The sequence below is a fragment of the Nicotiana tabacum genome, chromosome 12 (genome assembly GCF_000715075.1).
Source record: "Nicotiana tabacum cultivar K326 chromosome 12, ASM71507v2, whole genome shotgun sequence".
Taxonomy (NCBI): domain Eukaryota; kingdom Viridiplantae; phylum Streptophyta; class Magnoliopsida; order Solanales; family Solanaceae; genus Nicotiana; species Nicotiana tabacum.
The window spans coordinates 44569844-44633295 of record NC_134091.1 but is presented as its reverse complement, the minus strand read 5'-3'; the positions used below and the strand labels follow the sequence as shown (position 1 = coordinate 44633295).

Genomic DNA, 63452 nt, shown 5'->3' with positions numbered 1-63452 from the left:
ACCAAATTTCTTCGTTTAGACCATACTTTTCTTTAGACATAAGGATGACAATATAATAATGAATCAATGATCTAGAGAAGGGCAGGACTTTAGACGCAAAAATAAATTTAACTTGCTAACTTCCCAAGAGAAAATACATCTAGCAATTAAAATAAATAGTGACAATCTGCAGGAGCAAAGTTAATAATAGGTCAATAACACCAAAGTACTTGCCATGATCAACTAAAGAAGAATTATGTGCAACTATAGATGATATCTTAGTACTTTAGATAGGTTTGTAAGATGGTATGATCTCTAAATTATTTTATACGAGTCACCAATTGGAGATAATGCATTTGCAGCTAATATAATAGCAGAGCATCAATTCACCATTTGCCCAATAAAATTAATATTGCTGTAAACAGAAATTGTGAAAGTTGCATGCATATTATTTTGGTTTGTTTGGACTACATGATGTTTATAAGCTTTTCTGACAGCAACAGAATGATGTACATTTATTTGGACAGCATGACTTATAAGATTGATGTATTTCTTGTCTTGATCCATGCCAGTTAGTAGAAGAATCATGTTGATTACGGAACATGACATAGCCACCTACTTCACACGTCTTTAAGAATCTCCTTTTTCGTAGGACATGTTTACTCTATAGGAAAAATCAATGTTCTCGATCTGTCTGATTCCTTCCTCCAGCAACTTCCACTCAGCTCGATAGCCGACCATTTAACGCTTCTATGGAAGATCTGTGCTCCAGTTTTCTCGATTCTATAGAGAGAGAAGCTCATCTAGGTATATTTTCTTCTCTTAATTAATAGAGATATAATCTGCACTATAAAATAAGAAGTGATTGTAATAAGTTATTGACTACACTTACATCTCTTGGGGAACATATGTTAAAAATAACAACAATTATAATTTTTTATTATCCTGTCTAATTGCATAATAGATAAACAATAACTGAGAAGATCAAAAGACCAAATAATTGAGAGAAAAGGCAAAAACAGGAGGTTAAAGATAAATAGTTTTCCTGTCTAATACAAGTATCATAGCATCTCTTCTTAGACCACACATGAAGACATACAATAAGCATAATTAATGGCAAGGCATATGAGCATTTTAATTAATAAACTGGTTTATCAGTATCATGCTTTGACAATTGTGTAGCTGTTAGAGGGATGCTAAAGTTATGGTTGAGACGGTGTACCTGAAAAATCAAAAACACTGTAAAGCTCTCATCAGTTGTTCCAATCCTTTCCCTTTCCTATTTAAAATGAATCAGCAGAATATGATTAGCTTCTGATTATAGAAAAAATATAGTGCAGAAAATGATAATTTAAATATGTTGATCTATATTTCAATGCATAAAATCATTTCTAGCATAAGAAGACACCTGAATATAATCCTCAATAAATATAACAAAAATATGAGGCCTCCAACAATTTGATTGACATAATTTAAGCTACACACCTTATTCTGGAATTCGCAACTGGCATATCTAATCTTTGTTATAGTATAAAAGTACTTGCTGATTGAAAACTATCTTTTCATCCAACTTCAAACCTAAAGCACCTTCTGCGTACTATGAATTTATCGCTAAGATGACAAAAAACATCTTAATGCTCATCTTAAGTTTCACGAACTTTCAGACTTGGCATCAAGCAAAAGTTTTCCTTAAATGAAAAGCCTTTACTACTAATTGTTGTGCCATCTAAGTGGTGAAAAATGCTTGTCTATGCACTTAGAAATTATTTTAAGCACAAGTATAAAATAAATAATTAAAAGCAACTACATGTGTGGACCACAAGCTTCCATCATAGACATTCTCAGCAAGAATGAAAGAGCCCATTGTATCATGGTATTTAAATGGGTCCGCCTGCATAGAATAAAAAATTAACTGTAATTGTTTTTACGTTAGAAGTTGTCAACCAAAATAAGGGAGAAAATAGTTTTACCATGTTATATTACGAATCTGACATAATTTATTAAATCAGTGATCCACACATAGACTATTTCATGTATTTGCTTGTTGGGATTAAGATCAAAGAATATTTTCAAGGATGGGCTGTGATGCATCTGCCAGAAAGATGGCAATAGACAATAGTTCGCAACCTACTCCAAGTAAATTTGAGACCACATATGTTAAAACTGAAAATGCCCAATAAAATAGACTAAATCGACTATAAGAAATTCAATAACAACGGCAAATCATTCTACAAAAAAAAAAGACTTTCCAACTAAAGCTCAAAAGATTGACCAACACTTCATACAATTATGATCTATTTGGGTACATTTCGTTCGAATTTCACTCTTTATACTATTCATGACATCCTCTCAAATTGTTCCAAAAATAAACAACACTAAAATTAAGTTAAAAAATTAGGAAGAAAGGGACCTGTAAAGTCATGACTTTTTCGCTAATTTTCGCGGGATCAGACATCATGTTGTCCTTGGCTTGGTAACCGAGATGACAGGGGTTTGCCAGTGGTAACCATCACTGATTTATGGCTTCGAATCCGAAACGAAAATTCTGCAACCAGTGGAATTCGCCTTCCAGTTGGGGAAGAGTAGAGTTATATCGCACAAGGCGAACAAAAGAAAGATATTGAGGAAGGAATGCCCCTTTCACTAAAAGGCTAAGAAGCGACGTTTAGACTCTCAAGTAAAAGACACAACGATTATTTTTTAATATTGTTAGTTAATGAGCTAAATAGGAAAAAAAAAGAGAAAATTCCAAATAACTGAGAAAAAAGATAAAGGCAATCCTTTGTCTATAAAGCTTGCCACATCACCGGGCCTAGGTCCCTCAATTATATATATATAGATAGGGATCATATTTTCTTTATATATATATATATATATATATATATATATATATATATATATATATATATATATATATATATTTGGGATGCTATATTTTTGGGGCTTAAAGCTTTGCTTTAACTTGTCTTGGGCGCCTGTAAAAATATAAACAATATTTTTAGGCTCTTTGCTACAAAGCAACTTCACAAGAAGTTAATTATTTTTGAATATTTGAAAAAATTAAATATTATAGAACAGCAAAAAAGTTAAAAAAATCTATTAAAGTAGAGTGTAAGTATAACATTTTCTACTTCATCTGCCTTTCTCTGTAGCAGCTGCTGAAAATGGAGGTTCGAGCAACAAAAGATATTCCCATAGGGCAAGACCTCAATCCTCCAATCCCACCCCTTTCTCTTTCCCTCCACTATTCCACTCTCCTCTCTCACTGCTCTTCTTGCTTTTCTCCTCTCCCTTCTTCTCCTTTCTCCCCTACAAATAATCCCAGCCCAAATCACTTCATTCGCTACTGTTCCCTTCAATGCTCTTCTCACGACTCCCCTCTTCATTTCTCCTCTTCAGAATTTCACTTCTTTCACCTTTTCCCAGAACCCCTTTTCACCACCTCCCCTACTTCCACCGACCTCCGCCTCTCCCTCCGCCTCATCCACCGCTTCCAGGAAGCAAGTGGGTCTTTCTCAAATTTGGAAAGAATTTGTGGGTTGATGACAAATTTCAAAAAAATTATGTTCTTGGAAGAACAACAGTGCTACAACGATGACAATGAAGAAGAACTTTCTGGAAGAATTCTTGATGGGGCAAAGGCTATGGCTATTGCAAGAAGAACTCGAGATGGTTTGGATACTAATGTGGAGTTATCAGCTGCGGAGTATTCTGTAGAAGCTGCAGTGCTCTGCTTGGTGCTGACTAATTCGGTGGAAGTTCATGATAAGGATGGCAGAAGTTTAGGAGTTGGTGTTTATGATTTAGCCTTTTCGTATATCAATCATAGCTGTTCTCCAAATGCTTGTTACAAGTTTTGTACAACATTGGATTCTGGTGGAGAATTGGAGTTTAGAATATGTCCAGCAGCTTCAGAGACTGGTGCTGCTGGTAATGAAAGTGAATCCATTATTAATGGTAATGTTCTACTGCATTTTCTTTACTAAAGTTTTTGGTCTTTTTGAAGATTTTTTGATAGAAAGAATATGCGATTTTGTTTTTGCTTTGGATTTGTTGTTTGGTGATGTTAGGAAGTGAATCATGTGGTCCGAGAATAGTACTTCGAAGTATAAAGGCGATCCAGAAAAGTGAAGAGGTGTTGATTACATACACTGACTTATTACAGCCTAAGGTACACTTGTTTCTCTATGTTTTGAATGATTTATATATTATAGGAAGGTTGTTACGTCAATATCAATGAATGTTTACTTTTATTTTGATTCTCATAAATGGAAAACTTTATATTTACACAATGTGATGGTCATTTTCTGGAACTGTCTATCTAAGTGCTTTGGTCAAATTAAGTTGGTGCTAATGAAGATTTGGCTTCTATAGTTTGTAGTTAGAATTGGTACTTTGCATCTTTTTTTTTTTTTGGTTATAAAAGAAATACTTTATGACAAATATTTAATAAGTTTTTATCACACTGAGCGTCTCTCTCACGGTATTCCAGAAATTCATTCTTTACAAACAGCAAAAAGCAATTAATCAGAACTCATATATAGTCATTCTACTCCTTTTTATGTTAGTTTTTTACTATTCGTGTTATATGTCAGTAAAAGTGCTTAACCTTTGGAGTCGTTGAAATTGTGAACGATAATGTCAACTTTCACTATTGACCAAATTCATGGTTTAAAATACTAGAATGATGGAGGACAAATGACTAAAATCTTCTAAGTCGAGTGCCGTGGATCCAAAAGCATTGACAATATCTATCTCCAATGGTAAAAAATGGTTGAACAAAGGGGAGAAGGTTGTTCTTTAGATGGGCTTGTGGAGAGGATGTGTGAAGGCCAGAATGCACTAGATTGAACGTACCCGAATCATTTTGTTTGAAGTGATCGCCAACTTTTATATTCATTCCTTCTGGTAGTCTTCTGGCATGTATCGATGGCTTTATGCACATAACACATACTACATTAACTTAAACTTTGAGGATAATCTTAGCCCACTAGTTTACCTTGCATCTTGGAGCTCCTTTTTAGGTTCAATCTCTTTAATATTAACTCATCACGTCTTCCATTACGTTTTAATTCTTGGCCTATTCATATCATTTTATTTTTTGTTTGACTGTTGATTCAATGGTTCGGTTTACCATACAGAGATTCATTTGTTCTTGTTTTATTAATTTTAAAAACTCCACCTGGTATAGGACTTAGTAAAGCTATTTAGGTCTTTCTTCCTTGGAAATTCTAGAAGGGTTATTGTTGACTCTTGTAAATTTATCTGTCATGTTGTCAGGCTCTCTAAAGATTTGTGAGCTGAGAACAGTTTCAGAATCAGTCTGTTATTTTGACAAGAAACTTCACAGAAGGTCTTCAAGGTAGATCTTCTTTGACCTCCTAGAAACCATAGACAAGTATATGTTGCCATCTTCTTATAGTGCCTTACTGTGAGTTACATTCTATTCCTTTTACATCAACCCTTGAATATTTTTCCTTAAGATGGGGCTTGACTGTTACTTATCAAAAAGCCACGGAGTTCCCATTTTCAGCTTTTAGATTGTTACAACTAATGTTTTCATGAAGTCCTTCCAGGAGGGCTTTACTTTGCAGCTGGCTCTGACTTTCTAGTACCATTTTTTGCTTTATCATATAGAAACTGCTCTATTCACATTTGATTCTTTTGGTGCCAACTCTACTTGCTCGCGTTTCCACTTCTCTGGATTTTCTATTGCTCAAAGATAGATTTTCCTTCATAGGTGTGTTTAGAGAAATATTACAGCCACGATAGAGAAGTCAAAAATTATCCTATTGGCATGATAATACGTAGTGAGAACGACCTAGTTGGGACCTCCAAATTTGATTTATTCAGGCAAAAGGGCTTCAACGCACTTGACTACTTTTCTTATATACGCATCCTCGACTATGTTGCTCGTTGACGATAGTCATTAATTTGTCGATTTTAGTCTTTGACTTCTTCTTCATTTGACAGCTGAGTCATTTTATTGAATAATGTCACGCCAATAACTGATGACAAATAAGTTAACTTTTTCGTTTCCTTCTATATTATTGTAGTTTGACTGGGAGCTAACTAAACAAAGTTCTGATTGTGTATTTTGGAAGGAGCATCCAAGAGATGAGTTAATGTTTACTATCTGTAACTTTTATGTTTTATGAGGATAGAACTGTGTCTAACAAAACTTTTGATAAGTGTTCTATTAAAAAAAAGTAATGTGCAACCTGGAGATAAGAGCTCCCGCTCTGCCCTTCTATGTCCTTAGACCGTAATAAGTTCATTGAGTCTGAAATTTGCCTATTTTATAGCTTCTTGGGATAACTATGTAAATTGAATTGAATACTGAGGACTACCGAAAGTGAGTACAAATCCATGTTGACATTTCTACAACCTCTTTCACTGAGTAATTGCATCAAGTCAAATCATGACCAGATATCTTAAATGGAGGAGTACTTTTTTATGTATATTAAATGGAGGAGTACTTTGTGTCCCAAATTAAATAGTGGCAAAACAATTTGCGAGTTAAAGAATGCTAAGTTTGATTATATGCTTTCTTCAATGGTTGAAATAATCATGTACTTCCAGAGTTGATTTGCTATTTCATAACTCCGAGTGTCGTTACTTCGAAGTGTCTCCTAACCTTGAAGGTACTTACAAGTAATGACTCAGGGTGTTCCAGCAGAGGGGCTTCAACATGCTAGTTAGCTAACAAACTAGTGATTCTCTTGACCAGGAATTTTTGTTTATAAAATGGCAATGTAGGGATTGTATGGTGATAATGAAATAGTTGGATCGTGTGCATCTATTATTATTCTGGATAAATAGTAGGAAATGTCCATAATTTCCTGGTCTTGTAGTAGGGATAAGGTGAATGTTTTTCACTATTTGTCTTTCTCTTTATTTGGGACATTATGGAACTAGTTGCCTTCAGATTGGTGGTAATTTCTTTATAAGCAAAAACACAACATTGTTGATGGTAATAAATTTACGTTATGGATAATAAATGCAATGATGACCTCCAAGAAGTAGGTATATATATGTAGTTTATGGTTGAAAATGCTTCTATCTATGTCTCGATCTTAATCCTTACATCCAATTTCTTTTTTGAGAAGGTAACATGTTTTATGTATTAAACACAAAACAATACATGGGTTTTACTGAAACCATATATACAAGTGAGCAAAAAGAGTAAACCAGTCTACATTTCTAACATGAACCTAATGTGTCTAAGATAGATACAGTATCCTCTGGGTAGATCTGCTTGCACCAAAAACAAAAAAGCTTAATACAGTTAAGTTTGATCTTTTGCACTGTGTTGCTGTTGTTCTCGAAACATCTAGAGTTCCTTTCTTTCCAAATTGTCCACCAAATGCAAGCAGAGACCATCCTCCATCTGTTTTTGTTATCTGCTCCAGCTCCAGCTGCTGCTGCTTCCCAACTAAAGAGAGCTTCAGTAATCTTTCTAGGCATTGTCCAGGCTATGCCTCTGAGATTAATGAAGATCTTCCATAACAGATCAGTTATCCTACAGAGCAAAAATAGGTGACCAACTGTTTCCACTTCATTTTCACAAAGAAAACATCTTGAGCTTAGAGTCCACTTCCTCTTATTTAAGTTTTCGTGTGTGGACACAATTTCCTTTGCCAGTAACCATGAGAAGCATGCAACCTTATATGGTATGTTGGTCTTCCAAATATGTTTCCAGGGCCAGTTGGTGACTTGAGGTATTGGTTGGTTTATCGTTTTGTAGGTTGCATTGACACTGAATTTTTCACTACTATGTCCGTGCCATCTCAATGTGTCATCTTCATTCTGAATGCCTTCCTGCGATGTTGTCCAGTTGTTTGTAGAACTCAATTATTCTATTTATCTCCCAATCATTCAAGTCTCTTCTGAGTATTAGTACCCAACCTTGAGGTGACCATATTTCAGCTATAGATCTCTATTGGTGATGAGCTAGAGTATATATGTCAGAGAATAAATCCTTCAGAGCTCCATTCGCCCGCCAATTATCATTCTAGGAGGATGTCTTGCTACCATTTAGCACTCTAATAGAGACTTGGTTTTTTAGAGTTGGCCATAATACCCTTATAGACCCCCAAAGACTAACTCCATAAGCTGTGTTAACTAGTTTAGTCATCCAGATGTCTTCTACTTCATATTTGGCTTTGATCACCTTGCTCCATAAACTTTGAGGGTCTTGAGAGACCTCCATAACCACTTTAGTTTGAGGGCTTTGCGTGATTCTTCAAGTTTCTAATTCCCAATCCACCTTGAGCTTTGCTGAGAATTACCTCTTTCCACTTGACTAGGTGACATACTTTTTTTTCTTTTTACCTTGCCGCAAAAAATTCCTTCTTATGCTATCCAACCTTTGAATGACTCCCACAGGAATGAGAAAAAGGATATCATATAGGTTTGCAGTGAGTTTAATACCGAGTTAATCAGAGTGAGCCTTTCTCTCAATGATAAATATTGACATTTCCATCTTGAGAGCTTTTTCTCACATTTCTCCGGTATATTGTTCCATATTGCAGTAGATATTGACTTGTCCGCTAGTGGCATACCCAGATAAGTAGTAGGGAGAGTCCCCACTTCTCCCCCCAAGATCAGTACCAAATCCTCCATGTTTGTAACTTGATTGATCGGGAAGAGATGACTCTTCCTCCAATTAATGTGCAGCCCAGAAATACCTTAAAAAAGAACTAATATAATCCTCAAAACTCTCAGTTGTTCCACTTCTGCATCATAGAAGATCAAGGTATCATCAGCATATTAAAGATGTCCATTCATGGCTACCTCAAAGCCTTTAATCCACCTACTGAGTTTGACTGTTTTGATCATTTTGTTCAAAGCTTCCATGATTATTATGAAAAGAAAAAGTGACAAAGGATCGCCCTGCCTGAGACCTTTCTGAGTAGGAAAGAATCCTTCCGAAGAACCATTAATAATGACTGAGAATTTGACAGTAGATATGCAGAATTTCATCCATTTAATCCATTGCACTCCAATCCCATTTGTTCTAACATGATTAGTAAGAAATTCCAATTCACATGGTCAAATGCTTTCTCAATATCTAGTTTGCAAAGGATGCTAGGCTTCTTCTGTTTCTGTCTTGAGTCTACTGCATCATTGGTTTTTAGTATGGCATCCATTATTTGCCTCCCTTTTATGAATGTCATTTGTTGATAATCTACCAATTTTTTCATCACCCTTTTCAGCCTCTCGGTCAGGACTTTTGCAATAATCTTGTAAATTGCTCCCTATTAGGCTTATAGGTCTGAAGTACCTCAATTCCTTTGCACCATTCTTCTCGGGGATCAAAGCAATGTAGGTTGCATTGAAACTCCTTTCAAATAAACCATGAGAATGGAAATTGTGAAACACCCCCATGATGTCTTGTTTAAGCACCTCCCAGCATTTCACAAAGAATCCCATTGTAAAGCCATCAAGTATTGGTGCCTTGTCCATAGCACACAATTTCAAACACCCAAAAACTTCTCGTTCATCAAATCTTCTTTGTAGTAAATTCTTATCTTGCTCAGTTATTATTGGACAACTCCTAAAATTACTTGCAGGTTTCCATTCTTCAGTCTCAGTGAGTTTTTTGTAGAAATTTACTATCTCATTTTTTATTCTTTGTGGATCTGTGATTAATTCATCTTGGATCATTAAGTAGTCAATGTTCTTGAATCTTTTGTGAGCATTGCTGGTCTTATGGAAGAACTTTGTATTCCTGTCTCCTTCTTTGAGCCAATGGCCCTGGACCTTTGCCTTCATGTCACTTCTTCATTCTTCAGAAGTTCTTCATACTTCATCAGTAGTGATGTCTTTTCCACCATTTCCCCCTCAGTTAGGCTTCTGACTTTTAGTACTCTGTCCGGTACAACCAGTTGATTAAGAAGGTTTGATTTTTGAGCCTTCAAGTTGTCTTGGCTGCTTTTGCTCCACTCCCTTAGTTTACCTTTCAAGACCGTCAATTTACAAGCTAGAATATAATCAGGTTTTCTTGCGAAGTCAAATGATGTCCACCAGTTCTTGAATCTATCAACAAAGCAATCAGAGTTCAGCCACCAATTGTCAAATTTGAAATATGGGACTTCAACAACAACAACAACAACGGCCCAGTAAAATCCCACTAGTGAGGTCTGGGGAGGGTAGTGTGTACACAGACCTTACCCCTACCCCGAGGGAGTAGAGAGGCTGTTTCCGAAAGACCCTCGGCTCAAGAATACAAAAAGACAAAAAGACAAAAAGAGACAATATTAGTACCACCCCATAAATCATAATAAAAGTAACAACAACATGGGAACAAGAAGATAGATGCAACGCAAAAGCGATAGCCAGTAAATAGACCCAGCACTATGAGAAACGAAAGAGTAGTAAGACACAATATTGCCACTTACGACAAAAACCCTACCAGACTAGCCTCACAAAGGTACGAAGAAAGTAAAGACTCAACTACCTCCTAGCCTACAACCCTAATCCTTGACTTCCTTGCTCCTTAAAAACCACACTTTGAGAAAGAGTTTCTGTTGAGGACATCGATCCGTTATTAGACTCATGTAAAAGTAGAGTTAACAAGTGCTTTTAAGATTTTCAAGATTGAGGATGCAGAAAAAGAAGGCACATCTCTATGAGTGCTCCTGTTGGTTCTCTTCTTCTTTTTACCTAACCTTTGAGTACCTAAAGGGGAGGGTTGGGACTTGAAGGAGGTGCACTTTTGTAAGAGTAGGAATATTTGGATCAAGATTCCATGTGGCGCCCAACATACATTCTGTCAGAACAATGATGTACATGTGCTCAAGATATCCTTCTCTGATGATAGCATCAAACTCGCTATACTTTCATTACGTACCTCCTGATATCATTTCACCATGTGAACTAGTAATGGCAGGAAATGAAGGCATCAGTTACTGTTGAAGATATTAGAGAACTGCGGCTTATGTTTGCTGAACATGATGAGTTCAAAGCCTGGTTTCTCTTTTCGGCTTGTTGCTTCCTCGGATTCAATAGTATCAGCTATTTACGTATACATACCAAACCCCATTAAACAGTAACGGAAAAAAATACTCTAGAGAATTTTAAACCAGATGTCTTATATTTTAGGATCACTCTCATCTTGATTGAAAGGTACTCCCTCCATCCCTAAGAAATTGTCTTATTTCCTTTTTTCATCCTCCAAAAGATGATGTTCTCTTTCTTAAACTAGAAATCTATTCCTTCATTATTCAGTATTTTCTGAATATTATACTACTCCAGAAGAGTTAAATCGGCCACTTTTATCCAAGATAAAACCTAAAAGTTGTCATATAATCTACTTATATGTACTTTTGAACCCAATTTTCGTTAGAATACATTATATAAGTCAAGCTTATCAGTGCTAATATTGTGCCTGTCAAATTAGACAGTCAATCGGGGTAAATGGATTAATTGATTAATGTGTTGCAGTTTCTTTTCAAATGTTCCTTAATGGGGAACTTTTTGAGCTCACGTATTAACCGTGAATCAAGTGAAAGTTTTGTTTTTGTTGTTTGTGCAGTTGCCCGTTTAGGTATGTTTTCCTGTAACAGAGAATGACATTCTGGTTTCAATGCTTGTTTAGGGTATGGATAATATCAATGTGATGTTCTCAGTTAGATTTATTTATGTTGTTGCTTAAATTGTTTACCAAAATTATTCTCAATCTTCACTTATTTACCTGTTCAAAGAACAAATTGTTCTCAATCTTCAAATCCAGTACTTTGAGATGATGCAGTTGACTAAGTTTTATGCTTTTTCAAGTTATTTTTCATGACGTCCTCTATTAAACTTGTTAACTTTTGGAGAAGCAATTTTTATTCCATAATCAGTTCAGGTTCGTCTGAAGTCAAATTCTTTTCTCAAGTGACTTTACTTGTCTTTCAGGTGATGAGGCAGTCAGAGTTGTGGTCGAAGTACAGGTTCAGTTGCTGCTGTAAACGATGTAACGCAATGCCTACAACTTATATAGATCACTGTCTGCAAGTAAGAACATATGGGTTGAGAATATTGATTAAAAGGGTGTAAAAGTGATGTGCGTAGAATTGTTAAACAACGTTTTTCGTGTTGCTATAACCTCCTACTTAGAATGTTTTCAATTACACCCTTTGATTTTCCACACCTTATTAAATTCATGTTTGGTACTTACCAAAAAAACAATAATCAAATCATGTTTGGTAATCACAGAATATTCATGTTAATTGAGTTCTAGAACGTAATCTGGTAATTGGTGATTAAAACTTTATTTCCTGATTGAGGCCTTTCTCCAAAGTCTTCTTCAGGAGCTCTAAAATAACCTTACAAAAGCGGCAATTTATAGACTTCAGCTCTAAAGTTGGGTGAGGTTACACATGAACGAACACACATCTAGGAATGTACCAATAAACTCTCAAGGTGTTACACTACTGAAGAGCTCATTATTACCAAAACTAAGCATAAGACAATTTATTTAGTCCTGAAACTTTCTATCTGGTGATATATTTTCTCTTGTACTTTTCCATCGTATTGTTCATTTCTTCTTTTTGTCTTTTGGGAGATCTCGTGTTCTTTTACTTTGAGTACTGCTTTTGAATAATCATACCAAATTGAACATCTTTGTTCTTCTTCTAATCTCTTAAGAAGTACGACATATCTAAGCCTTTAGATCAAGCATTAACATCTCTTATGAACTTTCTTCTGTAGGAAATTTTAAGTTCAAATCTCGGTGACAACTTTGATGGGAATCTTGTAATGGAGAAGCTGGTGGATTGCTTGGATAATGCTATAGATGACTTTCTCTCATTTAGTAACCCCAAGTCTTGTAGTGAAAAGCTCGAGATCCTGCTTACTCAAGATCATGTTGACATTGTTCTGACACCGAATGGTGAAAACATACGTCAACTCTTCAGATTGCATCCTCTTCACCATGTCTCTTTGCATGCCTACATGACACTGGCTTCTGCATATAAAGTCGTTGGAAGTGACCTGCTGGCCCTAGATTCTGAAAGTGATAAACATCAATGCGAAGCTTTTAGTATGAGCAGAAAGAGTGCAGCATATTCCTTGTTACTTGCTGGTGCAACCCACCATTTATTAGAATCTGAATCTTCTCTCATTGTGCCTTTGTCAAATTTTTGGGCGACTGCTGGTGAGACCTTACTAAGTCTTGTCAAAAGCTCAAGGTGGAACTCATTTGCAAAGGGGAGACAGATTGAAGAAATTATATTTTCGTCATGTCAAATTTGTGGCAAATGCACGCTACTTGATAGGTTTAGGGATACTTGTGCAAATATTCATGACCGAAATGCAGAATTTGCTGAGATAACTAGCGAATTTTTGAACTGTATTACCGATATAACACCAAAAATCTGGGGTTTTCTCATTGAGGAAGGTGGTGGTTACTTGAATGTAGTCGAGGATCCCATTAACTTTAGATGGCTCGAGAGTAGAACGTCATCTGTTACTCATTTTGCAACTCATGCTACAAGTGGTAATGCAAAGGAAACAAATTCCGGATTTGAAGTAGTACAATATCACAGAGAGATGAGGGTAAATCTATTCCAGCTTAGTATTCACTGCTTACTCTATGGAGCATTTTTGTCAACTATATGTTTTGGTCCTCATTCGCCACTGATGTCTAAAGTCGAAAATCTTCTAAGTCACGAAGATATTCTGAATGGTTAAGCCATTGGTTGCATAAAAATCCCATGTAAATTGTTTGTAGTCCTTCAGTTGTTGAGTTGCATGATAATACACTGAAATCTAAAGCTATTTTCTGGGCAGTCCATGCTAACTTTAGCTTTGCTTGCTACTTTTTCCACATTTTGAGTGTACATACAATGATCCAACTCAGTTCTGGCCGTTGATTTAAGATCCTAGGGGTTTATTGGCTGTTGTTTCCCGAACCTTAAAGGTTAAGGGGGTTTAAGTGAAATTTACTCTTTAATTAAATGAGAAGATTAAGCCTTGTAAGATAACTGATGAGTGTGATCACAAATTTTAACTTATTTTAGTAGTTTAATGAAGAGGCAAATCTCAATCGTGAATTAAGGGGTCGTTTGGTATGATAGATAAGCAAAAATAATCCTAGGATAAAAAATTAGTATTACTTTATCCCTTGTTTGGTTATTAATTTTGGGATAAGTTATCCCAAGATAAAACAGTAAATAGAAAATAATATCATCCCATCATAACTAATCTCAGCATAATTTGTGTTCAAACGAAACGACCTCTAAGTGTAGATTCAACGGCTTACGTCTTGGTGCCGCCCACGTCTATCTGGGGATGTTTGGTCGGTAACTATTTATGATTTGATTAAAGAAGCCATGCCTCATGTCCAAATCTTATACTATTATCTCCCAGTATCTTTTTAAACCATGATTTGACACAATTTATCACAACTTGTCTTCCATATAATTGAAGGAGTTGAGGAGAAATTTAATTATTTATTGATAGAGCTACTATTTTACATCTTATATGTACAAGGTTCGATTTATATCAGAACTTTTCCTATTCCAAACCTCTCTAGCAAAAAAAAAAAAAAAAAAGAAGAAGAAGAAGAAGAAAGGAAAATAAAATATCGTTTAGTGAGAATCAAGGGCATGTTTCATAGAAAATCTTTTTATGGGAGCGTTCATGAAATATATTTTATTTATTTTTTAATATCTAATTGATGAGTGAAAAATATTTTCTAAAATAAAGAAATTCGTCTAATGCGAATCAAATCTTAAGTAGTTTCCCTAGTTAGTTTGAAATCTGATAGCGGTCGCTTTCTCATCGCTCTACCTGGAAATTTGGTGAAAGGTAGATATTAGGTAGTACAATAGTGTTCTATCTCACGTGTGAATAAAAATAAATAACTAGAAAAAAGCATTTTGATACTCTATACTTTTGTTATTCTCTTTTTCTCTCTATGTCATTTAAAAAATGAAAGAAATCCCATATTTTCTGGAAGATTACAATATTTCCATATCTCAGCGATTTGATCCCAGATTTTATACATTATTTTGCAATTGCACCTATCTTTTAACTTTTGCAATTTGCCCCAAAAATGGTTCTTACTCTTCACACAAATCTTAGAAGGAGAGCATGGAAATAGGGATGCATATATGTCGGGTTGGTTCAGATTTCTTAATTATCAAATCAAATCAATGGTTTCGGGTTTATAAATCTATAAGTCAAACAAAACCAACAAAATCGGATTTTTCAATCTCGGATTTTCTCGGATTTTCGGGTTTTTTCGAGTTTTCGAATTTTTTCCCGGTAAAATTTTTATAGCACAAAATATGTAACTTGTACTCCAAATATTTTTTTAGTCCTAGTAAGATACAATAATATAGTGTATTTTTCAAGAAAATAATACAATAACATGTGATAAGTCACAACATTATACTAAAATATTCAATAACAAAGATAATAAAATTGCATAAAGCAAATAGTACTAATTAATAAGTCATAATAAAAATGAACATAATCTAAAAATACTATATAGGTCATGCTAAAAAAAGTATAGCTAATAAGTACTATTAATTACATAACTAAGCACTAAAGAAAAAGATACACTAAGTTATGCATTTTTACATAAACCAATGTAAAATTAAAAAATAGATATCCAACACTATCGTTATTCCTAGTGTTGAATTGAAATTCTTTTGTTCGCATTAATGTTGATTTGAACTTTGTTTGAGTTACTACATTTATGGATTATAAAATTTATTCAGCATTCGAGAATGTTAAGTGCAAACTTGAAATAATACGTTAAAAGATAAAACTGTGAAAAAGTTTAAAAAATATTTATAAATTATATTATAATTAATATTTATATGTTAAATATTTTTAAAAATTGTATAAATGTATTATTGGGTTGGTTTGGTTTCGATTTGACCTTTTTTAGTTAAAACCAAACCAAACCAATTATGGTCGGTATTTTTTTTTTAAATATCAAACCAAATCAAACCAAATCACATCATATTTTTTTTCGGTTTGACTTGCATTATCGGTTTGGTGCAGCTTATCGATTTTCTTTGTACACCCCTACATGGAAATAAGACCCAACATTACTAATTACACTACTTTTAAGCCCATATTATCCTCAACGTTTTCTACTTTTGCCCTCCTCCTTTTCCAAGATGAATTTGGAAAAAATATAACAATCCGAGGTCCAAATTATAGGTGATGTTTGGGGCCAAAACTTTAATTAAAGAATAGGGTGTAATCTCCCAAAAGCACATACACTAGGGGATATAAATCACAAAAACCCCAATTTTCTCTATTTAATGATCTTGTTTCTCCAACTTAATTAGAAGATAAGGTGATAGTGATTGGTCGTGGATAAAAAAAATGATTTCTGTCAGTAATTTCAATTTTCATATCTTCTGTTATTTTTCTTTCTTTCTTGGGGTGGGGGTGGGGGTGGGGGTGGGGTGGGGGGGGGGGGTTGAGGGTTTTGGAGTGGTGGTGGAGTTATGCTGACTATGCTTGTTTGACCATGTCAAAGATAAAGGGAAGCATTGGTTAATTGAGAGGGGACACACACATATAAAAATTAATTATATGTAATTAATTTAATTTTATCAGTTAAAAATTAAAATAAGAATACTTATGATCTAGTTATAATTAAGTAAAAATGGTATATAAAAGACACTTATTTTGTATTTATTAAATTAGTGAAAATATTAGGTGCGGGTAAAACCTCTTACGTACCCCACACTCATATTAAACTAGACAAACTATAACATAGAATATCTTTCAAGAACATGAGAGGCATGTTCCTATGATCATGAACAAAAGTATGAGTTTGCTTTAAGGAGATAATCGTTCAGCTTCAATTTCTACAGTACAAAGAAGGAATAATTGAGATCTGCACAGATTTGGCCTCTCAATTGTCTGAAAATAAATTTGGAAGACCAATGGAAAATCAACAAGCACGAATATACCATAAATATTTTAGGGCCCGTTTGGCACTAAAAAAAGATTCTTTTTTACTTTTTTTTTTTTTGAAATTAGTGTTTGGCCATGAAAATTTCAAAATTTTCGGAATTTGAAAACTTCAAAAAGTTATTAGCTCCAAATTGTATTCATGTCCAAACACAACTCTAATTTTCAAATACAAATTTTATTTTTTCCGAAATTTTACAATTCTTATGTCCAAATGCCCACTTATTTTTTCAAGAAAATAAAACTGGAAAAAGTCCCCTTTGCCCCTATAAATATGCACGTAGTGCGATGGGCAAAATATTAAAAGTATTCTCACGAAGGAAACAATTAGGGATAATAATAGGATATATATAAGGAATAGTAAATGGGTGTTGATGATTGATTCTGCCCTACACATATAATAAGTGTAGGTTCAATTCTCACAGTCCTCCTCTTTGTAACTTTTTTTTTTGGGGGGCTTAAATGAGTGCTGATGAATAATTCTGCCCCTACACACGAAAAAAAGAAGAAGTTTGAGCAGGAAATGACGAATCACGTGTTTTGTTATTTATATAAAAGAAAGGAATTTTCATAGCTATGTGTTTCCATTGACATTTTCCTTCGACAATTATTGAACTTATTTGATCCGGTTGCTTAATTCCCAGAGGGCTCTTTAAGTAAATAAAATTTTTTGGATTGAACTGGACACAGGTATATATCACAGTCAAAACCTCACTTAGTTACAAATAAATGAGGAAGTTTCATAAAACACTATAATTTAGAGCCTAATTAATATATATGTAACTATAGTTTCATAAAGCAAGGTAAACTATAGTGGTATATACAAAAGATACAATGTATCGACTGTAACCAAGGCGAAATATAGAAATACAAAAAAATAGAATAATCTCGTTGAGAGTCAAATTCAAGACCTCTGCTTACTAAGTAGGTGTTCTATCCTATTGGGCTACGAGAGCTTGTTGCTCTTTTGTTTCAGTTCAAAAAATTGACCTCTTATTTTACTACTACATATGGATTTGCAATAAAATTCAAATATAGCTATGAATGTCAATTTTCTTAAAGTATAACTACGAATGTAAATACTAGTATATATACATATTTTGTGTCGCATAATTTTTTCATAATAAAGTAAGAGTAATTAATATCGAAATTTCTCACGTTCACCCAAGTAAATTATCTATAAAAAAAAAAATCAAGCTTAAGTTTCTCTAAGAAAAATGATATATAAAAAAATCGTAAGAATTGATAAAGGTGCCACCTAATCCACATGGACAAATATTCAAATCCCTTTCACAACATTTTCTCCTTACTCACGCCAGCTATTTTTGGACCAAGTTAGCAATTCATCAGCTATAAATAATGCACTAGAAAAACGTCCACAAATCAAAATACTAAGCATCAACCACTTCCGAATTGCCATTTTTCGTAAAGTCATAGTCACATTTTGACAGTCTTCAAAACCACTAGCGCCATGGCCGAAGAGAAGCACCATCATCTGTTCCACCATAAGAACAAGGAGGAGGAAGAGGGTCCTGTCGATTATGAAAAAGAAGTCAAGCACCACAGTCATCTCGAGAAAGTTGGTGAACTTGGTGCTGCTGCTGCTGGTGCTTTTGCCCTGGTACGTATATCTTTTTATTTAATTTATAAACTAACATAAATTTCCTAGTTGAGATAGGTTCACATAGGTATTGAATAGCTAGGTTATGAATTTTCACTTTAATTAGTTTTACAAGGAGTAAGAGAATTTCTTTTTGTTTTTCACTTTTGTTCGCTAGACGTGGATATTAGCAAAAATGTTACAATACCTTATATGGAATTGCGCTATATATGCTCCTTAAAAGAAGTATATTTGTCCCTTGTACACAAAGCATCACGTATTTGTGCAGGGTTTCCTTGTATACAAAGCATCTCGCATTTGCGCAGGGTTCAAGAAACGGCTGAACCCCAAAAGGCGTGATGTAGATAGTCCACCACTAATGCAAATATTAATGACTGCTTATACGGCTTGAACCCGTGACCTATAGATCACAGGGAGACAACCTTACCCGGTGCTCCAGGGCTCCTCTTCAATTATCTTGATTGAGTTTATTTCTTCAATTTTCTTACTCTTCTTTTATTTTGATAAAATATTTTAGCATGAGAAGCACAAGGCAAAGAAAGATCCAGAGCATGCACACAAACACAAGATAGAGGAAGAGATAGCAGCTGCTGCTGCAGTTGGGGCAGGTGGATTTGCATTCCATGAACACCATGATAAGAAGGATGCCAAGAAAGAGCAAAAGGAAGCTGAAGGAGGAAAACACCACCACCTCTTCTAAATTTAACTGCTTTTGAACTCCTATTTTCAGTATATTTCTTTGTGTTTTTAATTCTCTGTATTACTATATTGGTGCTGTAATGTCTTATACTGGAACTGCCTAAAATAAACAAAAATGGAGTATGTACGTGTTTTATATCCAGTACTCTCTGTAATATGGATTGCTTTGGTATTGCTATATATGTTGTTCGCCTTTTGATTTGGTGCAATCTTGACTTTTTCTTGTATGAGTTAATTTGGTATTTGAGACTCAAATCTCTCTTCTTCCTTATGTTCAAAATAAGTTAATGACATCTTAACCTCTTAAAATCTATGTTCGATATTTACACGGTTAAGTGATTTTCTAATCTAAATTGACTATGGCACGAAATTCCAACTACAATCAATCTAATTTATTTAATCGATAACTAGTCACACAAATGGCCACTTCTCATTTATGCGTGTTCGCATTCGCGTGTTGTGAAGCTACTTCATGTTGACTATTAGTTCGGGCTTTGTTCCACCTACATTCTTTTCGTAAAAGCTAATCTGCATCGGTTGGTTATATCAAATTATATACTTTATTATGATTAAGTAATAAGTTAAGATTAAACTATATATTAATTAATTATAATTGAATGATAACCACATATATTCATGTGGCATGCATGTAATTATTATGGTTTGATGTAAATAAACAGCAAGCATATATAACTGAGGAATGTGGTGAGATAGATAAGATTAAAATCTTCCTGGTGAGATAGATAAAGATTAAAATCATCCTTAAATAGAAGTCTTCGATTTGGAGCCATGAAAAAGCCATGAAAAAATACTTAATAAAAATTGCTTCCCCTTACATGAGTGCCACAAACTCGAATCTTGATTAGTTGAGTGCAAACCCTAATACCGACAGCTAAACCAATTTTTATTTAAAACCATTTTACCTAAACAAATATATTTATAAAATTTTAAGTTATTTGTCAATATTTAAGTGGATCATATCAGATTTGTTGTACAAATTATATATTGTTGTAAGTCAGTTAAATTGGTTTTTTTTGCTCTTTACAAACTTGTTTTTAGTTTTACGATCCTACCTTTTTTTTTATATATGAGAGATTTATTTTTACACGTAAGATATCTGTCTTTTACACCTAAGAGATCTAAAAAGGTCATTTTTTTTAAATTTAAAATTATAAAGGGACATGATATACAAATAGCACGTTTAATCGGATAGTATAAATAAAATCTATAACTGTCGGTGCACTAAATTAGCTAGTATCTTTTCATGACTGCGCGCCATCTGTTGAAGATGTCTTTCTAATAAATTCTAGTAACTTTTTCCAAACTGAAAAAAATACTCCGTATCATATAACTTATTTAAAAACAGAAATATTAGAAAAGAAAACGTGACTTTGATTGATACTTACATGGCATTTTCATCTTCTGGTACTGTTGTTTCTCCTTTGCCACTTATGTTTGTCGCCATATATACAAGAGACCTTAATAGCTAAGTGATCCATCTTTTGGTGGATAATTCAAATGATCTTCGCCATCTAATTATGCAGCTCCTCCGACTTGAGGATAAAAAAAAGGTGATGGTGATTGATACCGGGGAAGAAAATCTAAATAACTTCAACTACACTATTGTTTACCCCAAAAAATGAGTAACAATTAAATTTATACGCGGTTTAAAGGATACATGATTTAATTCAATACGAATAATTAAGGACAACAAATAGATAAATTAATGATAGAATAAACGATCAAACCAATCACAATGTAATGACCAAGCCTCATCTAAGATTGAACAGTATAACTCGTGATCGGACGCTCGATACAAGCCCGATCGTGCGCGCAAAAAGAACAAGTGAATAATGCTTTGAACAGTTGCTAGAAGATAAAAGTAATTTTTTACTGCTTTGAAATGCGTGTTACAATATATCAGACTAAAGAAAAACTTTTCCTTTATATAGTAAGAGAATTTCAATTCTAGAACAAGTCTAAAAAATATAAAAATCTTATTTTTCCGGTAGTTGTTGATTTATAATGAACACCGAACGGGATTCGCGCCATAAAATCCGGTTGAAGAAAAATATTACGGTCCCCTATCCGTCATGCATAACCGTTCACTGTGTCTCCCGAGGTACAAAAGTCATACTTGATCCGGGGTACGTCGCCTTACCGTATCCGATCTCCAATACATCGTTCATTCTTCCCGGGTCTTAATATGAGAGGTTCTCGACCTCGATTATAATCACATCGATCTGTGCTTCCCCTTTGTTCTCTCATCGGGGAATCGGGGAAAACATTCCCCCCGATTTTACCCGTACACAGATAGTCCCCTCATTTTTTGGAGAGTACGTTAATTGAAGCTACGTGAAGAGATGAATTAACCCCGTTTTCTTCTTTCGTGTCACGACCCCAAACTGGAGGGTCATGACTGGTAAACGGACATACTTGCTGAGCACCGACGTACATTTTATCTAACCTTTCTTATTATCTGTAAAGTCCAACGAGGTCAATATAAATGGTAGACATGAATCACAAACAACCAACAATGATAGATACCGACATAAACACATATAACATGGGCCGACAAGGCTATCGTAAAGCTATATACAACAAAACCGATCGACAAGTCTATCCAAAACTATACATGAGATGACATCCGTCTATGAGCCTCTAAAGAAACATAAGTGCTGGAACATTGTCGGAACAAGGCCCCGACCTACCCATAACGTCTATAATAAAAATGCGTACCAAGACCACAGCAAGTCTAGAGAAGGGGTCTCGCTAATAACGCTGAACTAAGCAGTCTACCGTGGTGAGGGAGGTTCGTCTACTTTTCTATCAGGACCTGCAGACGTCAGTACGAACAAAGTACTCAGTATGTAAGGCAGGATAACATAATTAAGAATAGCAATGTAAAAAGAGATAGAGAAAATACCACTTGTAACATCTGAGTGCCTCTGAGGGCGACTTGATATGAAATGCATAATATATATATATATATATATATATATATATATATATATATATATATATATATATATATATATATATATATATATATATATACACACACACACACACGCCTCTGTGGGCATCATCATCATCATATCATACCCAGCCATAATAGGCTCGGTAAAAATGTACCTGGCCGTCATAAGGCTCGGTAGAATCGTACCCGGCCATGTGGAGCTCGGTAAATATCATACCCGACCGACTATAGCGCGGATCGGTAGAGTAAAATAGGTACATACATATAATGCATGCTGGACTTATGGAATCACATTATGAACTTTTCGGAGTGACGTAAGGTCGGTTACCTTCGTATACGTTATTAGAGGATTTAACTCGCTATCATACATATTATAGGATTCAAGGAATACTAACAATATTTGGTACATAAAAATAAGAGAAGCAACATCAACATGAATCTAAGTACTGCTAGCTTCTATGAGTAGAGTATATTTGGAAGCTCGTCCGTTTATGTTACGTACAATCCGAGCCGTGCAAAAGAAAGAAAGAGATAGCGTCACATACCTTATATATACTGCCCAAACTCAAGCTATGCAAAGGTCATGACTCCTTAGTCTTACAATAAGAGAAACGATACTATCATTATCTTTTAAGCGTCGTAACTATTATATGTCGATCACGACCTATTTTATAATAAAACGGGTAGCACCTCCCTTATTTATATGACTTCCCACAAGTTATTATAGCCAACAACAACTAATATACGCTCGTATATAATATCTTTATACACTTTCTTCTTTCAAATTCACAAAGCATAATAATAACAACACAACCCCAACATCAATTAAAAACTACCGCTATGCCAATACTAGCATCAAGCAATCAAAGAGCGAAAAGCTCCCGAGGCTCTATACAATGGTGTACTCCACACCGACCTCCTTTTAACAACAACCAAGCTCTACACGAGCTATCACACTACCACCAATCTCCATACCATACGAAAGGAGCCCGTAACCTATTTATACAATTATTTTGACTTGAACTCACGACTTCCGATCACCGTCCCGTGAGTTCTCAATAATTACATGCCTTAAAATAAGACTTACCTTAACTAGATGTATGAAAATATGGAGAAGTTGTACGTAGAAGGAAACTTTGAGCACTTCACTACTTTAGGAAAAAAGGGATGAGCAATATAGAATTTCTCCCCACGTAGTTGGTGGAGTGTAAATATATGTATCTAACGATTCCCCCATTTTCCAATGATAAAGTGTCTTAAGCACTATGTATATAGAAGATATGTTTGGTTGAAATACATCCCATCACCAAACTATTGCAAAAGTCTATTTCTTAGTGTAGAAGAAGTCAAAGTATTTAGAATATATATAATGTCCTAACCTTTATAAAATATTAACATATTTATTTTGTTACCAAGTATAATAATTACCAATTGAAATGATTTGTCCTACCAACTCCACTACTTTCTAATTGAGTAAAATATCATCACCTGTCACGTAGCACTAGGAAGTCTCTTAAACAGATTACTATAACTACTTTGATAAAATACTTTATTCCAAAAATGTTAATATTTATCTAGTAAAATAAGTAGCTAATGTTATTTACAAACTTATCTATTAATTGGCAATTATTATACATGGTAACAAAATAAATATGTTAATATTTTATAAAGGTTAGGACATTGATTAAAAAAACTATCATATCAAATTCTAATTTTTCCCAACATAATATCAAAATACAAATTTTTCTACTATAAGTTCTTAAAACGATAAAAAAAATAAATTTCTCGCTTTATGAGAAAATAATTTCTATTTTTCTAATAAAGAAAAATCTCATTTATAAACTTCCGTATATCATGTACTTAATTTAATGCACATCCAAAAGTAAAAATAACAATAACTACATAAAAGCAAACTTATCAAATCTTTACTAAAAGGTTGTCAAAATTACAGGGTCTTTGTTAACACAGTCATAAATTTCCTATAACCACATGAGTAACCTTAATCCCTTCAAGTTTATATGAATTTACTATGGCGTATCCTAATGCCCAGGTGCGGTATGTTACATCCTTCCCCCCCAGGAACATTCGTCCTCGAATGTAAGAGTTTATGGGGAGTCTAACTCATATAAAATGGACACTAGCCAAACCTGTAAGCAGTTAAACCCGGCATGCAGCCTCACAAGGCTATACAAAGCATTATAGATATGTACATTAGCTGAGTATTACCAATTTTTATTAAGGAAGAGTATTCTCAGGCTATTGTTTACCTCATAGAGCCGTTTCAGTTTCCGTTGCATTTTGCGTTCTACCCGTATCCTCGTTATCTAAGGATAAACAGAAAATGCTTTAGGATACACGTACGAGGTGAAGAGTATATGTAAGGGTCAGCTATTAAGAACCATTAATCTAGAACATGTAAAGGTATCTAGACTTCATCTCTTCTTCTGCTTCCCATGTCATTTTTTCCTTATTCTTGTTCCTTCACAATACTTTGATGGAGGCTACATTCTTTGTCCTCAGCTTACAGACTTGTCGATCTAATATAGCCACTGGCACTTCTTCATATGATAGATCCTCTGTAACTTGTACATCTTTGATAGGGACGATCCAAGAAGGGTCTCCAATACATTTCCTTAATATAGATACATGGAATACCGGGTGGACAAATTCCAGTTCGGATGGCAATTCTAACTCATAAGCAACCTGTCCAATTCGTCGAAGAATTTTGTATGGCCCGATATACCGCGGACTCATCTTACCTTTTTTCCCAAAACGCATAACACCTTTCATCGGTGAGATCCTCAGGAAAACCTAATCACCAACCTCTAACTCCAGATCACGACGTCGGATATCAGAATAAGACTTTTGCCTATTTTGCACCGTCCTTAGTCTCTCGTGTATCACTTTCACCTTATCAATGGCTTGGTGAATCAAATCTAGACCATATAATTCTGTTTCACCGATTTCGACACATCCAACTGGTGACTACATCTCCTCCCGTTCAGTGCCTCGTACGAGGCCATTTTAATACTGGAATGGTAGCTATTATTGTAGGCGAATTCTATGAGTGGCAGACGGTCATCAAATTCCCCTTGAAATCTAGAAAACATGCTTGTAGCATATCTTCAAGTGTCTGAATGGTACGTTCAACCTGTCCGTCAGTTTGTGGATAAAATGCGAAAAGACCTCCAATAGTTAGCTGTAAATTGAGCTCCTAGGTATAATATAATAGATATTGGCACACCATGAAGCCTAACAATCTCCTTGATATACAACTTCGTAAAATCTTCAGCCGTGTAAGTTGTATTAACTGGTAGAAAATGGGCAGATTTTGGAAGTCGATCAACTATCACCTAGATGGAGTCAAACTTATAATAAGAGCGAGGTAATCAAATAATGAAGTCCATATTTATCACCTCCCATTTCCAGGTCGGAATCTCTATATTTTGAATCAATCCACCAGGTTTCTGATGCTCGATCTTTACTTGTTGACAATTAGGAAGCTGGGCTACAAATTTTGCAATAGACTTCTTCATGGTATCCCTCCAATACTGCTCCTTAACGTCATGATACATCTTTGTCGAGCCGATATGGATGGAATATCGGGACTGATGAATCTCAGTCATAATCTTCTCTCGCAACCCTACCACATTAGGCACACATAGTCGGCCCTGGTATCTCAGTTCCCCATCTCCTCTACTTTCAAAAGCCGTAATCTTACGATGTTGAATGTCCTCTCTCAATCGTACTAAGGTAGGATCTTTATTTTGTTGTGCTTTTACCTCGGCTATCAAAGATGATTCCGATGTATTTTATACAGTAACACCTCCGTCATCAGAGTCTAATAATCTACTCTCATATTGGACAGCTGATGAAGCTCTTTAGTCAACCCCTGTCTACCTGCCTCAATGTGTACTAAGCTTCTCATTGAATTACGACTGAGAGCGTTTGCCACAATATTGGCTTTACCGGGGTGGTACAATATCTCGACATCATAGTCTTTCAGTAATTCAAGCCACCTACGTTGTCTCAAATTCAACTCCTTCTGCTTCAAGATGTATTGTAAACTTTTGTGATTTGTGTAGATGTCAACATGGATGCCATATAAGTAGTGTCGCCCTATCTTCAAAGCATATATTACTGCAGCCAATTCCAAATCATGAGTTGGGTAATTCTTTTCATGTTTCTTCAGTTGTCTCGATGCATAAGCAATCACCTTCCCACGTTTCATCAATACGCACCTCAAACCTATACCCGAGGCATCACAATATACCACATAACCTTCTGTTCCTTCTAGGAGAGTGAGCACTGGCGCAAATGTCAACCAATTCTTTAGCTCCTGAAAACTACGTTCACAAGCGTCAGACTACAAGAACTTGGTAGCTTTCTGTGTTAACTTAGTCAATGGTGCTGATATAGAGGAAAAACCTTCTACAAACCGCCTATAATATCCTACTAGCCCCAGGAAGCTGTGGACTTCTGACAGTGTTGTAGGTCTCGGCCAATTCTTCATTGCATCTATCTTCTGAGTGTTAACACTAATACCCTCGTCAGATATCACATGGTCAATGAGTGCTACTGAGTTCAGCCAGAATTCATATTTGGAGAGCTTAGCATATAAATTACGATCATGAAGGGTCTGTAATACTATCCGTAAGTGGCCCACATGTTCCGCCTCCGAACGAGAATACACCAGAATTTTATAAATGAATACGATCACGAACACGTCAACATAGGGTCTGAATACACTATTCATGAGATCCATAAAAGCTGTTGGGGCATTTGTTAGCCCGAACGACATCACCAAGAACTCAAAGTGCCCATATCTTGTTTGGAAAGTCGTGTTCGGAATATCTTTCTCCTTAATCCTCACCTGATGATACATTGAACGTAAGTCAATCTTGGAGAAATACTTAGCACCCTGGAGTTGGTCAAACATGTCGTCAATCCTTGGAAGTGGATGCTTGTTCTTTATAGTAACCTTATTCAACTGTCGATAATCGATACACATCCTTAACGACCCATCCTTCTTCCACACAAACAAGACCGGCGCACCCCAAGGTTAAGTTCTAGGCCTAATGAAGCCCTTATCCAGCAAGTCCTTCAATTGTGCCTTCAACTCTCGCAACTTAGCTGGAGCCATCCTGTACGGAGGGATAGAGATCGGCCGAGTATTAGGTAACACTTCAATGTTAAACTCAATCTCTTTCAAGAGGAAGGCCTGGGAGTTCATATGGGAAAACATCTGGAAATTCATTATCCACAGGGATTGATTGTAGAGTAAGTGGCTTCTCCTCCACATATCTAACACGAACGATATGATAAATGTAACCTTTTGAGATCATCCTCCTTGCCTTTAGATAGGAAATAAACCTACCTTTCGGTGTAGCAATGTTCCCTTCCATTCTATAACGGGTTCACCGGTAAACTGAAACCTAACCATCTTTGTACAACAATCAACATTTGCATAACATGATGCCAACCAGTCCATTCCCATTATCATATCAAAATCAACCATTTCTAATTCAAATAGGTTTTCTGAGGTTTGACGACTACAAATTTTCATTGTGCAACCTCTATATACCCTTCTAGCAATCACATAATCTCTTATCGGAGTGGATAACACAAGTGGTTTACTTATTAATTCAGGTTCAATGCCTAACTTATTAGCCACAAAGGGTGTAACATATGATAATGCAGATCCCGGATTAATCAGCGCATATACATCATAAGAAAACACAGACAATATACCTATGACAACATCAGGAGATAACTCAAGATCCTGTCGACCTGCTAGAGCATACGTTCGATTTTGTGTACCACTCAAACTCGGCACTGCACCTCTACATTTACCACGAACGGTCGACTACTGAAAACCCCGTGTTGGAGATTGAACTGATGAGGAAGAACCAGAGACATATCCAGTTGGCTGCACCATACCACCACCTCCTCTGTTAGGACTACACCATGGCCAGTCTGTCCGCAAGAATAGCACGCATCGGAACCTCGACGGCATAGTCCAAAGTAGGCCTTTCCGCACTAATCACAACGGGGTGTTGGGGGTCTCGTCTGACTAGTATCCCTATGATATTGAGAGCTTGATGCCCGTGAACTCTGACCTGGACTAGAATAGCTAGATCGATCGTACCGAGGCCTCTAAAACTGTGTAGGAGTACTAGCTACGGGTGGCGCTCAACGCCTCAAAGATTGGGGCCTAAAGTCACCAGAATACCTTGCGGACCTCGTCCTCTTATGTTGGCCCCTATCTTCCCTCTGCTGGAGCTTACTATCCTCCAGTGGCTGTGCATAAGCCTGAATACTGGAAATATCCATGCCCTCCACCAATGAGGTTGTCGTGCACTCATTTATCAGATGTGGTCCCAACCTGTTCACGAACAGGTGCACCCTATCGCTCATCTCGGCCACCATATAGGGAGCATACCTTGCTAAGGAATCAAAATGCATACTATACTCTCGCATACTCATATTACCTTGCCGAAAATTCAAGAACTTATCAGCTCTAGCTCGTCGTATCTCAACTGGCAAGTAGTGATGAAGAAAGGCCTCAGAAAAGTCCTTCCACACAGTTGGAGGAGTATTCAGACCCCTGTATCTCTCCCAACTGTCATACCAGAAAATTGCTAAATCCTGTGACCTATAAGAAGCCTACTCTACTGCCTCAGTATTACTAGTGTGCATAACCCGTAGTGTACGATGAACCCGATCAATAAAAGTCTGCGGGTCTTCCTTGGGGTATGATCCGGTAAATACTGGAGGGTCTAGATTAATAAAATCACGAACTCTCGCACTAACGGGTTTATTAGCAGCACTGATATTCTACATCTGAGCCTGAACAAATACTAATCTAGTCAACAATTGCACCGCACTCTGCATATCTTGGTCTGTAGTGCCAGACGAAGGAACTGGAGGTGCTGGATCTATCCTAATCTCATCTTGAGGGGGCGGAGTAGATGAGGTCTGAGACGGCATCTCGCCCTGAGCCTCATTCTGGCCCCCTCTAGCAAGAGGAAACTGACTGGTACCCTCTCCTGCAGCTGTATCAATCCGCATGCTTTCCAGTCGAAGGCATCACTAAAATAAAATAGGGTAAATATTAGAGATGAACACTTACGACTCGGCTCTAATGCATTATCTAGATTCAAAAGGAAGGTAACAACCCTAAATGTCATGTAGCCTCCTGATTATGAATGTGGCACGCTACACATCCATAATCAAGCCTCTACTAGACACGGCTCAAAGACATCCCCTAGGACAGACTTGCTCTCATACCAAGTTTGTCACGACCCCAAACTGGAGGGTCATGACTGGTAACCGACCATACTTGCCGAGCACCGACGTACATTTTATCTAACCTTTCTTATTATCTGTAAGGTCCAACGAGGTCAACATAAATGGTAGACATGAATCATAAACATCCAATAATGATAGATAATGACATAAACACATATAACATGGGCCGACAAGGCTATCCAAAACTATACATGAGACACTATGAGTCTCTAAAGAAACATAAGTGCTAGACTATTGTCGGAAAAAGTCCCCGACCTATCCATAACATCTATAACAAAAATGCATACCAAGACCACAACAAGTCAAGAGAAGGGGTCTCGCCAATAACGCTGAACTGAGCAGTCTACCGTGGTGAGGGAGCTTCGTCTACTTTTCTATCAGGACCTGCAGTACGATATGCAACATCCACAAATAAAAGAGACGTCAGTACGAACAAAGTACTTAGTATGTAAGGCAAGATAACATAATTAAGAATAGTAATGTAAATATATATATATATATATATATATATATATATATATATATATATATATATATATATATATATATATATATATATATATATATATATATATATATATATATATATATATATATATATATATATATATATATATATATATATATATATATATATATATATATATATATATATATCATCATCATCATATCATACCCGACCGTAATAGGCTCGGTAAAAACGTACCCGGCCATCATAAGGCTCGGTAAAACCCAACTGATCAGTGGTTGCACAATAGGTGTCATACCCGACCGACTATAGCTTATATCGATAGAGTAAAATAGGTACATACATATAATGTATGCTGGACTTATGGAATCACAATATGAACCTTTCAGAGTGACGTAAGGTCGGTAACCTTCGTATACACTATTAGAGGATCTAACTCGCCATCAAACATATTATAGGATTAAGAGAATACTAACAACATTTGGTACATAAAAATAAGAGAAGCAATATCAACATGAATCTTTCCATAAGAAGGGAAACAATATAAGTAATGCTAGCTTCTATGAGTAGAGTATCTTTGAAAGCTCGTCTGTTTATGTTACGTACAATCGGAGCCGTGCAAAATAAAGAAAGGGATAACCTCACATACCTTGTATATACTGCCCAACCTCAAGCTATGCAAAGGTCACGACTCCTTAGTCTACAATAAAAGAAATGATACTATCGTTATCTTTTAAGCGTCGTAACTATTATATGTCGACCATGACCTATTTTATAATAAAACGGGCAGCACCTCCCCTATTTATATGACTTCCCACAAGTTATTATAGCCAACAAAAACCAATATACACTCGTATATAATAGCTTTATACACTTTCTTTTTTCAAATTCACAAACCATAATAATAATAACACAACCCCAACATTAACTAAACACTACCGCTATGCCAATACTATCGTCAAGCAATCAAAGAGCGACAAGCTCCCGAGGCTCTATACAACGGTGTACTCCACACCCGACCTCCTTTTAACAACAACCAAGCTCTACACGAGCTACCACACCACCACCAATATCCATACCACATGAAAGGATCCCATAACCTATTTATACAATTACTATGACTTGAACTCACAACTTCCGATCACCATCCTGTGAGTTCTCAAAAATTATATGCCTTAAAATAAAACTTACCTTAACTAGATGTGTGAAAATATGGAGAAGCTGTACGTAGAAGGAAACTTTGAGCACTTCACTGCTTTAGGGAAAAAGGGATGAGCAAGATAGAGTTTCTCCCCACGTAGTTGCTGGAGTGTAAATATATGTATCTAACAATTACCCCATTTCCCAATGATAAAGTATCTTAAACACTATGTATATAGAAGATATGTTCGGTTGAAATACATCCCATCACCAAACTATTGCAAAAGTCTATTTCTTAGTGTAGCTAATGTTATCTACAAACTTATCTATTAATTGGCAATTATTATACATGGTAACAAAATAAATATGTTAATATTTTATGAAGGTTAGGACATTGATTAAAAAAAGATATCATATCAAATTCTAATTTTTCCCAACATGCGTGGAGGGGTATCTAAGTATTTACCCTTACCCCTTCACGCTCGCCCAAGTAGACCCTCTAATCCTCGGCTTCTACAAAAGGTACAAGGTCTACCTTGGGCAGATTCACCTGTCCTTTTGGAGGATCCTAATCCTCCTCCGCCACTTCGTAAACAACATCGAAGCACTCCAATTCACCCTTGACCACTTGCTTTATCTCTACAGCCCTCGAATCTTCCGTAGGGGGATGATCAAGTTAGTTCTCCATTCTCGAGCATCGATGAATATCGAGATCGAGGTTGGCAGGGGAGGTTCGTTTGGGTGAAAACTGAAGACCTCATTCCCCTGAATTTATACTGTTCCCTAAAAAGTGGAACTCATCTCTTAAGTTTTCTCCTTCTCGAGTGCTTGTATTTGTTTTTGTTCTTTTTCTAATTGTATGCGTCTACCATTGTGCAGTGGTCGCCCAAGTTCCCAATGCAGTCCCCCACTTCAATGAGTGGATTGAGGGAATTTGCAAACAAATGTCTTACTTCGAGCGCGGATGGTGCAAGCTCTCGAAGGGCAAGTGGGAGGCCCGTTCCCATGGTGAGTCTTCTGCCCGAATAATTACATTTACATACTTAACTTTTATATTTGCTAAGTCTTTTTCCTTTTCACAGGTTTGCCCAAGACCACCCGAGCTTCGACCATTGGATGAGGATGAGGCCCCTTCCTCGCTTGCTGAACCCTCCACTTCGGGATAGCCCGGAACTACTGCAAAGGAGGAGAAAAAGAAAAAGAGGAAATCCACTGGCTCCCCGGATGCCGAGGTAAAGAAGAAGAGGGTTGATGTCCAGGTCCGGAAAAGCAGCAAAAAGAACACCAAAGGCAGGGTACCGGACCCTTATTCCCTCTTTTGGCTTAGGGATTACCCTGAGGATGATGATTTTGAGTTCATTGATCATGGATCGACCATCGACAAGGGAGATCAGGCGACGACCGAAGAAGGTGGACAAGAGATCGATTCTCCTCTAGCTCAGGAACTAGAAGGAGAATCGGAGGCCATGGCCTCCTGAGAAGCTGCTCCTGTCCCGAAGGAGGTAGCCTGTGTCATTGACATTGTGGACGCCGTCCCATACAACGTCTATGTTCAACGAGGCTCAAGATGATAAAGAAAAATTAAACGAGATGGCACGGGGCGCAGATGATGCTCTCAACATGTTCTTTGACAGCATGGACATGAGCACGTTGGAGGACTATTCCAGGCTTGGTCACCTTAAGATTCCAAAAAGACGTGCCATCGGAAGTGGGCGAGTCGAGATCAAGCCCGAAGCTAGTGAGGCAGTTCCTGACGCGAGTGTGGATCCCGACTGTAAGGGGACGATTGTTCTTACTATCCCGACGGACGCTCGGGTGCTGTATGCTCCGGTGGGTGTGGCCAGATATCTTTATTTCCTGGTGACCGAGGAGGACCAGGGCAAAGATGAATGAAGTAGGCGCATCGAGCCTTTTCAACGAGGCACAACAGGCACTGAATCGGGTATGATGCCTACTCCTTGTACCTTTTTCGAATTTTGCTTAGTATTAGTTTTCTAATGACTTTATTATTTTTCAGGCCTCGGTGCTCCACCATGAAAGCTTCATTCGGTCCCGAATGGAAATCAACTAGCTCGAGTTCAAGATCAAAGAGCATTTACAGTAGAAGAACATGTACAGGGCCCTCAGTGAACAACCAGATGAGACCCTTAAGGACCTCCCAATTCTCTGAGCCAAGCTGGAAAAGGCATAGAAGGTGGCCTCGTCCATGAAATGGGAGCATGCCGAACTGGTCGAGATGGTAAAGATCTTGAGGATAAAAATGATAAGCTACTTGTGATGACTAGCAACGCAACTTCGCAAGTCCAATAGAAGATATACTTGATTGACCAGTTTCGGGCCGAGATGGATGAGGTCAAGACCACGACCGAGGTGATGAAGGGCAGGATGGACCTGCTGGATTCAAAAAAAGAGGCCACAAAATAGGAGCTAGCATCGGTCAGGGACCAGCCCTTGGTGGCAAAGGACAAAGCCGACAAATGGTCTCGGTTAAACGACGAACTCCGGGCACAATTGGGTTCAACTGCCTCGTAACAAGACGATCTTGGACTGGAATACACCGCACTAAAGTCTAAATTAGAGGCAATCTCGGTTTATTCCTCTGAGGTAGAAGAAATGTTGTCCTAGTATAAAGCTGATGTGGAGGTAGCCGACACCCGCTTAAGAAAGAAGACCGAGTATGTGAAGAGGCTATCCCGGAGGCTCGAGGCCGAGGATTCACGCCCGAGGATTTGACCTATCAGCCGAGATCAAAGAAGCCAAGAGGCTCGAGGCCGAGGCAAAGGAACTCTATAAGCCCGAAGGTCTCGAAGGCTCCGAAGGTTCTGGTGATGAGTCGAGCTCAGGTGAAGATTAGGCGTAGATGCCTTAGTCCTTTTTTGTTTCACTTTTTGTACATTTTTCTTTCTTGTTTATTTTGAGACCGTTTTATCATGTCTTTGTAAATATTTTTTGAGACATGTATATAAAATTTTCCCTTTGGGAACATAGTGTTTTTACTCTTTAGCATTTTTTTGCCATTTTATATCATCCCTAATGCCTTAACATATAATCAAGCGTAATCTAGAGCATCCGTTCTTTTGAGGTCCAAATAGGGCCCGATTTCAATGGCAACGCCAAATTACTCATGGCTTCGATCGAAGGCCTTTAAGATGTTTAAGTGGTTTAGTCATATACGATGATATTTTTGCTGAGGGTAACTCTTTTAATAGGCTTTGACTATATGTAAGGGCCTTACTTTCTGAGTACAGACTTCGGACGTCTCCGAGCCATTATAAGGTGGCCGTAGCCTTTCATATTCGGGCACTTCCTAATAGGCTTGATACCTCCAGGATTCAATAGCCTGGTCCGTCCGATTTTTTTTATTGGACGACAGTCCCCGAGTCGATGTAGCCGTGGGCTTTAAGATTTAGGATACGTTGTGAGGCATCGACGAAGTGAAATGCATAGTAATAAAGTATGAAGAAGCAACGATTTATTTCATTGTTTTATAAGTAGAGTACATAGTCAGAGGCGCATAAGGCTTTTGCCGTGGCTACAACAGGCTATATGGGCACAGTTCAATTGACCGTTTGACCCTTATAATAAATCCTAACCACCAAGCTTTGGCTTTTGACATATAAAATATTTCCTTTCTAAAGATCTTAACCTAGGGGTAATGGCCACAAGTATTCGAGGCCAAATTCATGAGGGCTCGAATACTATTGGTTTGGTGCAAACGATCAACAATTCTGGTTTAAGGTCAGTCTTCGAAACTTAGGTAGCACGTTTTACTATTTTCTCGTTAAAAACCTTGCCGAAAAACACACTTTGAGACAAAATCAGTTCAAGAAAAAAAGAGTACAACACGTGCTTTCAGACCTAATAGCCACATTTGGCCTTGGCCGAGTACCTACATAAGTTAGTCCGTAATATAACGAAATTAAAAAAGAGAATTGAGTTCATACCTTAGCAGTAGTACCGCTTTAAGTGTGACACGTTCTAGTTGTTCGGTAGTTATACACCGTTTCCCGATTCAAGTTTATACGAGCCTTTGTCGGTTATTCCGGCAACTCTATATGATCATTCCCAATTCGGGCCCAATTTTCCGTCGTTTGGGTTCCTGGTGTGTAGTGTTACTTTTCTCAACACCAAGTATCGAACTTGAAAATGTCGAAGGTTGGCTCTTCGATTGTAGTACCTCCCTATTCGCTGCTTCTGGGCGGCCAATCGGACCAGGGCGGCTTCGCGCCTTTCGTCCAATAATTCCAGGCCCGTGGTCAAGGCCTTGTTGTTTGACACTTCGGTAGTATACCAGAACCCGAGGCTCGGTTCCCACATCTCGACTGGCATTAAGTCTTTCTCTCCATAGACTAGGGAGAATGGGGTCGCCCCCGGTACTCGACTTTGAAGTTGTACGGTATACCCATAAGACTTTAGGCAAGATTTCCTTCCACTTTCTCTTTGAACATCTTTTTTCAGATTTTGGAGTATAGTTTTGTTTGTCGATTCCACTTGTCCATTCCCACTAGGGTGGTAGGGAATTGATAATATCTTCTTAATCTTGTGGTCTTCGAAAAACTTTCTTACCTTGTTGCTGACCAAATATTTTTCCATTGTTGCAAACGATCTCGGCTGGTATCCCAAATCGACATATTATGTGATCTTAGATGAAGTAGATGACTTCCTTCTACTAGACCTTCTCAAACGCCTGAGCCTTGACCTATTTTGAAAACTAATCGGTCATGAGCAGTATGTATTGGGGCTTGCTAGGTGCCTATGGCAAAGGACCAACGATATCCATTCTCCATTTCATAAATGGCCTGGCGACAGGATCGGGTGAAGCATCTCTCCCGGTTGATGCATCATTGGGGCGTGTCTTTGGCATTCATTGCATTTTTGTACGAACTCTTTTGCATCTTTCTCCATTTCATTCCAGTAGTAGTCAGCTCTGTTAATCTTTCGAACCAAGTATTTCACCCCCGAATGATTCCTGCAAGTGCCCTCGTGGACTTCCCTTATGGCATATTCGGTCTCTCCTGGACCTAAGAATCTAGTCAGTGGGCCGAAGAAAGACCTTCTGAACAATTTCCCTTCGACTAAACTAAACCTGGCAATTTTGGTGCATAGGGCCTTCGATTCCTTGGGATCCGATGGTAATTTTTCTGTCTTCAGGTAGTCTATGTACTTGTTTCTCTAATCCCATGTTAAACTTGTCGAGTTTACTTCGACGTGACCTTATTCTACCACCGATTTCATTAGCTTCACCACTGCCCCCAAATTGAATTCACCGGAGTCGACAAACGATCCCAAGTTAGCCAGTGCATTGGTCTCACTATTTTGATCTCGAGGTACGTGTTGCAGAGTCCACTACTTGAATTGGTATAGGGTTACGTGCAATTTTTCCAAGTATCTCTGCATCCGTTATTTTTTTACTTCGAACATTCTTTTGACTTGATTTATGACGATGAGGGAGTCATATTTGGCTTTGATTACTTCGGCCCCGAGTCTCTTAGCCAATTCTAGACCTGCAATCATAGCTTCATACTCGGCTTTATTGTTAGTCAATTTTACAGTTCTAACAGATTGTCTAATAACGCTGCCCGTGGGTGCCTTTAATACGATACCGAGCCCGGACCCCTTCGTGGTAGAGGCATTGTCTGTGAATAAGGTCCAGATCCCCGAATTAGCCCCCGAAGTGAGCAACAATTCCTTTTCAACTTTGGGTATCAAGGCTGGCATAAAGTCGGCCACAAAGTCTGCCAAAATCTGAGACTTTATGGCAGTTTGGGGTTTGTACTCGCTATCATACCCACTTATCTCTACGGACCATTTGGCCAGCCGTCCTAAGAGCTTGGGCTTATGCATGACATTCCTCGGCGGGTAAGAGGTCACGACACATACGAGGTGGCATTGAAAGTATGATTTTAGTTTCCTCGAAGCGCTTAGTAAGGCGAGCATTAAATTTTCTAGGTGAGTATACCTTGTTTCGGCATCGCCTAGGATTATACTAACATAATAAATAGAAAATTGTGTACCTTCTTCCTCCCGGATTAGGACACCACTTACCGCCACCTCGAAAACCGCCAAGTAAAGGTACAACCATTCGTCTGCCTCTGGAGTGTGTAGAAAAGGGGTGCTTGACAGGTATCTCTTGAGATCTTCCAAAGCTTGATGGCATTCCGGAGTCCAAGAAAAATTGTTCTTCTTTTTCAATAGTGAGAACAACCAATGGCTCTTATCTGATGATCTCGAGATGAACCGGCCTAATGCAGCTTTCCTGTCACATGCCGACTTTTCAAAGGCAGCGTGAGACATTTTTATGAGAAAAATATCTCCTTAAGGTTTCATTCCTAAACATAATAAACAGCACAACCGTGCTGAAGCAATGACAATCACACGAAACTATCAAGAAAGCATTGAAAGAAAGAGACTGCTGGAATTGCGGAAAATCAATAGGCGTGACGGCGAGACGGAGCATTTCTGCCCGATTAGTCTTTGAACCTCCTTGACGTTGTCGACTACGGTGATGTCCTCTATGGCCTTTATTTTGTCGGGGTTGATCTCTATTCAACTATTAGATACCATGAACCCAATAAACTTGCTCGAACCGACCCCAAATGCGCATTTCTCTGGGTTTAGCTTCACATTGTACTTCCTTAATAATTTGAAAGTTTCCTACAAATGTTTCAAATGGTCCTTTGATCACAGGGACTTGACTAACATATCGTCAATATAAACCTCCACTAACTTTCCTATTTGTTATTCGAACATCCGATTTACTAGGCGTTGGTAGGTGGAATCGACGTTCTTTAATCCGAATGGCATTACGTTATAGCAGTAGGTGCCTAACTTTGTGATGAAAAAAGTCTTTTCTTGATCGTCCCGGTCCATCCAAATTTGGTTACAACCAGAGTAGGCATTGAGAAAGATGAGTATCTCTTGTCCGACCGTCGCGTCGATCATCCGATCGATGTTAGGCAAATAGAAAGAATCCTTTGGACATACTTTGTTTAGATTCTTATAATCTACACAGATTCTCAGTTTATTTCCTTTTTAGGTACTACCACAACGTTAGCCTATCAATTCAGGTATCTAACTTCTCGGATGGAACTTATTTTTAGAAGTTTGGATACCTCTTCCTTGATGAACGCATGTTTGATCTCAGACTATAGCCTTCTCTTCTTCTTGACCGTATGGAACTTTGGGTCCAAACTCATCTTGTGAGTGGTTACCTCTGGCGGGGTTCCCGTCATGTCTAAATAGGACCAAGAAAAAGTATCGATGTTAGCTTTAAGAAAATTAATAAGTTTTTCCCTGAGCTCGGGGGTTAACCTCATGCCTAGGTATACCTTTCGATCCGGTAAGTGCTACATTAATATAACTTGCTCCAAATCCTTGACCGTTGATTTGGTGGTGTCGGTGTCATCGGGAGCTATGAATGATATAGGGACACCATAATTGTCCTCATCGTCCGGTCCTTGTTCTTCATGTCTCTTTGATTCGGCTGAGGCCGACATCATTGATTCCTATTTAGTCTCTTCTTTTTCGGTCGGTTCCTCACTTCTCAATGTCGAGAATACAGGCACCGAGATCACTTCATCGAAAGAAAATATTTCCCTTGCGGCCGTCTGTTCTCCGTAGACCATTTTGACTCCCCCCAGCATGGGAAATTTCAGCGCTTGGTGTAAGGTTAAAGGTACCGTCCTCATGTTGTGGACCCATGGCCTTCCGAATAAAGTGTTGTACCTCATATATCCTTCTATCACGTAGAACTTCATTTCTTGGGTCTTCCCGACAATGTTTACCCGCAAAGTTATTTCTCTTTTCGTGGTCTCATATGCCATATTTAACCTATTTAATACCCGGACCACTGGTACAATTTGATCCTGTAACCCTAGTTGCTATATGACCCTTAATTTGATGATGTTGGACGAGCTACCTGGATCAATCAACACACATTTAACCTAAGTTTTATTAATAAGTATAGATATTACCAGTGCATCATTGTGAGGCTGTACGATGCCCTCAGTGTCTTTATCGCTGAACGAGATAACTCTTTTCGGAACGTAATCCAGGGTGTGTTTTTCCGTCGTACTAGATACTTTAGTGATTTTTGTCATTAGCCCTTGGGGGACTTCACCTCCCCCATTGATCATGTTGATCACGTGCCGATGCTCCTCTTGTTCGACCTGTTTGTTGGCGTCCCTATTTCTGAAGTAGTTTTTGGCTTGTCACTTAGGAATTATCGGAGGTGCCCGTTATTGAACAATTAAGCAACTTCTTGTCTTAATTGTTGGCAGTCTTCGGTACTATGACTGTGAGTTTCGTGATACTTATACATTAGATTAGGTTCTCTCTAGGAAGGGTCAAACTGCAATGGTTGGGGCCACTTGGTCTCTTGGATACACCCTATGGCCGACACAATGCTTGTAGCGTCCACGTTGAAACTGTATTTCGATAATATTGGTACTTCTCTACTCCCAAACGACTTGTCAAAAATACTCTTGCTCATCAGGCCTCAACTGCTCGGCCCTCGATCACTTCTCTTCTCATTCCTAGTTAGGTGATACCCTAATGTGTTTCCCCTCTGATCTGTGATGTATGGCTGATATCGATCTCGGACCGGCCTTGGCTCCTGTTCAATGACTATCTTAGATCTATCATCTGTTCGAACGGGGTAAATAGATCCAGAAGGAGCCCCGAGTTGATCGTCCTCATCACCACTAGACACTCCACCAAATTTTATTTTAGTTGTTGAGAGGCCATGAAACTTCTGGGGTTGAGCCCTTGAGTGAATACATGAATGTCCCAATCATCCGTAACTGGTGACATATCCGTCCGTTCCATCTGGAATCTTGACACGAACTCCCTGAGCATCTCGTTATCTCTATGTTTGACTTTGAAAAGGTCTGACTTACCAGTCTCAACCTTGATGGCCCCAGAATTGGCCTTTACGAAGGCATATGCAAGCATAGCAAATGAGTCATTAGAATTGGGAGGCAAGTTATGATACCATATCATTTCCCCCTTGGACAGAGTTTCCCCAAACGTTTTCAATAGCACCGACTCGATTTTGCCATCTACCAAGTTGTCCCCCTTGATTCCATATGTATAAGAGGTTACATGCTTATTTGGATCCGTAGTCCCATTGTATTTGGGAATGTCGGGCATTCTAAACCTTTACGGGATCGGTTCGGTGTCGCGCTCGGGGGGAAGGGCTTCTGGATAAACTTTTTGGAATTCGGTCTCTTCAATATTGAAGGTGCCCCTGGAATCTGATCGACCCTGGAGTTGTATGTGTCCACCTTCTTGTCGTTGGCCTCAATCTTTTTCTCGCCCGACTTCACCCGTTTTGTTAATGCTTCGAGCATCTTCATTACCTTTGAAGTTTCTCTGGGCTCGGCTTCACCTGGTCTCACGTCAACTTGTTCATTATTTCGAGCATTTTCCCGGGATTGTTCGGGCTCGACCTTGTTAGGGACCTGACTTTGGTTTTGTAATTGTGCTATTGCCGCTTGTTGAGCCTGAAATATTTTGAAAATCAATTGTAGGCTCACTCCATCACCTTCATCCTCGGGAGATTCTCGGGCCGTAGGTCGGGGTCCCCCGCGAACACTATTTTCGGGATCAGTTGGCAAATTAATGTTGATGGCCGCCTGCGAGTTAGCATCGATTGGGTCGGAGGCTGGGACACCATTGAGATCGGAAGGAACCACATCATTACTGGGCACCACATTGTTATTTTCGCCGTGATGTCCTGACTCTGCATTAACATTCAGGTGAGCAGACTGAGAGTTTGACATTCTTAGGCTAACCTGGAATTTAAGATTTCAAAGAACAAGGGTAAAATAGGGTATATTATGGAGATTCGTATCAAATCACCACTATTATCCTTAGCCCCACGGTGGGCGCCAAAATGTTTACCCCAAAATGAGTAACAAGTACGTGGTTTAAAGAATACATAGTTTAATTCAATACGAATAATTAAGGATAACAGATAGATGAATTAAAAACAAAAATAAATGATTAAACCAATCATAATGTAATGACCAAGCCTGATCTAAGATTGAACAATGGAACGCGTCCTCGATCGGACCCTCGGTACAAGCCCGATCGTGGTGTAGAAAAAAACAAGTGAATAATGCTTTGAAAAATATCTAGAAGATAAAAGTAAACTTTTTATTGTCATGAAATGTATGTTACAATGTATCAGACTAAAGAAAAACTTTCTCTTTATATAGTAGGAGAATTTCAATCCTAGTACAAGTCTAAAGAAAGGTACAAATCTTATGTTTTCGGTAATTGTTGATCTATAATGAACATCGAACGAGATTCATGTCATAAAATTTGGTTGAGGGAGAATATTACGGCCCTCTATCCATCATGTACAACCGTTCATCGTGTCTCCTAAGGTACATAAGCCATACTTGATTCAGGGTAAGTTGCCTTACCATATCCGATCTCTAATACATCGTTCATTCTTTCCAGTCTCGATATGAGGGGTTCCTGACCTCAATTATATTCACATCGATCGTGCTTCCCCTTCGTTCTCTCATCGGGGAATCAGGAGAAACTTTGTCCCCGATTTTACCCATACATAACTACAATTAATTTGTTGATTATATAAAGAGAATGTGGTTGCTTAAAGTAATATTTAGAGGAAAGAAATGTCCAAGAAACAAAAAAACTTAAGGTCTACAAGATAAGAAACATCGGGACTGAATTGGAGAAAATTGCAACAAATTAAACCCGAAGGTCGAAGTCAAGATTAATTACCATTGGGCCTTGTAACTGCATTATAAGAACCTTAAGTCATAAGGCCTTTTGCTCGAATCTCATAATTTGTTTAATCATTTACATATTTGAACATATGCTAACACGTTTAAGATCTAAAAAATTAGATGTATTGTTGTAGAGACAATCTAAAGGTAATTAATCAATTTGAAATTCTTGAGCCTTGTTAGCTGCCGTGGCTGTCAACGAGAGAGATTGTTGAGCTTAGAAAAAGAGAAATTTGAGAGAGAAGAACAGATCGAGAGAAATGAAATTGGAATCTGTTTGTTTCTATTCGCTGTTCACTGTGTATATATACAGTAAATAACTAACAACTAACCATAATTGACTTCTAACTACCAAACCATACATTTAATAACCTAACTATACACTCTACAGTTAATTCTACAAGCTAACTATGGTTAGTTATCATCTTGTGTCTAGTTTAGCCAACACTCCCCCTCAAGCTGATGCTCTAAACAAGTTCTCAACTCCAAGCTGGTTCAACAAATGATCATGTTGTGCATTTCCTAAACTCTTGGTAAACAAGTCTTCTAGCTGATCTTCTGTAGCTATATGTTCAGTTTGTAATAGTCGTTGTCGTATTGTTTCTCTCACAAAGTGACAGTTTATGTCAATGTGCTTTGTCATCTCATGTAATATAGGATTAGCTGCTATTTGTATTGCAGCTTTGCTGTCTGATATCATCTTTACTGGCATTTGAATATTGACTCCAAGTTCATTAAACAAGCCTACCAGCCATGTGATTTCTGCTGCACAAGCAGCCGTGCTTCTATACTCAGATTCTGCAGAACTTCTTGAGACAATGCTCTGCTTCTTGGATTTCCAGGATACCAAATAATTCCCAATATTAACTAGGTACCCAGTAACTGATCTTCTTGTTTCTACACATGCTCCCCAGTCAGAGTCACAGTAGGCAGTGAGCTGCTTAGCATCTCCTGTAGGCATAATCAACACATATCAGGAGCTTCTTTGATATACCTCACTACCCTTAAGGCTGCTTCCATGTGAGATACTTTAGGAGAGTGCATGTATTGACTTAATACATGTAATACAAAAGCATTATCAGGTCTGGTCATAGTTAGATACAATAGTCTCCCCACCAATCTCTGATAGCTGCTGGGATCTTCAAGCTGCTTATCCCCACTTGATTCCTTGTGTTTGATACACTCATCATAATTGAGTTGTCAAGAGCAGAAGGAACAAACTTCAGCACAGGAAACAAGGGATTGCTGACTTGTTTAATGTGCTTAAAGTGATAGATGTCTTCTTGAACTGTAACATTCATGTTGACTAGGAAGGTTTTTGAGGATAGATCATACAGGATATATCCCTTCTGAGTGGATGAATATCCCATGAGAACTATCTTGGTGAAAACTTGTCATGCACTTTAGGACTGGATGCATAACACTAGCACCCAAAGACTCTTAAGTGTTGCACTGAAGGAGGATGCAAATAAAGCATCTAAAAATGAGTCTTGTACCCCATTACCTTAGAAGGAAGTCGATTAATAAGATAGACATCTGTAGTGACACACTCACCCCAAAATCTTAGAGGAATAGAAGCTTGAAACCTGAGAGACCTTGCCATCTCTAGTATTGTTCAGTGCTTTATTTCCACAACTCAATTCTATTATGGAGTGTATACACAAGAACTCTGATATATGATCCCAAGAGTGGTTTACAAAGATGTAAGTTCATTGCTGAAGAACTCACTTCCATTATCAGTATTCAAGTATTTTACACCAGTAGAGAACACAGTTTTTGCTTTAACTAAGAAGTCTCTCAACACTACTACAACTTCAGACTTAGAGTTAACAAGAAATATCCAAGTATATCTAGAGTAGTCATCAACTAGAGTGACAAAAAATCTCTTTCCATCATAAGTTGGCACCATGTAGGGTCCCCAAAAATCACAATGCACCAATTTAAATACAGATTTAGTAGTTGAATTACTCAGAGGAAAAGACAATTTGGATTGCTTAGCTAAGGGACACACAAAACAATGTTCATGAGTACATACCTTCACATCACTGATTACATTGAGTCTTTTTATTATATTTATAGGAGCATGGCCCAACCTCTTATGCCACAAATTACTAGATGAGCAGGAACTAGAATTATTAGTAGTACTAGAGCTAGAACTATGCTCAGAACCAGAAGAAACACCAACTGTATTGATACATCTTCCAGCAGACTGTGTTGAGGAGTTATGAAGCCCTTCTCCTTGTAGAGTATATAGTCCATGATTCATCCTACCAATCCCCTTCACCTGACCACTGTAGAGATCCTGAAAAATAAATAAGCCAGAGATGAAGGCAACAAAGCACTGAAGCTCCTTGGTGAGTTGAGACACTGATAACAAGTTTTACTTAAAGTCTGGTATGTACATCACATTAGATATAGTGTGATATTTAAGAACAATAGCTTCCCCTTTATGAGGGACAGACACCATCTCCCCATTTGGTGAGTGAACTGTATTTTTATTTGCTTTGTTATTTGAACTGTGTGAATTAAGCATGTCATAGAGGTCATATGATTTGAAGCACCGGTGTCTGTGATCCAGTTCTTATGTCATTAAGGCAATCAGAGTACCTATTGTAGCCAATCTGCTAGATGATCGTGAAGCTTCCTCATTCCCCTTTGACAACAACTGAAGAATTTGCTGATATTGTTCTTTAGTAAAGAAAACAAGAGTTGAATTAGACTGAGGAGGAGGTCCAAAATTAGGAATCTGCTATTGTGGATAGGTAATTGGCTACTCTGGATAAACACAAAAATATCCTCCTTTGTTTTGTTGATAGGCACAATGTGGTTGAGTGTTCCTGTGGGTAGTATCCCCTTCAGTAAAGTCTACACTAGAGGCATGTCACGACCTAATTTCCCCTCCATGTGATGTCGTTACGGTACCTAGTCTCTACAACTAGGTAAGCCTAATATTTGTTTTTTGCGGAATAGTGAAATAAAAATAAAAATTTAACCAACTATTCAAAAATACACAACAAATCCCAAAACCCGGAACATCGTGAATCACAAACTATAGAAGAAAAAATTTAGTGTCTCTATACATCAGAATCTAACAAGGAAAATACGGAAGATAATGGACATGAGAAAGAGTAGAAGGGGACTCCTAGGTCTGCGGACGTGACAGATAAACCTTGAAGTCTCCAAAGCTGTCCCGGCACACTGATAGTGCGGCTGATAAGGTGCACCTGGATCTGCACACCAAAAACATATGCAGAGAGTAGCATGGGTACGCCATAATCGGTACCCAGTAAGTGCCAAACCTAACCTCGATCGAGTAGTGACGAGGTAAGGTCAGGGCCCTACTGGCAAATATATAATAAAAACAATATAGAGTGTAATACCGCAATAAAATAAAGGTTGAAATTTAACAGCAATGAAATCATAGAAGGTAACAGCTCAGTACACAGAAATCACAACAGGGGATCTCCCGAGATACAGTCTCGTAGTCCCAAACGTAAATGTGCAGGGGGATCTCCCGGAATACCGTTTCGTTGTCCCAAAGTAAATATGCAAGACAAAGGGATCTCCTGGAATACCGTTCCGTAGTCCCAAAGTAAATATGCAGTATAGGGGGATCTCCCGGAATACCGTTCCGTAATCCCAAAGTAAATATGCAGTACAGGAGGATCTCCCAGAATACCGTTACGTACTCATCACCTCACGTACACTGTGCTCACATATTACAATAGTTCCAAATCTTAAGGGAATTCCCCCCCCCCCCACAAAGTTAGGCAAGCCACTTACCTTGAACCAAACTCAATCAAATGGTCACAATGCCTTTCCCACGAATATCCGGCTTCGAATGGCCCAAATCTAGCCAAAAGCAATTACATATCATAAATACAACCAAAATAGACTCATCTAATTAATGAAATCAACACTTTAACAAAAGATTCCGAAAGTAACTCAAACATTTCTCGTGGGGCCCACGTCTCGAAATCAGGTAAAAGTTACAAAATAGGAACGTCCATTCCACCACGAGTCTAACCATACCAAAATTACTAAATTCCGATAACAATTCGGCCCTCAAATCCTCAAATTTATCCAAGAGGGTTTTCAAGCTTTTCCAACTTAATTCACCAATTAAATGATAAAAACAACCATGGATTCGGGTAATTTAACCAATATTGAGTTAAGAACACTTACCCCATTGTTTCCTATGAAAATCTCCCAACAATCGCCACAATCCGAGCTCCAAATCTTTAAAAATGGAAAATGTCCCATTTTCTCAACTTAAACTTTCTGTCCAGACCCCTCTTCTTCGCGAACGCGAAGCACAACTCAACCGCCCACAAATTTAACCCTTCACGAACGCGAAGATTTACCAGCTCAGACCTTCGCGAACACGACCAGCACTTCGCGAACGCGTAGAACAAGGACCTGGGGTCCCCAATACCCTCACTTCTCTCCGCGAAGGCGACACCACTCACGCGTTCGCGATGCACACATAGACCATACCTTCATGTTCGCGTCCTCCCCTTCGGGAACGCGAAGAACAAAATCTCACACTCAGAAAACACTCTTCGTGAATGCGTCCTGCTCCTCGCGTTCGCGATGCTTCCACTGTCCACACCTTCGCGAACGCGAAGAACAAACTTCTGCAACAAAAACCAGAAAAATCTGCTACTTCTCTAAGTCCAAAAATGACCCGTTGAGCATCCGAAACACACCCGAGGCCCCCGGGACCTCAACCAAACATACCAACAAGTCCTAAAATACCATACAAACTTCGTTGAACCCACAAATCATATCAAATAATGCTAAAATCACAAATCATCCTCCGATTCAAACTTAAAGAACTTGAAACTTCTAAATTTCGACAACCGATGTCGAAACCAACCAAACCACTTCCGATTGACCCCAAATTTTGCACACAAGTCATATTCAACACTATGGACCTACTCAAACTTCCGGAATCAGATTCTGACCTCTATATCAAAATTTCCACTATCGGTTCAAAACTCCAAAATTTCGACTTTCGCCATTTCAAGCCTAAATGAGCTACGAGCCCCCAAAACACATTCCGGACATGCCCTTAAGCCCTAAATCACCCAACAGAGCTAACGGAATCGACGGAATTCCATTATGGAACCGTATTTACACAGTTCTAACTACAGTCCAAATTCTAAGAGTTAAGCTCTTATTTAGGGACTAAGTATCCCAAAATACTCTAAAACTCAAAACCAATCATCCTGGCAAGTCACAATAGCAGAAATAGATATGGGGAAAACAATTAATAGGGGTTCGGGGCTCTAACTCTCAAAATGACCGACCGGGTCGTTACATCCTCCCCATCTTAAAACAATTGTTTGTCCTCGAACGAGCATAGAGATATACCTGAAGTGGTGAAAAGATGAGGATAACGGCTACGCATATCCTGCTCGGTCTCCCAAGTCGCCTCCTCGACCGATTGTCCCCTTCAATGAACCTTCACGGAAGCAATGTTCTTTGATCTTAACTTTCTAACCTGCCTGTCTAAAATAGCCACTGGCTCCTCAACATAAGATAGATCATTGTCCAATTGAACTGAGCTGAAATCCAACATATGGGACGGATCGCCGTGATACTTTCGGAGCATAAAAATATGGAATACCGGATGAAGTCTTGCTTGACTGGGAGGCAATGCAAGCTCATAAGCAACCTCCCCAACTCGACGCAACACCTCAAATGGACCAATGAACCTTGAGCTCAGCTTGCCTTTCTTTCCAAACCACATAATGCCCTTCATAGGCGAAACCCGGATCAAGACTTGTTCTCCAATCATGAATGCCACATCACGAACTTTCCGATCCGCATAAATCTTCTGTCTGGACTGGGCTGTGCGAAGTCTATCCTGAATCACCTTCACCTTTTCCAAGGCATCCTGAACCAAGTCCGTACCCAATAATCTGGCCTTGCTAGGTTTGAACCAACCCATTAGGGACCGACACCGCCTACCGTATAGAGCCTTATACGGTGCCATCTGAATGCTAGACTGATAACTGTTGTTGTAATCAAAATCTGCAAGTGGCAAGAACTGCTCCCAAGCACCCCCAAAATCTATCACACACGCACAGAACATATCCTCTAATATTTAAATAATGCGCTCGGACTGCCCGTCCGTCAGAGGGTGAAATGTTATGCTCAACGCAACTCGAGTACCCAAGTCATGCTGTACAACTCTCCAGAACCGTGATGTAAACTGCGTACCCCGGTCAGATATAATAAATACCGGTACGCCATGAAGCGTGATGATCTCACGGATGTAGATTCGATCTAGCTGCTCGGAAGAATAGGTAGTCATCACAGGAATGAAATGAGCTGACTTGGTCAGCCTGTCCACAATTACCCAAACTACAGCAAACTTCCGCTGAGTCCATGGGAGACCAACAACGAAGTCCATAGTGATCCGCTCCCATTTCCACTCCGGAATCTCTACCTTCCGAAGCAACCCACCCGGTCGCTGATGCTCATACTTCACCTGTTGGCAATTTAGACATCTAGCCATATACTCTACTATGTCTTTCTTCATTCTCCTCCACCAGTAATGCTGTTTCAAGTCCTGATACATCTTTGCGGCACCCGGATGAATAGAGTACCGCGAACTGTGAACCTCTTAAAGAATCAACTCATACAAACCATTTACATTGGGAACACATAGCCTGCCCTGCATCCTCAATGCACCATCATCTCCAATAGTAACCTCCTTAGCATCACCGTGCTAGACCGTGTCCTTAAGGACAAACAGATGGGGGTCATCATACTAACGCTCCCTGATACGATCATAAAGAGATGACCGAGAGACCACACAAGCCAATACTCGACTCGTCTCAGAAATATCCAATCTCACAAACTGGCTGGCTAAGGCCTGAACATCCAACGCCAATGGCCTCTCTACTGCTGGTAGATATGCTAAACTCCCCAAACTCTCTGCCCGACGACTCAAAGCATCGGCTACCACATTGGCCTTCCCAGGGTGGTACAAAATAGTGATATCATAATCCTTAAGTAGCTCCAACCACCTCCGCTGACGTAAGTTAAGATCTTTCTGCTTAAACAGATACTACAAACTCCGATGATCGGTGTAAATCTCACAAGGAACACCGTACAAATAATGCTGTCATATCTTCAAGGCATGAACAATAGCTGCTAACTCAAGGTCATGGACATGATAGTTCTTTTCGTGCACCTTCAACTGTCTGGACGCATAGGCAATCACCCTACCGTCCTGCATCAATACCGCACCGAGACCAATCTGCGATGCATCACAATATACAGTATAAGACCCCGAACCTATAGCTAATGCCAATACTGGGGCTGTAGTCAAAGCTGTCTTGAGCTTCTGAAAGATCTCCTCACATTCCTCTGTCCACCTGAACGGAGCACCCTTCTAGGTCAGCCTTATCATAGGTGCTGCAATAGATGAGAATCCCTCTACAAAGCGATGGCAATACCCCGCCAAACCAAGAAAACTCCGGATCTCTGTAGTTGAGGACGACCTAGGCCAACTCTGCACTACTTCAATCTTCTTCGGATCCACCTGGATCCCCTCACTTGATACTATATGACCCAAGAATGCCACTGAGTCTAGCCAAAACTCATACTTTGAAAATTTTGCATATAACTTCTTTTCTCTCAAGATCTGAAGTGCAGTCCTCAGGTGCTGCTCATGATCCTCCCGACGCCGGGAGTATACCAGAATGTCATCAATAAATACAATGACGAATGAGTCAAGATAATACTGGAACACGCTGTGCATCAAGTGCATAAAAGCTGCTGGGGCATTGGTTAGCCCAAAAGACATAATAAGAAACTCATAGTGACCATATCTGGTCCTGAAAGCAGTCTTCAGGATATCTAGCTCCCGAATCTTCAACTGATGATAACCTGAACGTAAATAAATCTTGGAAAACACTCTGGCACCCTGTAATTGATCAAATAAGTCATCAATACGAGGCAATGGATACTTGTTCGTCACTGTGACTTTGTTCAACTAGCGGTAATCAATACACATCTGCATAGAACTATCCTTCTTCTTCACAAATAAGACAGGAGCACCCCAAGGTGACACACTGGGCCGAATGAAGCCTTTATCAAGCAATTCTTATAACTGCTCTTTCAACTCCTTCAATTCAGGAGGAGCCATACAATATGGAGGAAAAGAGATGGGCTGAGTGCCCGGCAATAAATCAATGCCAAAATCAATATCTCTGTCGGGCGGCATGCCCGGAAGATCAGCTGGAAACACATCTGGAAAGTCCCTCACTACTGGAACTGACTCCACTGTAGGGGTATCAATACTGACATCTCTCACATAAGCTAGATATGCGTCACACTCCTTCTCAACCATTCGTTTTGCTTTAAGAAATGAAATAACTCTGGTGGGAGTATACTCTAAGGTACCTCTCCACTCTAACCAGGGTAAACCTGGCATAGCCAGCGCCACGATTTTAGCATGACAATCAAGAATAGCATAATGGGGCGACAACCAGTCCATGCCCAAAATAATATCAAAGTCTACCATGATGAGCAATAATAAATTGGCTCTGGCCTCAAAACTACTAAGAGCAATCAAACACGACCGATACACGCGGTCCACAACAAGAGAATCTACCACAGGAGTAGAAACATAAATAGGGGAACTCAAAGAATCCTGAGATACGCCCAAATACGGGGAAAAATAAGAGGACACATAAGAATATGTAGAGCCTGGGTCAAATAATACCGACACATCTCTATGATAGATCGGAACAATACCAGTAATCACAGAATTAGAAGCAACTGCCTCTGTATGAGCAGGAAGTGCATAATATCTGGCCTGGCCTCCCCCCTCTAGGGAGACTTCCACCTCGAGATGGTTGAGCAAGTGGGGTGGCAGCTGGTGCTGTAATCATAGCCTGAGGACCCGGTGGAGCACGCTGTGGATGAAAAGTCTGTGGAGGTGCACCCCTCCTAATCCTGGGGCAATCTCTCACCATGTGGAGAGTGTTGCCACACTTAAAACAAGCTTTTGGAGGGCGTGGCTGCTGTGACTGGCTCGGGCTAGGTCTGCTGGGCTGGCTGCTAGGAACACCCCATGCAGGAGGCACACTAGAAATTGGCGGTACATAATAAGGCTCCTGGGGTCTAGAAGGAGCCGGAACACCACTGGCGGCTGGGAGAGCTGAATGAATGGGGCGGCACATATAACCCCTACCATAGCGAGATATTGGGACACGAGCACCAGAATAAGAACCAGTCTATCGAGACCTCTTGGCCTCCCTCTTCTCTCTATCCCGGGCAAGCATGCGCTCCAATATCCTGGCGATACTCACAACCTGCTGATAAGAAATATCCATCTCCAACTCCCTGGCCATACTTATCCTGATACTGGGGTGGAGTTCCTCAATAAATCGTCGAACCCTTTCTCGTACTGTGGCAACCAAGGCCGGTACATGTCGGGCCAAATCACTGAAGCGGACTGCATACTCTGACACAGTCATAGCACCATGGCACATCTCCTCAAACTCCGCGCGCCATGAGTCCCTAAGGCTCTAAGGGACATACTCTCTCAAAAACATATCCGAGAACTGAGTCCATGTAAGTGAAGCGGCCTCAGCCGGACTACTCAACTCATAAGCACGCCACCACTGATAGCCTACTCCTCTAAGCTAGAATGTAGTAAAAAAAAACCCCACTCGTCTCCGCTACACCCATAGTACGAAGAATACGATGTCACTCCTCCAGAAAACCATGAGCATCATCTGTAGCCAATCCGCTGAAGGTAGGTGGGTGGTACTTTTTGTACCTCTCAAGTCTGAGCTGCTCCACCTTAGAAGCTGCTGCCCTAACCTCGGGCTGAGCTGGAGCTACCGGCTACATTGGTACAACCTCTGGAACCTGGGCGACCTGAACCCGCTGCTCTGGAGTACCGGCGACGGGAGTATGTGCTCCTCCCCGGGCCTGAGATGTGGTAGGAGCAAGTGGAATCAATCCAACCTGAGCTAAGGTGCTGAACATGCTTAGAAACTGGCTAGAGTCTCCTGGAGGGCTGGTGCAGGAACATGTATCTCATGTGTTTGCCCTCCAGCTTGAGCTACTGGGGTCTTCTCTGTAGCAGCTCGTGCGGGTGCTCTGGCTGCACCACGTGGATGTCCTCGGCCTCTACCCCGGCTCCGGCCTCTCGCGGCTCTAGCAGGGGGCGCGGGTACCTGGTCATCAGATCCACTTGTACGTGTCCTCACCATATGTGAGAGAATAGAATACAAAAGTTTATAATATTTGAAGTCAACAATTTTTTCACACGACAAGGAATCAAAGTAGTGAAATTTTCCTAACAGTTTCATAGCCTCCCGAAGTTAAGTACAGACATCTCCGTACCGATCCGCGAGACTCTACTAAATCGGTTTGTGACTCACGACACCTATGAACCTAGAGCTCTGATACCAACTTGTCACGACCTAATTTTCCCTCCGTGTGACGTCGTGACGACACCTAGTCTCTACAACTAGGTAAGCCTAACATTTTTCTTTTGTGGAATAGTGAAATAAAAATATAAAGTTAACCAACTATTCAAAATACACAATAAATCCCAAAATCCGGAACATCGTAAATCACAAATTACAGAAGAAAAAACCTAGTGTCTCTATACATTAGAATCTAATAAGGAAAATACAGAAGATAATGGACATGAGAAAGAGTAGAAGGGGACTCCGAGGTCTGCGGACGCGGCAGATATAACTTGAAGTCTCCAAAGCTGTCCCGGCTCACTGATAGTGCGGTTGATAAGGTGCACCTGGATCTACACACGAAAAACATGTGCATAGAGTAGCATGAGTATACCACAATCGGTACCTAGTAAGTGCCAAACATAACCTCGGTCGAGTAGTGACGAGGTTAGGTCAGGGCCCTACTGGAAAATATATAATAAAAACAATATAGAGTGTAATACCGCAATAAAATAAAGGCTGAAATTTAACAACAATGAAATCATAGAATGTAACAACTCAGTACACAAAAATCATAATAGGGGATCTCCTGAGATACCGTCTCGTAGTCCCAAACATAAATGTGTAGGGGGATCTTCCGGAATACTGTTCCGTAGTCCCAAAGTAAATATGCAAGACAGGAGGATCTCTTGGAATACCGTTCCGTACTCCCAAAGTAAATATGCAGCGCGAATGATATAAATACAACTACATCACGAAATTCTTACAATTTAGACTAAGTGCCAGTCTGGGAAGATGCAGGAAATTCACTAAGCATGTTGCACATAATTCACATAAACAATTAAGACACGTAGACATGTTGTATTAGACTAAACATGATAGCTACACATATTGGAATAACTAAATTAAGAATGAAAATAGGTTAGTACTCATTAAAATGGTATAACTCAAAATAACAGGAAAAACCTATTGTTGTTCACGAAGAAAATCAAGGTTTTCCACAACTAGCCCATGTACGTACTCGTCACCTCACGTACACGACGCTCACATATTACAATAGTTCCAAATCTTAAGGGGATTTTCCCCACACAAAGTTAGGCAAGCCACTTACCTCGAACCAAGCTCAATCAATCGGTCACAATGCCATTCCCACGAATATCCGGCTCCGAATGGCCCAAATCTAGCCAAAAGAAATTACATATCATAAATACAACCAAAATAGACTCATCTAATTAATGAAATCAACACTTTAACAAAAATTCCGAAATTAACTCAAAAATTGCCCGTGGGGCTCACGTCTCGGAATCGGGTAAAAGTTACAAAATAGGAACGCCCATTCCACCACGAGTCTAACCATACTAAAATTACTAAATTCCGATAATAATTCGGTCCTCAAATCCTCAAATTTATCCAAGAGGGTTCTCAAGCTTTTCCAACTTAATTCACCAATTAAATGATAAAAACAACCATGGATTCGGGTAATTTAATCAATATTGAGTTAAGAACACTTACTCCGTTGTTTCCTCTTAAAATCTCCCAACAATTGCCTCAATCCGAGATCCAAATCGTTAAAAATGGAAAATGTCCCATTTTCTGAACTTAAACTTTCTGTCCAGACCTCTCTTCTTCGCGAACGCGACAAGTCCCTCGCGTTCGCGAAGCACAACTCGACTGCCCACAAATTTAACCCTTCGCGAACACGAAGATTTACCAGCTCAGACCTTCAAGAACGCGACCACCACTTCGCGAACGCGTAGAACAAGGACTTGGGGTCCCCAATAGCCTCACTCCTCTTCGCGAACGCGACACACTCATGCGTTCGCGATGCACACACAGACCATACCTTCGCGTTCGCGTCCTCCCCTTCGGGAATGCGAAGAATAAAACCTCACACTCAGAAAACACTCTTCGCGAACGTGTCCTACTCCTCGCGTTCGCGATGCTTCCACTGTCCACACCTTCGCGAACGCGAAGAACAAACTTCTGCAACAAAAACCAGAAAAGTCTGCTACTTCTCTAAGTCCAAAAATGACCCGTTGAGCATCCGAAACACACCTGAAGCCCCCGGTACCTCAACCAAACATACTAACAAGTATTAAAACATCATACGAACTTAGTCGAACCCATAAATCACATCAAACAATGCTAAAATCATAAATCATCCTCCGATTCAAACTTAAAGAACTTGAAACTTCCAAATTCAACAACCGATGTTGAAACCAACCGAACCACGTCCGATTGATCCCAAATTTTGCACAAAAGTCATATTCAACACTACGGACCTATTCCAACTTCCGGAATTGGATTCCAACCCCGATATCAAAATTTTTACTACCGGTCCAAAACTCTAAAATTTTAACTTTCGCCATTTCAAGCCTAAATGAGCTACGAGCCCCCAAAATCACCCAACAGAACTAATGGAATCGACGAAATTCTATTCCGAAATCGTATTTATACAGTTCCGATTATGGTCCAAATTCTAAGACTTAAACTCTCATTTAGGGAGTAAGGGTCCCAAAATACTCTGAAACTCAAAACCAATCATCCCGGCAAGTCACAATAGCAGAAGTAGATATGGGGAAAACAGTTAATAGGGGTTCGGGGATCTAACTCTCAAAACGACCGGCCGGGTCGTTACAAGGCACCATTGGCATATAGGCTAGGGGTATATGCATGTCCTTTCCTTTTGGTCTTGAAGTCAGGTAGATACCCTATGAAGTTTGTAGAAATTCTCCTTGGTATGTCCCTTGCAATGGCAACATTCACATTGGACCTAACCTTTCTTGAACTTATAGTTACCACCTGAAGCTCCATTCCCTTTATTGCTATACAATGTTGTACTTTCTATCCCTTCAGTAACTAGTATAGACTGTTGACAGGTTGCAAGACTTCTCTGACTTTATTGATCAACAAGAAGAGAATTTGATACTAGGCATATGAGACATCATCATAATTTGGTTTCTAGCTTGAGAATAGGTTTCATTCAAGCGTACCAGAAACTACAGTAATCTATGAGCTTCAAAATGCTGAGAATATTTCTTAGATTCAAGACAAGGGAAACCGGGACAAGACATGAGTGCATAAAAAAAAAAAAAAAAAAAAAAATCAAATTCATCCCACAGATCTTTTAGTTTAGAAAAATAATCAGCAATGTCATGGTTCCTTGGGTCAGACTATGAATTTCTCTATGAAGGTATAGAACTCTAGAACCATTGACTTTATCAAATCTTTCCTTGATATCCTCCCAAACCTAATGAGCATCAGAAGCATACATGACACTACTCAATAGGCATGGTCTAAGAGAGTTCATGATCCATGATAGAACAACAATATTAACCTTTTCTCACTGGTCATGTAATTCAGGTTCAAACCTAGTTTTAAGAAATCGACCATCAACAAAGCCTAATTTTCTCTTACCTAAAAGACCAATCCTCATAGCACGACTCCATAGGGTATAATTGTCAGATCCAGTAAGTTGAAGAGATATCAATGTACTCTCTGAGGTGTCTGTTGGCTGTAAGAATAGTGGATAATTCTGATCGATTGTTGGGAAACTCGTGGTACCAGTACCCAAATTATCATTTCTTGTGGTAGGAGGAACAAGTACACCACTTGAGGGACTTGACTCATCTCTAATTGCCATTTTCTAGCAGCAACAAAATCACAGAACAATTGTAGTGAACAATTCTGAGACATTTTCACTCAATTCACAAACCCTAGCTCCTTATAGCTCAGACGAACTCTACGATGATTCAACCAGAAATTGTTGAATCGAAGTTTCTGAGAAGAATAGAGAGAAACTAGAATTGCGATGTAGATCTACGTTGGCGGCTCTGATACTATGTTAGGTGCCATGGCTGTCAGAGAGAGAGAGAGAGAGAGAGAGAGAGAGAGAGAGTTGAGCTTAGATATACATATATCCATAAAGAAGACACTACTAAAAATTCGGAAAAAACCGACCAAGGTCGACCAACCAACTTTGGTCGGTCAAAAAACCGACCAAAGTTGGTCGGTTTTTCAAAATATTTTTTTTTAAATTTTTTTTTACGTAACCGACCAACTTTGGTCGGTTTTCTTTGGCGCAAAAATGCGGGAAACTATTTTTGAGTCCCGCGAAATTTATATTTCAAGAAACCGACCAACTTTGGTCGGTTTTTCAATTAAATTAAATAAAAATTAATATTTAAAAAACCGACCAAAATTGTTCGGTTAATTCGGCCGGTCATTTAAAAAAACCGACCAACTTTGGTCGGTAATTTTACTTTTTAATAAAACCGACCAACTTTGGTCGGTTATTTTCGTGCGAAAATACAATTAAAAAGTATAAATCAAATAAAAGACAGTCTTAAAATAAAATGTACCAATGGTCTAGTGGTAGAATAGTATCCTGCCACAGTACAGACCCTGGTTCGATTCCCAGATGGTGAATCTTTTTATTACATAATTAAAATACCGACCAACTTTGGTCGGTTGTTTTTGTAATATTTTTTTTTTGATTTTTTTGCAATATTTTTTTTTTTGAATTTAATTGACCGACCAAAGTTGGTCGGTATGCCTTTCCGACCACAAAAATACCGTCCACACGTATATGGTTGCGTTTTGGTCGATTTTTGGCCATTACCGACCAACGTTGGTCGATTTTTTTGGTCGGTTTTTACCGAATTTCTAGTAGTGAGAGAGAATTTGAGAGAGAAGAAGAACAGATCGAGAGAAATGAAATTGGAATCTGTTCGTTTAATTTCTATTCGATGTGCACTGTGTATATATACAGTAAATAACTACCAACTACCAAATAACCATAACTAACGTCTAACTACCAAACCATACATTTAACAACCTAACTATACACTCTACAGTTAAGTCTACAAGCTAACTATGATTAGTCATCAGCTTGTGTCTAGTTTAGCCAACAAGCCTTCATCTATAATTTTATGCAGTCGATTGATAAAAAATAAAAAATGTTCATAAATTTTATTTCCTCTCCAAATCAAACTTAAAAATCTCAGTCATGTACAAAAATATGAATTTAACGTGTGTATATATATATAGTGTGAAATGTCTTTACACTATCAATGTACTTTTGGCTTTACAGCAAGTTACATGCATCAATGTACTTTTGGCTTTATAACAAGTTACATGCATTTTTTCAATTTATTAATCCCACTTATCATGAACGATATCTATAATTATCTTTTAGGTGAGTTAATATGTAAAAATTATTTGACGCGGTCAAGATTTAGAAGTTAAACTCATAAATTATAGCAGTTGTATGACTATCAAAGTGCCACATCCTCCACAATTATTAATACTGAATATATCAGCTAATATTTAATTTGGACCATGTCCTCGATTAGTTAATCGCTTATAAATAGAGCAATACTAGGGTAACATTCCCAGAACGTAATTGTATCAAGCATCACCCACTTTCTCAATCGACATCATTTTCATACTACATTTGATACTCTTCGCAAACTGTGCCACCCAAACTCATGGCGGAGGAGAAGCACCACCACCACCTCTTCCACCACAAGGACAAGGAGGAAGAAGGCGGCCCCGTCGATTACGAAAAGGAAATCAAACACCATAAGCATCTTGAGGAAATTGGTGAACTTGGCACTGCTGCTGCTGGTGTCTACGCCTTGGTAAATATAATGTTTTTATAGTATATATTTGAGAGACAGAATTTCATAAACTTATTTTCTTCTATTTAAATTGTATCTGATCATGAAAGATTATTTTTCTCTGAAGTTTTTTCAGTTAAGTTAATTTACAACAATAGGTAGATCTCATATCAAGTTTGATATAGTAACATGTATTAAATTAGAGTAATAGCGTTGCACTAATAGTATTTTTTTTACGATGTGTATATAACTTAAAATTCTTTGTAAAAGGATAAATTTTCAAAGGAATTAAAGTTTCTACCATTTATAATTATAAAATGAAATGTAGTCATAGTTAAATGCTGATATTAGTTAGCTCATAGTAGTAGTTTTAAGCGTGAACTCCCACCATCACGTATGTCACTCAACATATTTTATAACTAATTTTTGAAATTTGTCTCTACGTCAATATTAACTTTTCTTTCTAATGTTAATTCCTTTGGTTTTGGTGATAAACATCTTAGCATGAGAAACATGAAGCAAAGAAAGATCCAGAGCATGCACACAAACACAAGATAGAAGAAGAAATAGCAGCAGCTGCTGCAGTTGGAGCTGGTGGATATGCATTTCATGAGCACCACGACAAGAAGGATGTTAAGAAAGAAGAAAAAGAAGCTGAGGGAGGAAAGCACCACCACCACCACTTCTAAATTACATTGGTTTTTGACCTTTAATTCTGCTGTTGCTTTCCCTTTCCTGTATGGAGTATAATTGTGTTTTCCTACTGTAATGTTCTCTAGTAGATATATGCTTCCATAAATAATCATGTGTGTTTTTTACTTTCCTCCCGATTCACTGTTGAACTACGTACCTTCTATATAGTTGCTTTTCTGAGTGGCGTAATAAATGGGTATGCTGCGCCTGTGTGCATTTGTTTATCGTTTAACTAGTTAATACAATAATTTATAACTTATCATCTATACTAATAACGTAAAGAATTTTTTTATTGACTTATAGAACTATTAATTTGTCACGACCCGGAATTTTCACCGTCGGGATTGTGATGGCGCCTAACATTCTACTTGCTAGGCAAACCGTCATTAGAAAATTATCAAGCCAATCCTTATTCAATTCAGTAAATAACAACAAATAAGCAAAAATGGAATACGGCGAGTGCGGAATAATATAAAAACTTCATTAATTACTACCACCCGGATCTGGAGTCACAACTCACGAGCTACTATGATTTACTACAAATAGAGTCTAAAAAGGGAAAATACACTGTTTTGAAGTAAGAAACAGTAAATGATAAAACTAGGAAGAGACTCCAGGGTCTGTAGACGCCATCAGATCTACCTTGGGTCTCCTGACAGCAAAAATCCAAGCTACTAAGCCTCACGATTAGTTAGGACAGGTACCAAAATCTACACAAGAAGTGCAGAGTGCAGTATCAGTACAACCGACCCCATGTACTAGTAAGTGTCGAGCCTAACCTCGACGAAATAGTGACGAGACTATGACAAGACACCCACATAATAAACCTGTGCATATAACAGTATATGTACAAGAAAACAACAATAACAATTAAACATGTATTATTGGGAGGGGGACATGCTAAAGGGGCACATGATATAGGAGATACAACGGAAATGATAACCAGAACAGTCAACATGCTTTTAACCAGTGAAAACAACTAAACACAATGAAGAAAATTGCACGACATCACCCTTCGTGCCTTTACTCTCAGCCTCACAATATAAATCAATAGATATGGCACGACATCACCCTTAGTGGGTTAACTCTCATAACGTGGCATGGCATCACCCTTTATGCATTAACACTCACAATATGGCACGACATCACCCTTCGTGCATTAACACTCACAATATGGCACGGCATCACCCTTCGTGCATTAACACTCTCCCTTACCATAAGGCAATGCATAAATAACAACAGGGAGGTAGAATAACAAGTACAAACCTTACTTCAATATTTGGTTCCATAATATCAATCTCAACTTTTAAGTAAATACTTAATTATCACTAGAAAATCCGTAAACATAATAAGAACGATCAATTTAACAATACTAGTCTAAACATGGATAACATGAACAAAGAAAGCTATAATCGAAAGAAACCAAGCCCCCACCCGTATTCTTTAACCCGACTATAACGCATAAGTACTCGTCACCTCATATATACGTTGTTTTCCAACACCTAAACATGTAGCAAATAGACTAACAAGTCCTATTCCCTCAAATCAGGGTTAGACACAACACTTACCTCGCTCCAAAGGCCACTCAATGCTCAATTACCACTTTTTCTCTATAATTCACCTCCAAACCACTCGTATCTATCCACAAAGGACTCAATAATATCAAATATTGCTAAAGAAATTAATTACAATGCATAAATTTAGATTCCCCAAACTTTTTCCCAAAAAGTCAAAAATCGACCCCGGGCCCGCTTGGTCAAAATTCGAGGTCCGGAGCAAAATACATTCACCCATTCACCCCCAAGCCCGATTATATAATTTACTTTGAAATCCGACCTCAATTCGAGGTCTAAATTCCGATTATGCAAAAATTCCTAATTCTACCTAAACCCCCAATTTACACCATGTAAATCCTTGATTTTAGGTTGAAAACTCATGAAATGAAATGGGTAATTGAAAGAAAGTAGGTTAGAATCACTTACCAACAAATTGGGGAAGAACAACTTTTAGGAAAATTGCCTCTAGGTCTTCTAGTTTTAAATTTTTTGAAAGAATGGCAAAATCCCGTAATTGAGACTGTTTTAAGTCACTGGCGTCAGGTGTTCATCGTGTTCGCGTGAAACCTGACGCGTTCGCGCAGAGCATGCCCCAACTGGCTTATGCAATCGCGAGTAATTTCACGCGTTAGCGAAGTTCTAGCCCGCCTCACCTCCACGTTCGCGAGACTGGGCTCGCGTTCGCGTAGAGTTACCTCAACTCCCCTGCCCCGGCTATCTAACACTACGCGTTAGCGTGTGGTTGGTCGCGTTCGCGTAGAGCAGGCCCCCCAATGCTCCGTGTTCGCGGCCATTCTTTGAGTTCGCGTACAACAAAACCTCCCCCAACCCATTTTACCCTTCGTGATCGCGGGAGTATATTCACGACCGCGAAGAAGGAAACACTAGAAACCAATAGAAGTGAAAACCAACAAACTTTCTAAGTTCAAATCATTCCATAGCCTATCCGAAACTCACCCGAACCCTCGGGGCTCTAAACCAAAAGTGTACACAAGTTCAAAAACATCATACGAACTTGCTTGCGCGATCAAATCGTCAAAAATAACACCTAAAACTATGAATCGGACAGCAAATCAAATAAAATTTTCAAGACAACTTTAAAACTTCTATTTTCACAATCGAACGTCTGAATCACGTCAAATCAACTCCGTTTCTCACCAAATTTGACAGACAAGTCATAAATATTATAATGGACCCGTACCAGGCTTCGGAACCAAAATACGGACCCGGTATCAACAAAACCAAAATTAGGATATTCTTAAAATCATTAAATTTTCAACTTTTAAATTTCAATCAAAATTCTATATCTTGAGCTAGGGACCTCAGAATTCGATTCCAGGCATACGCCTAGGTCCCAAATTACGATAGGGACCTACCGGGACCGTCAAAATACGAATCCGGGTCCGTTTACTTAAAGCGTTGACCAAAGTCAACTCAAATGGTTTTCAAAGCAACATTTCATATTGTTCACAGATTTTAACATAAAAGCTTTTCGGAAACACGTCAAGACCGCGCATGTAACTCGGGGAGGGTAAAAATGAGATTTTTAAGGCTTCGGATCACATAATTAGGTTTTAAAATATAAGATGACCTATCGGGTTATCATATTCTCCACCTCTAAAAAAACCGTTTGTCCTCGAACGGACATAGAAAAGTACTTGGGCTGGTGAAAAGATGTGGATATCTACTCTGCATGTCCAACTCGGACTCCGAAGTAGCTGCCTCAACGGGCTGACCTCTCCACTATACTCAAACTGAAGGATAACTCTTAGACCTCAACTGTCGAATCTGCCGGGCTAGAATAGCCACCAGCTCCTCCTCGTAAGTCAAATTCTTGTCCAACTGGACAGAGCTGAAATCTAACACATGGGACGAATCGTCGTGATACTTCCGGAGCATGGACACATGGAATACCGGATGAACAGCTACTAAACTAGGCAGCAATGTGAGTCTGTAAGCCACCTCGCCCATTCTCTCCAGAATCTCAAAGGGCCCGATATACCTAAGGCTCAACTTGCCCTTATTTCCGAATCTCATTACACCCTTCATGGGTGATACCCGAAGCAACACTCTCTCTCCGACCATGAATGCAACATCACGAACTCTACGGTTGACATAACTCTTCTACCTGGACTGAGCTGTGCAAAGTCAATCCTGAATAATCTTGACCTTATCCAAGTCATCCTGTACCCAACAACCGAGCCTCCCCCGGCTCAAACTACCCAACTGGCAACCGACACCGCCTACCGTATAATGCCTCATAGGGAGCCATCTGAATGCTCGACTGGTAGTTATTGTTGTAAGCAAACTCAGCAAGGGGAAAGAATTGATCCCATGATCCTCCGAAGTCTATAACATATGCGCGGAGCATATCCTCCATGATCTGAATAATGCGCTCGAACTGCCCGTACGTCTGAGGATGAAACGGTGTGCTCAACTCAACTCGCATGCCCAACTCATACTGTACTGCTCTCGAAAAGTGCAAGGTAAACTGCGTACCTCGATCAGAAATGATAGACACGGTCACACCATGGAGACGAACGATCTCGCGGATGTAAATCTATACCAACCGCTCCGAAGAATAGGTAACTGCCACAAGAATGAAATGTGCCGACTTAGTCGTCCTGTCCACAATGACCCAAACTGCGTCGAACTTCCTCTGAGTCTGTGGGAGTCCAACAACTAAATCCATAGTGATACGCTCCCACTTCCACTCAGGAATCTTTATCTTCTGAAGCAAACCACCAGGTCTCTGATGCTCTTACTTTACTTGCTTATAATTTAGACACCGGGCTACATAAGCAACTATATCCTTCTTCATCCTCCTCCACTAATAATGCTACCGCAAGTCCTGATACATCTTGGCGGCGCCTGGATGAATAGAATACCGGGAACTGTGAGCCTCCACAAGAATCATCTCACGAAGTCAATCCACATTTGTCACACAAACACGACCCTGTATCCTCAAAACTACATCATCTCTAATTGTAACTTGCTTGGCACCATCGTGCCGCACTGTGTTCCTAAAGACTAATAAATGAGGCTCGCCATACTGCCGATCTCTGATACGATAAAACAAGGAAGACTGAGCGATTGTACAAGCTAGAACAAGGCTAAGCTCTGAAATATCCATCGTCACAAATTGGTTGGCCAAAGTCTGAACATCTGATGCAAGCGGCCTGTCACCAACTGGAATGAACGCAAGGCTGCCCATACTCGCTGCCTTTCTACTCAAGGCGTTGGCCA

At 38.9% G+C, this 63452-nt stretch overlaps 3 protein-coding genes across 3 annotated transcripts; all 3 read left to right on the top strand.

Moving 5' to 3' along the window:
• The first annotated feature begins 3105 nt into the window (after positions 1-3105).
• Positions 3106-13757, top strand: LOC107763683 (protein SET DOMAIN GROUP 41). The gene is made up of 4 exons (XM_016582169.2): positions 3106-3936; positions 4050-4150; positions 11884-11982; positions 12679-13757. Exons 1-4 carry the CDS (start codon positions 3144-3146, stop codon positions 13657-13659), a joined length of 1974 nt encoding a protein of 657 aa, XP_016437655.1. The 5' UTR covers positions 3106-3143; the 3' UTR covers positions 13660-13757.
• A 4466-nt stretch (positions 13758-18223) lies between these two features.
• On the top strand, positions 18224-19440 carry LOC107763684 (abscisic stress-ripening protein 3). Its single transcript, XM_016582170.2, has 2 exons — positions 18224-18532; positions 19050-19440. Exons 1-2 carry the CDS (start codon positions 18383-18385, stop codon positions 19230-19232), a joined length of 333 nt encoding a protein of 110 aa, XP_016437656.1. The 5' UTR covers positions 18224-18382; the 3' UTR covers positions 19233-19440.
• A 38278-nt stretch (positions 19441-57718) lies between these two features.
• Positions 57719-58779, top strand: LOC107782875 (abscisic stress-ripening protein 3-like). The gene is made up of 2 exons (XM_016603816.2): positions 57719-57978; positions 58461-58779. Exons 1-2 carry the CDS (start codon positions 57826-57828, stop codon positions 58644-58646), a joined length of 339 nt encoding a protein of 112 aa, XP_016459302.1. The 5' UTR covers positions 57719-57825; the 3' UTR covers positions 58647-58779.
• Positions 58780-63452: the final 4673 nt, after the last annotated feature.

What these genes read in the sequence shown, in the direction of transcription:
- LOC107763683 (XM_016582169.2), top strand. Translation starts at nt 3,144, where the DNA reads ATGGAGGTTCGAGCAACAAAAGATATTCCCATAGGGCAAGACCTCAAT. An exon ending in AAGTGAATCCATTATTAATG is followed by an intron (nt 3,937 to 4,049) that starts GTAATGTTCTAC and finishes TGGTGATGTTAG; the next exon opens with GAAGTGAATCATGTGGTCCG. An exon ending in ATATAGATCACTGTCTGCAA is followed by an intron (nt 11,983 to 12,678) that starts GTAAGAACATAT and finishes TTTCTTCTGTAG; the next exon opens with GAAATTTTAAGTTCAAATCT.
- LOC107763684 (XM_016582170.2), top strand. Translation starts at nt 18,383, where the DNA reads ATGGCCGAAGAGAAGCACCATCATCTGTTCCACCATAAGAACAAGGAG. An exon ending in CTGCTGGTGCTTTTGCCCTG is followed by an intron (nt 18,533 to 19,049) that starts GTACGTATATCT and finishes AAAATATTTTAG; the next exon opens with CATGAGAAGCACAAGGCAAA.
- LOC107782875 (XM_016603816.2), top strand. Translation starts at nt 57,826, where the DNA reads ATGGCGGAGGAGAAGCACCACCACCACCTCTTCCACCACAAGGACAAG. An exon ending in CTGCTGGTGTCTACGCCTTG is followed by an intron (nt 57,979 to 58,460) that starts GTAAATATAATG and finishes TAAACATCTTAG; the next exon opens with CATGAGAAACATGAAGCAAA.